Here is a 68,517-nt window from a genome sequence, read left to right as displayed (position 1 = left end):
TGACTTGCCTACAATTTGATCCATTATTATGCAATTATCAGCCTTTGGTATTATCTCTTATTTATTAATGTTTGAGAAAGCCAATAAAAAGCACTCACACTTACATTTCCCTCCAAACACAGAAATAATTGAGATTAAAAGTAAAGGTGTTGGGGGTAGTTGTTTAGCCTATCAATAAGAATGCCAGTTAAGACACCCTTGTATCACATCAGCATACTTGGGTTTGATTTCTCTCCATAGCTCCTTACTCCAGCTTCCCTCAAACGTAGACACTGGGAAGTCGCAGAGATAGTTCACGAATCTGGGCTTTTGTCACCAATGTAGGAAGCTCTGATTGGGTTCCCTTCTCTCAACTTTGGTCCCATCCCAGTTCTAGCTATTGTGGGTATTTGGGGAATGAGAGAGTGTATTGGAACACTCTGTCTGTCTCTGTCTCTGTCTCTGTCTTTCAAATAAATAAAAATAAAGTGGTCAAACTACATCAAAATAACAACTTAGTTACTGATGATTATTGAATTAAAGAATATGGTTTAACTCTGTGGCTAAATATATGTAATTTTTTTCCCAAATGAATACATTTGGATTCCCTTTATCAAGACTCAAGGATCTCCATAGAGGCCAGCACCGCAGCTCACTAGGCTAATCCTCTGCCTGCGGCGCCGGCACTCCGGGTTCTAGTCCCAGTCGGGGCACCGGATTCTGTCCCGGTCACTCCTATTCCAGTCCAGCTCTCTGCTGTGGCCAGGGTGTGCAGTGGAGGATGGCCCAAGTGCTTGGGCCCTGCACCCCATGGGAGACCAGGAGAAGCACCTGGCTCCTGGCTTCAGATCAGTGCGGTGTGCAGGCTGCAGCGGCCACTGGGGGGTGAACCAATGGCAAAAGAAGACCTTCCTCTCTGTCTCTCTCTCTCACTGTCCACTCTGCCTGTCAAAAAAAAAAAAAAAAAAGGATCTCCATAGAGATTTTAATTTAGATTTCTTTTAAGTCATGTGGCAATTTGAGTGATGTATCACATTATAGCTTTCTTGATCTGTTTCTAAACTACATGATAGTATACTAGTTCTACTGTTATCAAGCAAGCTGGGCATTGAGGTATGCATATATACCTATGGCTGTGTTATGAGAAAATAAGAGGCTATATATGACCTCAAATTTCAACACAGTGATTAGTGATATTTTAAAGAAAGTATTTCTATTCCAACGAATTGTGGCTTCAAGGTACTTTGAGATAAAAGATCTGTAGAAGATGTAGAAGATACATTTACCTATTTGCAGATACCTGCACAATGGACCTGGGAAAGACCTTCTTTTAAAACAATGATTAGAAGAATAAATATATAGTTCACAAAAATACCTGTCTATAGAGTCATTCTACAACATGGTTTGATGTTATGAGGCTTATCATTGATAGGAGAAAGAAGATACGGTATAATCTTATCAAAGTCTCAAAAATTTTACAGTATTTCATGTTAGAGAATTAGCAACGTTGTGCTAATTGAAAGATTTCAAAAACTGACATATTGTATTATCTTGTTTATATCAAATGCCAAGACAAGAAAATTTTAGAGACAAAAAACAAGTTAGAGGTTTCATGGGGAAGAGAATAGGAGTGGGAATCAATTGCAAAGGGGTTCTGGAGATTTGGGAGGAAATGTCTGAAAATTAAAATTAACTTTTATATTGAGTGAAATTATGATTTATAAACTATACTTTAATAAATCTGTAGAAAAATAGAAAGAAAATAAACTCTGAACAAATGAGTAGTATATCTCTAGTGTTCTAAAGGAAATATCAACTGACAGACATCTCAGCCTGTTGGAGAACATACTGACATAGGGGAGGAAAGTGTGTCCAATGACTGTAGCAGGAGAACACTTGGTTACAGTTACCCAGTTCAGGCAGCTTCCTGAGAGAGTATTTTGCTTTGCATGTAAAAGTCTTTTCTATGTTAGCCCATGTATTTCAGTGAATATACTCTTCTATTTGTTTCTCCTTTGTATATGTGTATAAGGGCTTTAGTTTATAACATATACAGATCATAGTTTCATAAATTCTTATATAAAAGAGCTGTACGCACTTGGCTAATCCTCTGCCTGCGGCGCCGGCACCCCAGGTTCTAGTCCTGGTTGGGGCTCCGGATTCTGTCCCAGTTGCTCCCCTTCTAGTCCAGCTCTCTGCTGTGACCTGGGAAGGCAGTGGAGGATGGCCCAAGTGCTTGGGCCCTGCACCCGCATGGGAGACTGGGAGGAAGCGCCTGGCTCCTGGCTTTGGATCAGCGCAGCACGCTAGCCGTGGCGGCCATTTGGGGGGTGAACCAACAGAAAAGGAAGACCTTTCTCTCTGTCTCTCTTTCTCACTGTCTAACTGCCTGTCCAAAAATAAAAAAACCCTAATAAACATGACCAAAAGAGATCCTCACCACGACACGTTGTAATTAAACTCTCCACAGTGAAACATAAAGAAAAGATCCTAAAATGTGCAAGAGAGAAACGTCAGATTACTCTCAGAGGATCTCCAATCAGACTCACAGGTGACTTCTCATCAGAAACTCTAAAAGCTAGGAGGGAATGGCGAGATATAGCCCAGGTACTAAGAGAGAACAACTGCCAGCCCAGAATATTATATCCTGCAAAGCTATCATTTGTGAATGAAGGTGAAACAAAGACTTTTCATTGCAAACAGAAATTGAAAGAATTTGTCGCCACTCGTCCAGCCCTGCAAAAGATGCTTAAAGATGTGTTACACACAGAAACAAAGAAACACGGTCATCAATATGAAAGAAGGTAAAGGAAGGAAACCAAGGAAGGAAAGCTCACAGCAAAAGATCACAGGGAATTCAAAGCATATATTAGAACTTATCTTTGGCAAATGGCAGGGCAAAGTTACCACTTATCATTAGTCACTTTGAACGTGAATGGCCTGAACTGTCCAGTTAAAAGACACCGATTGGCTGATTGGGTTAAGGAACAAAACCCATCTATTTGCTGCTTACAAGAAACACATCTTTCCAACAAAGATCCATACAGACTGAAAGTGAAAGGCTGGAAAAAGATATACCATGCCAACAGAAATGAAAAAAGAGCGGGCGTAGCCATCTTAATAGCGGACAACATAAACTTTACCACAAAAACTGTTAAGAGAGACAAAGAGGGACACTATATCATGATTAAGGGATCAATTCAACAGGAAGATATAACAATTATCAATGTATATGCACCTAACTACAGGGCACCAGTTTATCTAAAAGATTTATTAACGGACTTAAAGGGAGACTTAGACCCCAATACAGTAGTACTGGGGGACTTCAATACTCCACTCTCAGAAATAGACAGATCATCCGGTCAGAAGATCAACAAGGATACAGTAGATTTAAACGACACTATAGCCCAAATGGATCTAACAGATATATATAGAACGTTCAATCCTACAGCTAAAGATTTTACATTCTTCTCAGCAGTACATGGAAGCTTCTCTAGGATTGACCACATACTAGGCCATAAAGCAAGTCTCAGCAAATTCAAAAGAATTAGAATCATACCATGCAGCTTCTCAGACCATAAAGGAATGAAGTTGGAAATGAGCAACTCAGGAATCCCTAGAGCATACGCAAACACATGGAGATTGAACAGCATGCTCCTGAATGAACAATGGGTCATAGAAGAAATCAAAAGAGAAATCAAAAACTTTCTGGAAGTAAATGAGGATAACAGCACAACATACCAAAACTTATGGGATGCAGCAAAAGCAGTGTTAAGAGGAAAGTTTATAGCAATAGGTGCCTACATCAAGAAATTGGAAAGGCACCAAATAGATGAGCTTTCAATTCACCTCAAGGATCTAGAAAATCTACAGCAAACCAGACCCAAATCTAGTAGGAGAAGAGAAATAATTAAAATCAGAGAAGAAATCAACATTGAATCCAAAAAAAACATTACAAAAAATCAGCCAAACGAAGAGCTGGTTTTTTGAAAAAATAAACAAAATTGACACCCCATTGGCCCAACTAACTAAAAAAAGAAGAGAAAAGACCCAAATCAATAAAATCAGAGATGAAAAAGGAAATGTAACAACAGACACCACAGAAATAAAAAGAATCATCAGAAATTACTACAAGGACTTGTATGCCAGCAAACAGGGAAACCTATCAGAAATGGATAGATTCCTGGACACATGCAACCTGCCTAAATTGAACCAGGAAGACATAGAAAACCTAAACAGACCCATAACTGAGACAGAAATTGAAACAGTAATAAAGGCCCTCCCAACAAAGAAAAGCCCAGGACCAGATGGATTCACTGCTGAATTCTACCAGACGTTTAAAGAAGAACTAACTCCAATTCTTCTCAAACTATTCAGAACAATGGAAGAAGAGGGAGTCCTCCCAAATTCTTTCTATGAAGCCAGCATCACCTTAATTCCTAAGCCAGAGAAAGATGCAGCACTGAAAGAGAATTACAGACCAATATCCCTGATGAACATAGATGCAAAAATCCTCAATAAAATTCTGGCCAATAGAATGCAACAACACATCAGAAAGATCATCCACCCAGACCAAGTGGGATTTATCCCTGGTATGCAGGGATGGTTTAATGTGCGCAAGACAATCAATGTGATACACCACATTAACAGACTGCAGAAGAAAAACCATATGATTATCTCAATAGATGCCGAGAAAGCATTTGATAAAATACAACACCCGTTCATGATGAAAACTCTAAGCAAACTGGGTTTGGAAGGAACATTCCTCAATACAATCAAAGCAATCTACGAAAAACCCACAGCCAACATCCTATTGAATGGGGAAAAGTTGGAAGCATTTCCACTGAGATCTGGTACCAGACAGGGATGCCCACTCTCACCACTGCTATTCAATATAGTTCTGGAGGTTCTAGCCAGAGCTATTAGGCAAGAAAAAGAAATTAAAGGGATACAAATTGGGAAGGAAGAACTCAAACTATCCCTCTTTGCAGATGACATGATTCTGTATTTAGGGGACCCAAAGAACTCTACTAAGAGACTATTGGAACTCATAGAAGAGTTTGGCAAAGTAGCAGGGTATAAAATCAATGCACAAAAATCAACAGCCTTTGTATACACAGACAATGCCATGGCTGAGGAAGAACTTCTAAGATCAATCCCATTCACAATAGCTACAAAAACAATCAAATACCTTGGAATAAACTTAACCAAAGACGTTAAAGATCTCTATGATGAAAATTACAGAACCTTAAAGAAAGAAATAGAAGAGGATACCAAGAAATGGAAAAATCTTCCATGCTCATGGATTGGAAGAATCAATATCATCAACATGTCCATTCTCCCAAAAGCAATTTACAGATTCAATGCAATACCAATCAAGATACCGAAGACCTTCTCCTCAGATCTGGAAAAATTGGTGCTGAAAATTATATTGAGGCACAAGAGACCTCGAATAGCTAAAGCAATCTTGTACAACAAAAACAAAGCCAGAGGCATCACAATACCAGATTTCAGGACATACTACAGGGCAGTTGTAATCAAAACAGCATGGTACTGGTACAGAAACAGATGGATAGACCAATGGAACAGAATTGAAACACCAGAAATCAACCCAAACATCTACAGCCAACTTATATTTGATCAAGGATCTAAAACTAATTCCTGGAGCAAGGACAGTCTATTCAATAAATGGTGCTGGGAAAACTGGATTTCCACGTGCAGAAGCATGAAGCAAGACCCCTACCTTACATCTTACACGAAAATCCACTCAACGTGGATTAAAGACATAGATCTATGACCTGACACCATCAAGTTACTAGAGAACATTGGCGAAACCCTTCAAGATATTGGCACAGGCAAAGAATTTCTGGAAAAGACCCGGGAGGCACAGGCAGTCAAATCCAAAATCAACTATTGGGATTGCATCAAATTGAGAAGTTTCTGTACTGCAAAAGAAACAGTCAGGAGAGTGAAAAGACAACCGACAGAATGGGAAAAAATATTTGCAAACTATGCAACAGATAAAGGGTTAATAACCAGAATCTACAAAGAGATCAAGAAACTCCACAAAAACAAAACCAATAACCCACTTAAGAGATGGGCCAAGGACCTCAATAGACATTTTTCAAAAGAGGAAATCCAAATGGCCAACAGGCACATGAAAAAATGTTCAAGGTCATTAGCAATCAGGGAAATGCAAATCAAAACCACAATGAGGTTTCACCTCATCCCGGTTAGAATGGCTCACATTCAGAAATCTACCAACAACAGATGCTGGCGAGGATGTGGGGAAAAAGGGACACTAACCCACTGTTGGTGGGAATGCAAACTGGTCAAGCCACTATGGAAGTCAGTCTGGAGATTCCTCAGAAACCTGAAGATAACCCTACCGTTCGACCCAGCCATCCCACTCCTTGGAATTTACCCAAAGGAATTTAAATTGGCAAACAAAAAAGCGGTCTGCACCCTAATGTTTATTGCAGCTCAATTCACAATAGCTAAGACCTGGAACCAACCTAAATGCCCATCAACGATAGACTGGATAAAGAAATTATGGGATATGTACTCTTTAGAATACTATACCACAGTAAGAAACAACGAAATCCAGTCATTTGCAACAAAATGGAGGAATCTGGAACACATCATGCTGAGTGAAATAAGCCAGTCCCAAAGGGACAAATACCATATGTTTTCCCTGATCGGTGACGACTGACTGAACACCAAGAGGGAAACCTGTTGGAGTGAGGTGGACACTATGGGAAACGGTGGCTTGATCAGCATAGCCCTGACTGTTAATGAACAACTTAATACATTATCCCTCTTGGTAGTTTTTTTATCTGTTCTACTTAATATGACTGGTTTAGATCTGTAATTGATGCACAGTTATTCTTAAGTGTTGAAAATTAACTGAAATGTGATCCCTGTTGAACATGGTGGTGGGAATGGGAGAGGGAAGAGATGTATAATTTGGGACATGCTCAGGCTGACTTGCCCCAAGTGGTGGAGTTGGAAGCACACCAGGGAATTCCAATTCAATCCCATCGAGGTGGCATGTACCAATGCCATCTCACTGTTCCAGGTGATCAGTTTCAGTTCACAGTTGGTCATGGTGTAGGGACTGGGAGTCAAAGGGAGCACATAGACAAGTCTAGTACCTGCTAACGCTAACTGATGGAGTAAATAAAGGGGAGAGTGATCCAACATGGGAAGTGAGATACTCAGCAGACTCATAGAATGGCAGATGTCCTAAATAGCACTCTGGCCTCAGAATCAGCCCTAAAGGCATTCGGAGCTGGCTGAAAAGCTCATGAGAGTATTTCAGGCATGGAAAGCCAAGACACTCTGGCAAAAGATCTCTGCGAGTGAGATCCCAGTGGAAAGAACAGGTCATCGAAGAAGGAGGTACCTTTCTCTGAAGGGAGGAGAGAACCTCCACTTTGACTATGACCTTGTCTAAACAAGATAAGAGTCGGAGAACTCAGAGGGCTTCCATAGCCTTGGAAACTCATGACGGGAGCATAGGGAGATTACTGATGCCATAGACAGGAGTGTCAATTGGTAAAGTCAACAACAGGAGTCACTGTGCACTTACTCCTCATGTAGGATCTCTATCCTTAATGTGCTGTACATTGAGATTTATTGCTATAACGAGTACTCAAACAATATATTTCACTTTGTGTTTCTATGGGGGTGCAAACTGTTGAAATCCTTACTTAATGCATACTAAACTGATCCTCTGTAAAAAAAAAAAAAAAAAAAAAAAGAAATTATCAATTCCCAACTTGCCTCTCACTGGGATTAAACATGACAATAGGTCTGCTCTGATTTCATCATCATTTAAAAAAAATCATCTATTATTTTTCACTTTATGTTTCTGTGTGGGAGCAAACTGTTAAAATCCATACTTGATGTATACTAAGCTGATCTGTATATTAAGATAATCGAAAATGAATCTTGATGTGAATGGAAGGGGAGAGGGAGTGGGAAAGGGGAGGGTTGTGGGTGGGAGGGACGGTGTGGGGGGGAAGCCATTGTAATCCATAAGTCGTACTTTGGAAATTTATATGCATTAAATAAAAGTTTAAAAAAAAAAGAAAAAAAAAAGAGCTGTATGTCCTATGAAGCTGACTAAATCTCACAAATTAATGAATATGAAATTTCTGCAGCAGATATTTGTTAAATGAAAAAATGATCAGAAAAGTTTTGAACATTTTTCCACAATTCACACACTAAGGTGTTTAATCTGTGACTAGTCCAAAATCCTTCTCTTTTGACTAGGTGACGATGATGATGTTGACATCTTAAAATGTTTCTAGGTTTAATACCAATAATCTTTTAGGCATCTATAGGCACTAAGAATAAAATTAAAGTTCAGCATATGGTCCCTCAAATAGAAATAGCCCATATAATGGAAAATGCTGGCAGTTGGAATGCCAGAGATGAATTTCAAAATATCATGCTCAGTGAAAGATGATAGATGAAAAGAACATATATTTTATGATTCCACTTAAAATAAGTTTCTCAAAAGGGCAAATATACAAAAATAGAAAGCAGATTAGGGTTTTTTTCTTCCCTTGGAGCCCCCCACATGCTATTCTGGCTGGAAGTCTTTGACTCTAATAAATCTTGCTTTTATATCTCAAAAAAAAATAAATAAAAGCAGATTAGTGGTTACCTAGGGCTGGCAGTAACTACAGATAAAGACTGTAAATCTGCAGGAAATTTCCTTCTAATGGGATGGAAATCTTCAAGATTAGATTGTGCTTATAGCTGTATGTGTTTATAAATGCTGCATATAATCTTTCTGAATATAGTGTAATTGAAATTATAATTTAAAATGGGTGCAATTTATGACATTGTTGTAAGATGTGTGTAACCCATTAATTTTGTGGACTGATATGTTTAGCTATCAAGCCAGATTCCTTGGTAGACCAGATCTTGAATCATTGAATTGTTCTGAGATATACCTGGTGTTTAACTGTTGGTTGAAATAGCTTAGGTTTGATCTCATAGGATCCACTTTTTAAATTTTCCCTGCAGGCACCACTCCTGCATGTACTTATCCTCTAGAAATATGTTAAGGTGAAACAACTCGTTAGGAGGAAAGCTCCAAGAGGCTTTTTTTTTCTCCCAAAGAAAAATACTGTTTAGTGCACAAAATTATTAACCTACCTAGGTGTGTTATAAAGCTGTTTGAAACATAAATAAGCAACCTTTGTGAATGCAAATGATGGAAGTGTAATGCCAAGTAATTTTGTTTTTAAAGGCAACAAATAAAGATGAGTTGAAAAAAAATAAGAAATACTTGCCAGTGAACAAAACAATAATAATTTAATTTTGAAAACAAAAGAAGAAACATAAGACTTAGCATATTTACTTCTAAAATCAAGAATCAAATATTTATTTCATTTAGTTAGAATTCAGCATAAGTTTTTCCTTTTTTTATTTATTTGACAGGTAGAGTTATAGACAGTGAGAGAGAGAGAGACAGAGAGAAAGGTCTTCCCTCCATTGATTCATCCCCCAAATGGTCACTGCCTTCCCAGGCCACAGCAGAGAGCTGAACTGGAAGAGGAGCAACTGGGACAGAATCCGGTGCCCTGACTGGGACTAGAACCTGGAGTGCAGGCACCGCAGGCCAAGGATTAGCCTAGTGAGCCACGGTGCTGGCTAGCATAAGTTTTAAATGTAGACAGGTTGAATTAATATCTGAGCTCTTTGACCTTTGGAATGAACTTTGGTAATTAAATTTTTGAGTTTTATTTTTAACATTAAAAAGTAATATCTGACAAGGATGCAGTGATAAAATAAAAGGGTTTTAAATTGTTTGGTTTAATTTTTTTTTCCTAGTAAGTAGTAATTACTAATCAAAACCATGGAGAGGAGACTTTTTTTGTATTCACTCTGGCATTAAGAAGGGGAATAGTTAAAAAAAAATGTTGCTACAAATACTTCTTTATTTAAATGATTTTATTTTTAAAACTACATATATATTAATGATTTATTTTTTGAAAGGCAGAGCCACAGAGGGAGAGGGAGATAGAGAGAGAGATCTTCCATCTGCTGGATCACTCCCCAAAAGGCAGTAAATGACCAAGGCTAGGCCAGGCCAAAACCAGGGGCCAGGAGCTTCTTCCAGGTGCCCCATGTGGATGCAGGGGCCCAAGCACCTGGGCCATCCTGTGCTGCCCTTCCCAGCACATGAGCAGGGAGGTGGACCAAAAGTGGGGCAGCCAGGACAGGAAGTGGCACCCATATGAATGCCAGTGCTACAGAAAGCGGCCCCAGCACCATGCCACGATGCAGGCCCCTAAGAATACTTATACCTCATTGTAGTTCCCACTTTGCATCTTCTGAACTATTTCAAAAGGAATTTAAGAAATAATGTTCTTAGTAGGCCTATATGCATGTTTCCGTGGACAGTCCATAGACACAGCCCTACCTAATCTTTGTCCATTAGAATACATTTTTAGGCCACAGTTAGAAAATGAAAGCAGATACATTTTGAGTTTTTAAGATACACACTGAAAGAGTTACAGCAACTAGAGCACGTAGGGGAAAATACCATTAGTAGTCTAACAGGAAAATAAAAGAGGATTTTTCATGTAAATAATAAAAGAACTTGTGGAAGTGGTAATGGGGAATTATTAACCTAACTGTAATAAAAAGTTGCAGATCTGTCTGGGTTTGCTTTGCTAACATTGAATGGAGTTATTACCTCTTTGTGTGGGAAGAAAGGAGGGAAGGGAGGAAGGTCTGCAGTCTAATTGCTCCCTCTGTTCTACACTCCTGAGTCAGCGATCCCTGGAGAATAGGCTCCTAAAGGAAGCCAAGGAGATTTATTCTCTCACTGTGGGGGTGATTGCTGCACTTTCCCTCTGGGCTCAGAGACACTGCTGGGTGTACAGGCAGGAGTGGCTGAGCCTGAGCAAGAGGAGCACCCAGCTTTTCTGTCCTTGGAGCCTGGTTCTTCTGTTCCATGTCTCTCCAAAGGGGACAGGGCAGGTGGTGATGGGACCTAGGGTTTCAGCCTCAGTCAGCCATACTTACCTACAATTTCTGAGCACCTCTTCTCTGGAGCACTTTCCCCTCCTCATCCTCCCAGGGTGATGTGCACTAGAGGAAGGAGGGGAGAGTGTGAGAGCTGGCTGTATTTGAGTTTGGACTAATGCCGACCAACTTGACTCCATGGCATGTTCTTAAGGTATTATCTGATTAAGGAAGCTTAGCTTTGAAAACCTCTAGGGCAATGGCGCATCTTCAGCCAAATTGCAGTCAAATTGCTGGAGAGACATTAATTCTGTACTGAAAGATGATGCCTGTTTTAATATTGGTGAGTGTTCATGATACATATTGTCTTTCTTTGTATCCACTAGACAATTCTCAGTTGCTCCAGCTACCAATGGAGATAGTGGTTTCATAAATCAATCACATCAATAGGTAACTCCACAACTGCTCCAAATCAACCTACAATAACTTTGTGGAATAAAAGCTCATTAAAATCAGAATATCAGTATCTTGGATAGATTTTTTTTAACCAGGGTATGTAGAAGCAGAGACTACACTAGGTACTTACATGAATTAGTGTTCATCCTCATCAGAAGCACATACATTAGGGTACTAATTATAGAGACTCAGGAAGATTTGGAGATTTTTTTCCAAAGTTGTCAGAAGTCAGAAATGACGTTTAAACCCTGATAGAATCAACTGTAAGGTTTGCTTGAAGCTCTCAGGCATCTCTAGTGTTATCTGTGTCTTTAATTTTGAGGCAACAGATGGACAAAGAAATGATGCACTGAAGGTCACGTGTTAATTAGTGTCAGAATAGAGCTGGCTCCTACTAGGAAGTTCCTGAGAGCAAATAGGTATTACCAGATTGCAGCAGAATCTATGCAGGCATTTAGTTTTTTTGGGAGAAGGTCACCTTGGTGAGACCATTCTGGGATCTTGCAGGATGAACTAGACTGAAGATGAGGAACCACACATCAATAACTGAGTTTCTCCTGATGGGAATCCCTCACACAGAGGGACTGGAACATGTGCTCTTCATGGTATTTTTGGCCTCCTATCTGCTCAATCTGCCAGGGAACCTGTTCATACTGCTGGCCATCTTCACATCCTCCAGCCTGCACACCCCCATGTATTTCTTCCTGGGAAACCTGTCAGTGCTTGATATCTTTTTCTCTTCAGTGAGTTCCCCCAAAATGATGCTCTGCCTCATGGGGCAAGACTGCACCATCTCCTTCCAGGGCTGTGCCTCCCAGCTCTTCTTTTACCACTTCCTGGGCTGCACCGAGTGCTTTCTCTACACTGTGATGGCCTATGACCGCTTTGCAGCCATCTGCCACCCGCTGCGATACACAGTGATCATGAACCACCAGGTATGTGCCTTCATGACCCTCGGCACATGGTTGGGGAGCTGCCTGCATGCATCTGTCCTCACATACCTCATCTTTAAGTTACCCTACTGTGGCCCCAATGAGGTGGACAATTTTTTCTGTGATATTCCAGTGGTGTTGACCCTGGCCTGTGCTGACACCTCTCTAGCCCAGACAGTGAGTTTCACCAATGTGGGCATTGTTGCCTTCGCATGTTTTCTTCTGGTCCTGGCTTCATACACTCGCATTGCCATCTCCATATTGAAAATCAGCTCCTCGGAAGGCAGGCGCAGAGCCTTCTCAACCTGCAGTGCCCATCTCACTTCCATCCTGTTATTCTACGGACCCGTGGTCCTCATTTATCTCCGCCCTGCCTCCAGTCCTTGGCTGGATTCTGTGGTTCAGGTGTTGAATAACATTGTTACCCCTTCCCTGAATCCTTTGATATATTCCTTGAGAAACAAGGATGTCAAGTTGGCTCTGAGAAAGGCACTGATGCAAGGAGTTCCTACTGGTGAAGAATAGCCTTCATGTTGCTCTCTATCTCCATAGTTTTGCCTCACATTTATCTGGAGACAATTAGTTTCTTACCCTGGATATGATTACTAAATGATGTTTGAGACAAACAGGTGAGATCAAGTCAACTCTGGTGTGATTTATGGCTATACTCATGTGTTTGTTCAATTTCTAATTCAACAAAACCTTTCTTAAATGTTTCCTTGATACCATGTATAATACTATGCACTTTACAAATGCTGACATATTAATTAATATAATAATCTTATTATGTAACTAATATTATTATCCCAGTTTACTGAGGAAGACATTAGTGCACTGAGAGGACACTTTTGCTGTGCCACAGAGCTAGGAAGTTGATGAACTAGGACTAAGGCCAGAGGGTTTGGATCTTGTGCTGCTGCTACCTGTTTTCCGAGAATTGTAACACAAATATTGACTTCTAATGGAAACTTCCTTTCAATTTACATGGGATTTTTCACCATTTTGCCAAAAGATCTTGCCGTTCATTTGATTTTCTTCACATATTTCTGAAATTTTTTATTTAATATTTTGATGGAATACATGTGTTTTAGTCTGATATAAAGAATTCTTGGATGGACGTTCTCTCTGTCTTTTTGTAAATTTGCTTTATTATGCTCTTAAACCTGTATGTATGAATTACATTAAATTTGTTCACCTTGTATAAATTAAAAAAGTTATAAAGAAAAAAAGTAAAAACTATGCATGAATTTCAAATATTTTATGTGTGCCAAAGTAAATATCTGTTTTTTTCCCAGGAACTTTTTGAAATGCCATCATCCTGTTCTACAGGTTTCCTTTTTTTTTTTTTTTCACAGAATGTATAATAAAGCTCTTTTTATATCAGTGAACATAGGTCTACCTTATTCTTTCATGTGGGTGAAGAAGTCCACCATATGAAATACCCATACACTATATGGGCAATTTCCTGTTGATGGACATTTTGAGATTGTTCTTACATTTCTTCATATCAGTGTTTGTGTATGTATTTTTTTCCTATAGTCTTCTAGCCTATTGTATATAAAAGAAAACCGATTTTATGTTCTTTAAAAAAATCTTCTGGAATTAAAAGGAAGTGTTGAGTTTGACTCCTTTGAATGCAAATACATTGGAAAGCTTATGTCTTTTAATATACTCTTCCTATAGAGAATAGAACCTAAGTGAGGAAAAATTAAAAATAAGAATTGGGAATAGAAGCAGGTCACAGACTTATACTATAGGTCCTTCAAATGACTTACAAATTATGCAGTGTCAGAATCACAGGATCAAGATGTAGACACAACACCATCCTAATGGGCTGAAGACCAGTATGGGGCTCCCAAGAAGAAGGAACACATAACTGCTTTCCATTACACCACAGTGAGACAATATGATGTGTGTCTTCAAGAGATCAAAGAAAATTAGCATGCATTTCAATTCAACATGCAATATTTGATAAGATACTTCACTTTCATCTTATTATCACATCTCTAAGGGCTTTTAGTACCCTCGCTGTTATTTATGATTAGGTAAGCTTTCATTTCTGATTAACTGTGTGGTTATTTGGTTGCTATATGGGTTTTGCAACAATAATTATGGTTTGTTTGGTGATTTGATATTGTGTCATTAACACTATCTTTGTTTTTACCTTTTCTTTTTTTAATTTATTTATTTATGTTTTTTGACAGGCAGAGTGGACAGTGAAAGAGAGAGACAGAAAGAAAGGTCTTCCTTTGCCGTTGGTTTGCCCTCCAATGGCCGCTGCGGCCTGTGTGCTGCGGCCGGCGCACCGCGCTGATCCGATGGCAGGAGCCAGGTACTTATCTTGGTCTCCCATGGGGTGCAGGGCCCAAGTACTTGGGCTAGCCTCCATTGCACTCCCTGGCCACAGCAGAGAGCTGGCCTGGAAGAGGGGCAACTGGGACAGAATCCGGCGCCCCGACCGGGACTAGAACCTGGTGTGCCGGCGCCGCAAGGCAGAGGATTAGCCTAGTGAGCCACGGCGCAGGTTGTTTTAACCTTTTCTTAAGTAGTTCTAATCTAATTTCCACTCAGAAACTTACTGATTGTCTTTTGATTGGGTATTAGGGAGTGAAAGGAATAAAGTAGAAAATTTAATGCTGAGGTTCTTTCATTGTGCTCCTTAGGCCATAGCCTAGAGTATGAAAGATCTAAGCATAGATGTCAAGGTTTCTTGAAGCAAAATAAACATATTTTTAATTCTTATTTAGTACAAATCTTTTGAAGTATCTTCATTCAGATCTCTTACAGATACCCTGGTCTTGATGGTGAAATATCCCAATAAACCCCATATTAAGCTGAAAATCTTGTAAGTCAGAAGTGAATTTAGTCCATATAAGCTCTAAACACCATAGCTTAGCAATACCATACATTATAGAATATTGGTTGTTTCTGCTAAAGATGGCAGGACTCACTGGTTACTGTGACTCACTTCTGCCTACATCATGAGAGAGCATTGAACTGTATGTTGCTATCCAGGGAAAAGATCAAAATTCAAAATGTCAAGTATAGTTTATACTAAATAGAGTGGGGTAAAATTGTGTCTTTGCAAAAATTAATGAAAAGAAAAGAAGGGAGGGAAGGAGGAAGGCTGGGTGAGGGAGAGGATGAGGGAGGGAAATGTGGTTATCGTCCTAGAATCATACATATGAAATACATGAAATCTGTTCTCTTTATATTAATAAAAAGAAAAAAATATAAAATTGTCCTAGAGTGAATCGTTCATGCACATTAGCATTTCCTTCTTCTTGGTCTGATAAATCATGTGGTCTAAAGATTGCAATCGATATTATCTATTGGAAATATTTGAGATATTTTTTTAAAAAGATTTATTTTATTTATTTGAAAGACAGAGTTACAGAGAGATGTAGAGACAGAGAGAGAGGTCTTCCATTCACTGGTTCACTCCCCATATGGCCAGCCACAACAGCCGGAGCTGCGCCAATCTGAAGCCAGGAGCCAGAAGTTTCTTCCGGGTCTCCCACATGGGTGCAGGGACCCAAGGACTTGGGCCATCTTATACTGTTTTCCCAGGCCATAGCAGAGAGCTGGATCAGAAGAGGAGCAGCTTTGTCTAGAACTGGTGCCCATATGGGATGCCTGAGCTTTAGGCCAGGGCTTTAACTGGCTGTGCCACAGCACTGGCCCTAATAGTTGAGATCTTATGCAAGTACTATTATACCTAAATAAATTCCAGGAAGGTAACAAGAAAATATTTAGGCAAAAAAATATCAGCTTTTATTAGCCACTCCATGTGAGCAAGAGCATATGCTACTTGACTCCCATGCTTGGTTTAATCCAGCTATCCCACTACTGGTTATATATCCAGGGGAAATGCAAACATTCTGTCAAAGAGACATCTGCATCTCCATGTTTATTACAACACTAATCACAAGTCAAGAAATGGAAGAAAACTAGGGGTCTATCCATTGATGAATGATTAAAGAAAATGTGGAAAATATCCACAATGAGCTACTACTAAGCCATAAAAAGGTGAAATCTTATCACCTGCAACTGAAGAGTTGGTAGATGGAACTGCAAGCTATTAAGTTAAGTGAAATAAGCTATTGGTTTTTTAATTCTTTTACAGTGTTGCCAACTTTTGTCCTTGTTTGTTGTGTACAAGCTGCTTCCTTGCCTTTTTTTTTTTTTAGGCTTAAGCAGAGTTGAATGTATTTGTTTTTTTCTTTCTTTATGATCCACAGCAAAGTACACAAAACATAGTAAGGGTAAAATGATTGCTGATGGATGTGAATGTGGGAGTAAGCAACGTACATGCTGAAATTTAGACTTAAAAGTGGAAAAAAGAGTAGATGGAGAAAATGATGTTCTATATGAAATAGATTTAGCAATTATTTTAGTAATAACCAAACTAGATCTTTGTTCTTTGGAATTGATTTATCAGTCAATAAACATATACAATTCAAGTGTTTTTGTTTTGGATGATAAGAAAGTCACAAATGTAACTATCAATGTGGCATATCACCCTGAATATTTTAATGCAATCTAAATGGAACAGAAAAATTGTTTTTCAAGAAAGATTTAAATTCATAAGTTATTTATTTTAAAAATTAAAAAACTGTAAATCAAACCATTGGCATGCCAAGAACAGTCTGTTAGGCATTACATATTGAATTCATATTAGAAACCAAGCTAAACATCTTACATGGTGACATAAACAGCTTTAATTTCAGGTAGGAATAATGCATGCCATCAGAAAAAGAACCTATTTCTGTTTGCAATTATGTTAGATGATGCTGGCCATTGCTTAAGAACAACAATTGTTATCAAATCAAGGAAATATACTCCTGACAAACGAAAAGCATAAATGAGGGCTAAGGGGCACAAGGTGGATGAAATTTAAGTGTCTAAATCTCTAACGATCAGTAAAAGATGATCTCATTTTTTAAAAGATTTATCTATTTACTTGAAAAGATTACAGAGAGGGAGAGAGACAGAGACAGAGAGAGAGTGATTTTCCTTCTGCTGGTTCATTCCACAGATGGCCACAATGGCTGGGGCTGAGACAGATCAAAGCCAGGAGTCAGGAGCTTCATCCTGGTCTTCCATGTGGGTGTCAGGAGCCCAAACACTTGGGCCATCTTCTGCTACTTTCCCTGGCTATCAGCAGGGAGGCGGATCAGAACTGGAGCAGCCAGAACAAACTGATGCCCATATGGGAAGCTGTTGTGGTAGGCAATAGCTTTGCCCACTATGTCACAATGCCAGTCCCAAGGATGTATCTTATTTATCCAGACAGTCAAAACATGGTAGGAAGAACTCGAAACCAGATTCTTGTATTAGAACCAAGTGGATTCTGTCCTGAAATTAAATCAGCATATTTAAGAATTTTAAAAATTGTATTTATTTGAGAGAAAGATCTCTCATCCATTCCCCAGTGTCTACAATGGCTGGAGCTGGGCCAGGATCCAGAAACTCAGTCCAGGTTTCCCATGTGAATGGCAGAGACTTAATTACTTGAGCTGTCACTCACTGCTCTGCAGGGTGCACATAGACAGGAAGTTGGAATCCGGGGCACAGCCAGGACTCACACCCAGAGATTGTAATACGGGATGAGGGAGTCCTAAGCAACTTCTGAAACACCAGAGCAAACATCTGGCAAGATCTCTGAGTTTAGATTAGAAGAGCCTGGAAATCTGTTTCAACCTCCAGGAGTAAGAGCTGTGTAATCTTCAGAAAATGATCGTAACTCTTCTGAGTCCAGAATATCATTTGTAAAATGAACTAATTCTAACCTATCCTCTGTGAATATGGTAATAATTAGGCAAAAAAAGGTGTTTGCCATATTAGACACTATCTAAATGCTAGTTCAACTTTCCTTCATGAGCTGGTCTGGTTGGATCCTGAGAATGTGAAATATATAGGCCATTTAGATTTCCATATAAAACAAAATATTTTTCAAAAATAATTCTGATTTCCTATACTTCTTATAAATCTAGTATTATTTTTATATTTTGTTTTGTTTTGGATTTTGTTAAACACTGTTTCCCCAGAGTTACTCATAGTTTAAAAAAAAATCATCAACAGACAAAAGAATGAAAAAGCAATTGAGAAGGGAAGGTAGGAAACACTAAAGGAAGATAAAGGAAAAATTTTAACAATGAAGTTAAAATGATGAGATCATAATTAATGTTCCATCCAATTTCAAGAAATAATAAACACCCAGGAGGACAGCACTGTGGCATAGCTGGTAAAGCCACCGCCTCAATGCCAGCATCCCATATGGGTGCAGGTTCGAGTCCCAGCTGCCCTTCTTCCAATCCAGCTCTCTGCGGTAGCCCTAGGAAAGTCCTCGGGCCCTTGCACCCACATGGGAGACCTGGAGGAGGCTCCTGGCACCTGCTTCAGATGGTCACAGCTCTGGCCATTGCGGCCAACTAGGGAGTGAACCTGCAGATGGAAGACCTGTCTCTCCCTCTGCCTCTCCCTCTCTCTCTGTGTAACTCTTTCAAATAAATAAATAAATAAATCTTCTAAAAAATAAAAAAATAAAAACCCCAGGAACCCATCACATGCCAGGAAGTTCATAAATACTTCTTCATTTATCTGTCAAAATCACTCCTTGAGATGCTACTAAAGCTCCATTTTAAAAATTACAACTGTTTTGTTCTGAGAAGACACCTGACCTGCACTCATACAGCTAATGAGAAACAGGTTGTCCTCCACATCAGCACCTTCTCTGGTGTGGAGCCTTCAAGGTGGGTCATCTCATTAAATTACAGATTCTTCCAGAATCACAAGCTATAAGGGAAACCGTAAACTGGAAAAATGACATAATCGGGCCAAATTTCTTAGGCCAATAGAGAACAAAATGGATGGATGGGATATCTATGTAAAACAGAAAAATGGGTGGTCACAGGGGATTCACAAGCAGTGTGACTCCCAATTCCTTTAATGATTACCTTGACTATTGAGGACTGTGCGGAAACTTCTAAGCTCTCTCCGCATCAGGCGTCTAATTGCTCCCTAAGCTCAGAGGGCTGCCGCCTGTTCAGTGTCGGGGGATACATCATGCACGGGGCTCCAGAGCCACCGTGATTCGCTTCCACAGCTACCAAGGTAGCAGCTAATTTCACCTCTGCTAACACTGAGGGAATAACCTTGGGTGCGGGGCTGCCAATCGGTGTGCAGCTTCATCTGTGTGTAATTCTGAAGGAAAGAGGCCCTGAGGGGTCTGCAGCTGGAGAACCCAGCACAATTCCCCGCACAGGAGGGAAGAGAAGTGTTAGGGATGGGGAGCTCTGTAAACCTATGTAACAAACTGAAGCTAAAGTGACAGAAAAGAAAACATTTGCTTTTGCTTCCTTGAGCCAGCTATGACCCTGTTGACCAGGTAGGTGCTTAGCATTTTCACCCTTTATCAACTTCCACTTTTTAACCTTCCCTCTAGAAATCTGGGTAGCAAGGATTGTTGGAGAAAGCACTATTCATGCTCTTGCTCATTACTGACATTTGGTATGTTCATTCATTGGAATATTTCCTATTTTCTACACATTTTAAAAACCTGTGAGATACAAGATTTGATAAACATTTTGAAGGCAGGAAAAATCCAATTTATTTCTTTTTTTAAAATTTAATATATTTTATTAAGAGTGATTCTGACAGGAAAAACATAGTAAAATAGTCCCTTTGGTATCTTACTTTGAAATTATAAGAAGGAATTTCAAAAATAGTAAATAAAATCTTAATCTGAAATTTTGTTACTTTATGAGGTTTTTTTTCAGGACTACAAACCTCATTTAACTTTTTATTAACAATTTTATTTTTATTCTAGTTAAAATATTTTTAACAGGATATAGAAATTGAACACATTTATTTGGTACCATATTCTGTTTTATACTTTGTATAATGTCCAATCAAGGTGAATACCTCTATCTCCTCAAACATTGAACATTTCTTTATGACAAAAACATTCAAAATCATGTCTTTTTTCTTCTTTTCTACTTAACATTTTCTTTATTTTTTTTTAAATATCACATTTTTAATGCACATTATAGTCAAAGGTTTAATGGCTCTATTAAATAAAGGGTTCAACAAATAGAAAGAAAAGCAGACCATGGTCTATCAGAAAAATGGCCAAGGGCTGTAAACAACAATCACATGAAAAGATATTCAATTTCATTCACATAAAGATGTTTTTTTTGTTTTGAATTTTCATCTTACAGAAAGCCATGTTTATACTGCCTTAGAATCAACAACAAAGTAACTCATTTTCCCTTGTGCATCACTGATACCATTTGTTAGCATTTTTATTTTGCTGTGTTTTAGATGGTTTGGAGGAGAGCTTACCTGAAGGGTACAAGGGCTGCAGGAGGCACTTAAATCAGGGCTCTCAATGTTCATCATCACTTGTTTTTGTTCGTCAGAAGAATTCAGAGGGCACCTGTATGGATATGTTTAAACACTTCACTAAAACTGCAAGTTATTTGGCATTAGCTATACTCATGCCCACATTAAGTCAATACATTACAAGAGTGCTTTTCTTGTAATTTTTTTTTTATTTGACAGGCAGAATTAGTGAGAGAGAGAGGCAGAGAGAAAGGTCTTCCTTCCGTTGGTTCACCCCCCAAATGGCTGCTACGGCTGGCGTTGAGCCAATCTGAAGCCAGGAGCCAGGTGCTTCCTCCTGGTCTCCCATGTGGGTGCAGGGGCCCAAGCACTTGGGCCATCCTCCACTGCCTTCCTGGGCCACAGCAGAGAGCTGTACTGGAAGAGGAGCAACCAGGACTAGAAGCCGGCACCCATATGGGATGCTGGCGCTGCAGGCAGAGGATTAACCAAGTGAGCCACTGCGCCGGCCCCACAAGAATGCTTTTATTCTTGCCCAGAGTAAAAGAGTAAACAATGGTTGCTGGGTACCTGAAATATGTGACAGCTTATTAGATGTCTCAAACTGCATTTCCTATTTAATCTGCCTAACAACTTTGTGTGAGAGAGATACATAAACTGAAGGCATAGCTAAGTCTAAAACTCAGTCAGCAAGATCCTAGACTTAAAAACCAAATATAACTGGCTTAAGAAACTTGTGTTGGGGTGAGCATTTGGTTCAGTATTTAAGATGATGCTTAGGTACTGATTCTACTTCTAATTAAATTTCCTGCTAGTGCACACCTGGGGAGGCAGTAGGTGTTTTCAATTAGCTGGGTCCCTGCGACCCATGTGGGAAAGTCAGATTGAATTTCAGCTTCCTGATTTCAGCCATCACAGCAATTCTGCAAGAGAACTCTTATCTCAGTTCACCAGAAATAAGCATTTAGTGAGTACTCATTAAATACCAAGTATAGTTATAAGAATATCCCACATTTTCAGCAGTATTTTCCTATTTACTGCATCTTTATTTCCAACAACAAATTCTTTTTATATTTATCTCCATATATTCCTAGTATAAAAGTCACATATCCCATTTCATCCTTTTCTGTACCATATTATTGAAAGTTTTTTCCTAGGAGTAAATTAAAATAACTGCCTAGCGGTTGCTCTATATTCTTTTCCAATTCATTTGGCCTAACTGAAATTGTTCAGAAACCATCATGCCTACCACTGCAAAGAGACAACTAATCCAGAGCACAGGAACCACCCGTGGCCATGCACTCTTTCTTCAACAACTTCAGCACAGATACAAGCTGAACTCAAGGCCAGATCACGCTCCACAGAAGACAGACAAAACAGGCTGGGAAAGAAAGTGAAAAATGAGTACTGACTTTATTCCAGTAAGAAATCCAAAAGGATCCAAAGACTCAGAGACCCAAAACAATAAACACATTCTCTATAGATTTGATATCTTGGGGTGGCAGTAAGGTAAATAGGTTATTGGTATATATTGTGATAATACTGTTCTGCATTAAATTACCCAATGCACAAAGACACATGCTCTAAATGGTCTACCTGTGACTGTATGAACAATTTCTGTCCTATTTCAGGTATTATTGCATTAATTTCTTTTGACATCCTTTTCTCCAGTGAGGGAAATTATTATATAACACCAATTATGAAGATGTCCAGATCTTCTTCAATCTTTTCTAGGTCAGACATTCAATGCTTTTCACTTTGATGCATATCTAAATTCCTTGTGTCAGGCATGGAATCCGAAGTCTTAGGCAGCATTTGTTGAACCCATTGTTTTCTGGGATTAATGTTGAAACATTAATCTAAATAGAATAGGATTCATTTCAGAGTATTTGAAAAATTTATTGATTCAAATAATGAATACTTAACTCCATGAGTGATGGGTGTATCTAGTGTTGGGTGTACACCTTTGTTAGTATTTCCTGAATCTGACAGATGCAGTGATGAGCAAGAATAGACATGGTTTTATTAGGGAACTTCTAATAAAAGTGTAGCTATCAATCACCTCTAACCTTTCCTTCATGCAGTCATCTAGAAATACTGAAATGCCATCTATTCAACAGATCTTACAGTGATGCTACCATTTACAGGGCTAATTAGTCTGTTCTCGGGGACCATGCAGTCCAATAGACACTGGACTCAATTTCATCAAAATTTCTTAAGTGTATATGGATAACATTAATTTATATAACAACTTCAAATGTTTTAGAAGATGAAATTAGCTTCAAAAGAAAATCAGAAAACTTTACCAAGACTTATAATTAGAAATCAGAGCAATTATTTTTACACAGGTTCATATACTTTGTGTATCTTTAAAAAACAGATCACAAAGCAACAATGAAATTGAAAACATCATCTCTCCTTGTGTGATTTACATGAAACTTCAGATGCAAGCACTGAAACAGACATGAGGCCAGGGTGCACCCTTGAGGTAATTTCATATTCTGAGCTTATTCAGTTACAATTTTCCATGGAAATGAAATATACAGGATGGTGACTGTCAGGTAAGATGGTAGGGAATAATGGAGAGTTGCTAATAAATAAGCATAAAGTTTGAATACGTCAAAGATAAAGTTCTCGAGATCTGTTTCAAAATATTGTAACTATAGTTAGTATTTTATTATATACCAAAAATAATTTTTACTTCTATACGTTACATTAGTTTTGATGATTGTTTACAGGTCTGAATAGGGTTTTGTTTTTTTCTTCTTAGTATTTGTGGAACTCTACTTAGTGTAGGGTTAATCTTAAGAGTAAAAGTAAACCATTGTAAAAATTGAGAGAGGGATTAGGAGTGAAGGAGGAGGAAGGGAGGGAGTATGGACAGGAGAGAGGGTAGGTTGGGAAGTATCACTATGTTTCTAAATCTGTACACGTAAAATACATGGAATTTGTAAACCTTAAATAAAATAAGAAAATCTTTAGAGAAAGTAGATCTCAGGGCTGTCAAGTAGCACAGAGGGTTCAGCAGTTGCTTGCAGTGCCAGCATCCCAGAGTGCTGGTTCAGGTCCCTACTGCTGCACTTCCCATGCAGTTTCCTGCTAATATTCCTGGAAATGTAGCAGAACATGACCCTAGTACTTGGGTCTCTGCTTCTCCAGTGGGAGACTCGGATGGAGTTCCAGGCACCTGGCCTCAGCCTGGCTCAGTCCTGGATGTTGTGGCCATTTGAGGAGTGAGCCAGTGGATGGAAGATCTCTTTCTCTGACTTTTCTTCTCTCCGTGTGTCACACTGCCTTTCAAATAAATAAATAAATAAATATTTTAAAAGAAAGATTTCATATTAGACATCCTTACCACAATAAGTGTTTTAATAAACATTTTAAGCAGAAAATATATAAAAGTTGCATATTTAATATATTTTAGTTTTATTGCTCTAATGATTAAAAACTTCTATTTGTTAACAAAGATTAAAAATCTCCAATCTAAGCATTAATAGGATGGTATTTCACTAAAAATGACAGTGTGCATCATGCGACTTTGCTACTAAGCTCTAAACAATATAAAACACTGTAATAATAACCAAATCTGACACTGTTAATTACTTTTCAGGTAAAAGAAATATTGTCAGGTAAGTGAATGTTCAAACTAATGATTATATCTAATTAGAATGATTAATAAACCTCAAATATAATGCTCATTTCACTCTATCATATTGTTTTGTTCTGGCGAGAGCTATAGATGCCCAACATGAAATTTGATGAAGATTCAGGACATTTGACCACATCTTTAGTAACATAGACAGTGTGTGAAAAGAAATCAGGAGGGTCAGGCTTCCAGGGTGATTTATAATTAGGCAATAATGGCTATATAATGGACCATGAACAATGATTAAATTATACTTAACTGTTTATAGTGAGGCCTTTGCTGTATTAACTATCCAATATTTTGCTATGTAATATTTCATTTTGCTTCGTGTTTGTATTGATGGAGGGCTATGATGCCCTGAGATATGAAGGTCTATGTGTGTTTACAGGCTCCTATTTGTCTATGTAAAAATTTCTTAATTATCCATCACCTTTACATTCAAAGTTTGGTGAAAATGAACGTAGGTATTCTGTGTCTTACAGTCAGTCTCCATGTTCATATTTACACACCTTTTATGAAAATCTAGACCGCCTTTCTAGGAACATGAGGAATCACACACAGCTGAGTGAGTTCATTCTGCTGGGAATACCTCAGACAGCAGGACTGGAATCTCTGCTCTTTGTTGTCTTCTCGCTCATCTACCTCTTCACCCTGCTTGGAAATTTACTCATCCTTATAGCAATCATCTCCTCCTCTACCCTTCACACCCCCATGTATTTCTTCTTGGGACTCCTGTCGATTTTTGACATGCTGTTCCCATCCGTCACCTGCCCCAAGATGCTCTGCTATCTCTCTGGCCAGAGCCGAGCCATCCCTTATGAAGGATGTGCGGCACAACTCTTCTTCTATCACTTTCTGGGCTCCACTGAAGGCTGCCTCTACTCTGTCATGGCCTATGACCGCGTCGTTGCCATCTGTCACCCACTGAGGTACATGCTCATCATGAAACCTGGAGTCTGTATGGCCTTGGTCTTGGTAGCCTGGGTGGTGGGTGGCCTCCAGGCCACCACCTTGACCTTCTTTACCTTTAAGGTAACCTACTGTGGCCCCAATCAGGTGGGCCACTTCTTCTGTGACATTCCTGCTATTTTACCTCTGGCTTGTACTGACAGCTCCCTGGCCCAGACAGTGGGGTCCACTAATGTTGGCTTTCTGGCATTAATGCTTTTATTCACAGTTTGTATCTCCTATGCACGCATTGCAATTGCCATTTTGAGAATTCGTTCAGCAGAGGGCAGGCGGAAAGCTTTCTCTACTTGCAGTGCCCACCTCACTGCAATCCTCTGTGCCTATGGACCTGTAATCATCATCTACCTGCAGCCCACACCCAATCCCTTGCTTGGTGCCGTGGTGCAAATACTAAACAACATTGTGTCACCAATGCTGAACTCCTTAATTTATTCCTTAAGGAACAAGGAAGTGAAAAGGTCCCTGAAAAGGGTATTCCAAAATGCTGTACTTATCATTTGAAAATAAAATACAGATAATATAATGGATTTTAATGAAGTGTTGTCCAATCCAAAAAAGACAGATTTCATATACTTTCCCTGATCCGGGATAACTAATGGAGTACCCAAAATGTAATGTGTTGGAGTGAAAGGACATGTTGAGATTTCACGATTGTTGTAGCCCTTGTCTCCTCTTTTGAAGAACAGTGTTTTCTTCTTCATACTATTTGTTGAACTCTTAGTGTAAGGTTAACTTTATGAGTATTAAGTAAACAGGAAATAGATATTTGTAAAAATTAAGAGAGGGAGGAGGAAACAGGATTGGAGCATGGGTGGGAATGAGGGTAGGGTGGGAGAATCACTTTGTAAATCTGTATATATGAAGTACATGAAATTTGTATGACCTAAATAAAATTTTAAAAAATGGGTTGTCTGTTGACATTATCCTGCTATTTCCTCCACTCAAATAAACAAACAGAAAACATTTCTTCTGAAAGCATTGTATTTTGTATGTCTGATGAGATTTTCTATGTTAGTGTGCCTGAGACTCCATGAAGAAACTCTGTAACTAATATTATCTGAAAAAAATCAACAAAAACCAATCCGGTTGAGAAATGAGCAAAGGACTTTAATTGACAATTCACAAAAGAAGAAATACAAATGGCCAAAAAATATATGAAAAAATTACTCAACATCACTAGCAATCCAGTAAATGCATATCAAAATCATAATGAGATATCACTTCACCCCTCTCTGAGTGGCTAAAATCCAAAACACAGGGAGTAACAATTCTGGTGAGGATGTAGACAAAGGGTAATGTTGATACAGTGTTGGTGGGAATGTAAATTAGTGCACCCACTGTGGAAAACAGAGTGGAGATTTCTTTAAAAACTAGAAATAGACTTGTCATGTGATCCAGCAATCATAATACTGTGTATATACCTAAAAGACTTGAATGCAATGTATCAAAGAGACACCTGCACCTCTATTTTTATGGCAGCACTGTGTACAATAGCCAAAACTTGGAACCAATCATGGTGTCCATTATCAGATGAATAGAAAAAGAAAATGTGGTATCTATACACAATGCAATATCATTCAGTTATAAAAAAGAATGACATTCTACAAATAAGACCACTTTAAGCAAATAATGAAGGATAGAATTAAAAGGGAGAGAATGATCCTGCGGGGGAAACAGGACACACAGCAGACTCATAGAATGGCAGCACTCCTGCCTCAGAATCAACCCTTGGGACATTCGGATCTGGCTAAAAGGTCCATGAGAGTCTCACAGGCATGGAAAGCCATGACACGGTGGCAAAAAACAATCTAAATGAAAGATCCTGGTGAACAAGACCCCAGCAGAAGGAACAGGCCATCAAGGAGAGAGGCACCTTTCTCTGAAGGGAGGAAGGAACCCCCACTGTGATACGGCCTTGACTAAACAAGTTCAGAGTCGGTGAACTCAAGGGGCTTCCATAGCCTAGACAGCTCATAGCAAGAGTCTCGGGTGATTGCTGACGTCATAAATAAGAGTGCCAATTGTTAAATCTACAACGGGAGTCACTGGGTACATGCTCCCCATGTAGGATCTCTTTCCTTAATGTGTTTTACTATGAAACTTAAAAACAACAAAGTTGCAGTTGTGTGAGTACAGCCTATTGAAATCCTTGCTTAGTAAATACTAAGTTGATCTTCAGTATATGAAGGTAATTGAAAATGAAACTTGATGAAGGGTGGGATGGGAGAGGGAGTGGGAGAGGGGAGGGCCATGGGAGGGAGGGAGGTTGGGGGGGGAAGCCACAACAATACAAAAGCTGCACTTTGTAAATTCACATTTATTAAATAAAAAAATAACTACATAACAAACAAACAAACAAAAAGAAACAGAAAAAAAAGAACTTAATACTTTACCCTTTTAGTATTTTTTATGTTCTACTTAAAACTATTGGTTGACCTTTGTAATTAATACACAATTACTCTTAGTTGTTTAATTAATGCTATAACTAGTACTCAAATAGTATTTTACACTTTGTGTTTCTGTGTGGGTGCAAACTGTTGAAATCTTTACTTAATATATACTAAATTGATCTTCTGTATATAAAGATAATTGAAAATTAATCTTGATGTGAATGGAAGGGGAGAGGGAGTGGGAGAGGGGAGTGTTGTGGGTGGGAGGGAAGTTATGGGGGGGGGAAGCTATTGTAATCCATAAGCTGTACTTTGGAAATTTATGTTCATTAAATAAAATATAAATATAAAAAATTTAAAAAAAGAATGACATTCTACCATGTGTAGCAAAATGGATGCAACTGGAGGACACCATTGATGCTTTTAATTTGGTGTTGACAGAGAAAAGTTTGAGAAATGTACCTAAAGTAACCCTCAGAGCATCTGCCTAGTGTCGTAATCTTCAGTTAACATTTATTGAATCCTTGTTATTTATTAGGCACGATGCAATGGCTCTGAATGTTTTGTTAACAATAATTATGCATATTTATGGATTATAGTGTCGTAAATCATTACATGTATACATAGCATGCTGACAAAATCAGGATAATGAGCATCTCTCTTTCTTTGACATTACTTTAAGATTAGACCTTTGGTGCTCAGTTCTTTTATTTTCCCATTAAGTAAAATATTTTCCCATAAAATAGAACATAGATTACTTTGAGCTACAGTCTCCCTACTATGCTCTGCAACCTAGGAATCCATTCCTCTGAATCAACTCTGATTTGGTACCCATTACTCAAATTCATTCTATTGCCATGCTCACCCTCCCAGACTATCACTATTCTGTGTTCATAGTAGATTTTTTAGCCTCCACTTACAAGGGAGAACATGTAGTATTCATCATTCTTTGCCTGGATTGTGTTACTTAACATGGTGCCCTCTAGTTCCACCCATTTTGCTGCAAATGACAGAATTTCTTTCCTTCTATTACTGAATGATATTCCATTGTGCATCTATACTGTATTTCCTTTTCCATTCAGACTTCAGTCCCATGAGCGTTTTCTCAGGAATGTCTTCCTCCACCCTCAAGGAACCTCAGTGGATCATACAGGTCATGGTGTAAATACACAGCTATTGATACGGCAGAGAAACAGGAGTGAGCTACTCAGGATATAAACACTCCGCCATTGAACTTTTCTTCCTAGTTCCTAACACACAGCAATTAGAGTTTATTTGAATTATGCCTCTCTTCTCTATTACTAGATTGTGAGCTTTTTGGAGGTAGTGGCCATGGGTAATTCCTGGTCTCCAGAATAAAGCAGCTGTGGCACATGATGGTAGTTTCTAATTAAATTTTTTGACAGATAGAGTTAGACAGTGAGAGAGAAAGAGACAGAGAGAAAGGTCTTTCTTCCATTGGTTCACCCCCCAAATGGCCGTTATAGCCGGCGGTGCACCACTCTGAAGCCAGGAGCCAGGTGCCTCCTCTGGCTCAAGCACTTAGGCTGCAGGGAGCTCCAATTGAAAAGGAAACAAAGTTGCTAAGCCTTCGCTCAACAAGGCCGCTAAGCCTTTGCTCAAGTTTGCCGCACTTCTGCATTTCAGTGACTCAGTGTTTCCAACAATCCAAGATGGCCCCCAGGGGAGGTACCTAGCCTGACAAGAGACTTCTGAATTTGTGAACAGTATGTGTCCACAGCTGTGGCCCTTGAGGGTGTGCCCGGCTCATGTCCTGCCTTACCTTTCAGCTGGTTGGCTCGGTTCCCTTGTGCCCTGGACAGCCCCCTTTTGTGTCTATAAAAGCTCTTCCCCTCCCAATAAAGTCGAGAACCCGGCTGCTCCCTGGGCATTGACTGATCTCTGGTCTCTGGTGTGATTCCTTTGCCGCCAACACTCATCATCCCGTTCGGCCCCCGAGCTCCCCAGGCTGGCCCTGAGGAGCTCTATGGGACCTGCTGCCCCATGAAGAGCAGGTCTGAAGGAAGCAGGGGCCCAAACACTTGGGCCATCCTCCACTGCCTTCTTGGGCCACAGCAAAGAGCTAGACTGGAAGAGGAACAACTGGGACTAGAACCCAGCACCCACATTGGGTGCCGGCACCGCAGGTGGAAGATTAACCAAGTGAGCCACAACTCACTTAAATACGATTTTTTGAGGGAGTTTATGTAAAAATTTATTTGACCAAAAATGTAGAAAAAGTGATACTGTTATTTATGATACAGTTGCAAGAATCTGAAAAGTGTGGGTTTTATTCAGTTGAGCAATTTGCCAGTGTATCTTTTAGGTGATATGATGCTTAATAAATAGGAGTGAAGGGCAGGGGCCTCAGATTAGCTCAGATTAGGGCGATTTCTTTTCTAATCAGAATTGTAACCTTGAATTGGCCCCCACATCATTGGGGAATATAGAAAGTTTCAGTCCTGAGATGCTAAATACACACACACACACACACACATATACGAGAAAGCCGATATATAAGAGCTGAAACATGTAGTTGCTGTCCACGAAATACTCCATATCTTTTTTAATCAGAAATTTCTTGTTCTTTTATTAAATTGGTCCTGAAGAAGGAATTCTAAATCCTGGATAAAAAAATCTTCACCTTGCAATCCCCTGAAGTATGGAGAGGAAGTGAAGCTAACTATTTTTCTAGCCACCAGAAAGTCCTCTTCTGTTCAATATGTATTCATAGAAAAAACTCTTGCTCAATTTATTGATGGAGAACAGCCTTTTTATATGGCTGACCCAAACAGGACTGAACTTCATATTCCTGTAGACAAGCATGAGTCATTGTTGGCAAAAGACACCTGCTCCTTAGGTGAGAATGAAAGAAACAGAGAGGAACATAACATCAAGGAACTATCCAGAAAATACTCGGGAAATTACTGAGACTACTTCCCGGGCATTCTCACATGGACTGCTCAGAGCATGTTTGTTCTCCCAGGAAGTGTGTGGAGGGAGGGCAGTGGATCTATGGTTTACAACTTCCCAAAATAGCCTTCCCCCAGCCCTTTTTGTCCTGGTGGATGGAAAATCCCCACCCATTTTAATTTGGCAGGTGTTAGACTCCTGTAATCTCATAAACAGGGAAAGTTATATTTGTCAGCATTTTAAGTTAATCCATGACTAGCCAGATCATTAAGAGTCTGTGTTCTTGAAATTATGGGGTTGTCTCCTCTCCCAGTAACCAAATGCCCTCAATCCTAAGAGAGTATGTTCAATATAAAATACCCTGCCTATCTTAAGAATCATTCAACTTTAGGATAAAGATAGAGCTGAAAAGGCTGGTGCCATTAAAAAAAAAATAAGGAAGGAATTCAATTTAATTGGTGCTCAAACCTCTGGTGCAAAATATTTATTCACTTATTCATAATTGGCTTGATGTTTCCAGCAAAGCAGAGATGCAATAACAAAAGAGACTTCTGTCAAAAAAAACAAAAACAAAAACAAAAACAAAAAAAAAAAAACAGAGAAAAACGTGGAGCTCTGTAGTTCTATGGGAACATGCCTCTTCTGTCTTGGTTACTTTCAGTGAAGTGCATTTAGGGTCTGATCCAGGGTCTGCCATGAGCTCGCGTTCTCTTCCTTGGCTTAGGTGACTTTTTCTTCCAGGTCATCAATGGTCTTTTCCAGTTTTGCAACTGTTCTCTCTGCAAATTCAGAACATGACAGCCTCTTTCCATGTGGCTGACAGAGGCTTCATTTCTTCTTCATGTTTATCCTTTCCAGAATACCTCGCTGGAATCTCAAATTTATTCACATCATCCAATCCTGTTAGCTCTTAAGTTCATTTCTTCTCCATAATTTTTGATCATTGTTATGATTGGCTCCAAGTTTCTCAAATCCCTTCTTCCATCATGTATTCCTGCCCAGTCTTCAGTGAACTCACTCCTGCTGGTAGACATTTTTAGAGAAAAGTCACAACCCAGCTCAGCTAGTTTTTTTTTTTTTTTTTTTTTTTTTTTTTTTACAGGCATAGTGGGCAGTGAGAGAGAGACAGAGAGAAAGGTCTTCCTTTGCCGTTGGTTCACCCTCCAATGGCCGCCGTGGCCGGTGCACTATGGCCGGCGCATCGCGCTGATCCGAAGCCAGGAGCCAGGTACTTCTCCTGGTCTCCCATGCAGGTGCAGGGCCCAAGGACTTGGGCCATCCTCCACTGCACTCCCAGGCCACAGCAGTGAGCTGGCCTGGAAGAGGGGCAACTGGGACAGAATCCGGCACCCCGACCGGGACTAGAACCCGGTGTGCCAGCGCTGCAAGGTGGAGGATTAACCTAGTGAGCCGCGGCGCCGGCTCCAGCTAGTTTTTTAATTAAAAAATCCCTTCTTTTCTAGTTTGCTAGTAAGGGTGTTACTTTTCTGTAGTGGCATTGCTTCCAGTCCCTATTGGGATGACTACTAACATAGGTTTGAAGATATAACACTTCTTCCTCTAACAAAGAATGAAAGCAAGACTCTCCAGCTCATAGAGGATGAAAAGATCTCAACATCTCCCATTACCACTTTCCTAGGAAGTTTATAGTAGAAAGTCACTTAAACTGACTCTAAGTGGAGATTCCTTTCTTGGCTGTGTTAAACTGGAATAACTGTAGATTAGACCCATCTCTGTAAGTGGGTGACAAAGTTTGACACTGAGCTGATTCCATACTGTACTGTAGTGTGATGTATAAGCATACTGCAACCAAAGAATACTACTGGGGCCGACATCGTGGCATAATGGGTAAAGCTGCTACCTTCAGAGCCGGCAGCCTAAATGGGAACCCATTTAATTCCCAGCTGCTCCACTTCTGATCCAGCTCTCTGCTGGGCCTAGGAAAGCAGTAGAAGATGGCCCAAGTCCTTGGGCCCCTGCAGCCACATGGGACCTAGATGAAGCTCCAGGCTCCTGGCTTCGGATTGGTGCAGCTCCAGCTGTTGTGGCCAATTGGGGAGTGAATCAGTGTATGGAAGACCTCTCTCTCTTGTTCTCTGCCTCTGCCTTTCTGTAACTCTGCCTTTCAAATAAATAAGTAAATAAATCTTTTGAAAAAGGAATATATGCTCTTGTATCCAAGATGCTCCAGGCCACCAATCACAGCACCTGAGCCTGAGCTAATCACAGACTGCCAACTAATCAGACCGTGCATATAACACACATAGCAACTAGTGCCAATCAGGTGTTTTGTTATGTCATTTTCTTTTTCTCTGGCTATAACTGTAATCCACACATGTATTAGATAAAGCCATTCTGAACTGACTTTGAATTGGAATGCTACCCAGTCCCAGAAACTTTCTCTTTTTTTTTGATTACGTAAACTTTGTTAAATTTAACTGGTCTCAGTTTTCCTATGAAGAGCTGAATTGGAGACAGCTGGGGCAGGGTGGGTAAAGCACAGGGACTACCTGATTCATCCACCCCAACGTGGAAGGGTTGAAAAAGGACAGAGAATGCCATCTTCCCTCCTAGTTTTCTTTGTTCCTTACTGTTCCTTCATTCTGTCTTCAGAAACAAGTACATTATTCTATCATCTAGTTTGCTGTTTGACCTTTTCTATCAAGCACAGGACTATTTACATGACAGAATTTTGTGTGTAAATGTTAACCTTTAATAAATTAACTTCCACAGGCAGCGCTGTGGCACAACAGATTAAGCTGTCATCTGCAGGGCATCCCATATGGGTGCCAGTTCAAGTCCTGCATGCTCCACTTCTAATCCAGCTCTCTGCTAATGCTCTTGGGAAACCAGCAGAGGACAGCCCAAGTGCTTGGGCCCTTGAACCCATGTGGGACACCCAGATGGGTTTCCTGACTCTTGGCTTCAGCCTGGCCCAGCCTTGTCCATTGTAGCCATTTGGAGAGTGAACCAACAGATGGAAGATTTCTCTCTGTCTCTCTCTAACTCTGACTTTTGAATATATAAATAAGTAAAATTTTTTAAAAACTGAATTCTCTTAAAGTTAAAAAGGATTATTTGCATAATGGCTTCCTTAATATATTCTTTACATTTTGAAGAAAATTGAAATCCCAACTACATGGTTTTTCTTAGTAAAGGGTAAATAAAACCTACATCTAAAAAAGCTGCATTTCTTTGCAATCAGCATGTTGAAGAGATGCCTTCATCTTCACATTCACTGCAGATTTATTCATAGTAGCCATGATACAGAAGCAATTGAAGTATTCAACAATGGGTAAAAGTATAAGGAAAATGTGATATATATACATTGTGGAATATTATTCAACCTTTCATAAAAAGAGGAAATTCTCTCAATTGTAATAGCATGGATAGACCTGGATTCCTTTATGTTAAGTGAAATAAGCCAAGCACAGGAAACAAATATGATATGATATCACTTATATATGGAATTCAAAAGAATTGAACTCATAGTAGTAGGGAGTAGAATGGAGATTACCAGAAGCTGAGGTGGATGTAGGGGATGGGAAAAGGAGAATATTGGTGAAAAATTAAGCTCAGTTAGATAGGAAGAACACATTTTATTGATCTGTAAGACATGTTGACTATAATTAATAATTATATATTATATATTTAGAAATTGATAAAAGAGCAGATTTTAAATGTTTTCATTACAAAGATATGAGATGAACATGGTACTAGCTTGATTTAATCATTTCATGATATAGACATATAATATCACAATGTACTCTATAAATATATATAACTATGAGTCAATTAAAAATAAACAATGAATTTTTGTAAAGATGATGAGGAATACAACACTGACTCTAATAAAACATGTATTGTCCTGCAACCATCATTCTTGAGATCCACAAAGCGTAAAAGTCCCTCACAAAGTAACACATGCCAAGATTTGATGGATATCCCGAGATCTGCTTTTTCTTTAAAAGAAACAAATTCCTCCAAGTACCTGACAATTTAAATAAATTTAGTTTTCTCTTACAATTTTTTCTCTATATTCAGACATCTTGTTAAGGGAAGATTGATAAGTAATTCTTGTTAGAGATTTTGGTAAAATAAAACAATTCTGGTATGACACCTGGTAATGAATTCCCTGTAAGATGTGTTTTAATTAGAGTTCATGACCGCTGTTCTCAGAATTACCTAGTTGGCTTGCATGGCAATTATGATCAGTTTATATGATCTTTTGATGTCTGTCCAAGGTTAAGTGACTTTGTATCTTTGAAAGCACACAGATTAGTTACTTGAATAAATATTTGTTAATGGACACTGGTGAACATTTTTATCAATTACATATTTCCTCACTTCATTGACTATTCATTATGGGAAGGCATTGGTGCTTAAGATTTTCAATTCTATCAGAAATCTCATAACCTACCTGGAAAAGACTGTGAAGGAAATATAATATTAAAATTCAATGCTTTAGCCGGCGCCGCGGCTCACTAGGCTAATCCTCCACCTAGCGGCACCGGCACACCAGGTTCTAGTCCCATTCGGGGCGCTGGATTCTGTCCTGGTTGCCCCTCTTCCAGGCCAGCTCTCTGCTATGGCCTGTGAGTGCAGTGGAGGATGGCCCAGGTGCTTGGGCCCTGCACTCCATGGGAGACCAGGAGAAGCACCTGGCTCCTGCCTTCGGATCAGCGTGGTGCGCCAGCCGCAGTGCGCCGGCCACGGCGGCCATTGGAGGGTGAACCAATGGCAAAGGAAGACCTTTCTCTCTGTCTCTCTCTCTCACTGTCCACTCTGCCTGTCAAAAAAAAAAAAAAGAAAAAAAAGAAAAAAAATCAATGCTTTAGTTCTTTTTTTTTAGTTTTTTTTTTTTTAATTTTTATTTTTTGAAAGGCAGAGTTAGTGTGAGAGAGAGAGACAGAGAGAAAGGTCTTCCTTCCATTGGTTCACTCCCCAAATGGCCACTATGACCGGCGCGCTGCACCAATCTGAAGCCAGGAACCAGGTGCTTCCTCTTGGTCTCCCATGCAGGTGTAGGGCCCAAGCACTTGGGCTATCCTCCACTGCCTTCCCGGGCCACAGCGGAGAGCTGGACTGGAAGAGGAGCAACAGGGACAGAACCGGTGCCCCAACCGGGTCTAGAACCCGGGGTGCTGGCACTGCAGGTGGAGGATTAGCCTAGTGAGCCGTGGCGCCAGCCAGTGCTTTAGTTCTTATAGCATTATGATAGATGCTTAATAGATATTACATAATGTTGCCAATATTCCCATGGAGGGAGTAAGCTGGGGCCCAGGAAGTTTAAGTAATAGTCCCATCATCACACAGCATATAAGTAATGTATTGGGATTCAGCTCAGATTTGTGTGGCTCGCTATATAAAGAATGTGATGAAGGAAGTCCGTCAGTAATGAGGCATATCACCTAGAGACTTGGAGGAGAGATCGGCTTCTCCAGCTTTGGCATTATGCAGATTACTCTATTTGAGAGGAGTCTAAATTGAAAAATTTAGTAGAGGTTTGTCAAACTTTTTGGACCTGCAGCACAGTGAGTGTGTTTTAGAAATCACAACTCAGATTCCTGCAGGAGCAGGTGGATATAAAGACCTGTGAGGCTTAGGCCATGAAGTGCTTCATGGATATGGGATAACCTCGGAACTTCCTGCCAAAGGCACTGGAGGGCCTGTGGTGTGCTCTGTAATCAGAGGGTATCCTAAAAGACTGATAGAAGTCACTGTGGACAGATGGCTGCACACAGGCACAGGGGCAGTTGAGACTCCATTTAAGAAGTCTTCAAGGTATGGTCAGAATATGACATGAAACAGTGAAAGTTGGGAGGGGGAGTAGATAATGATCAGAAAAAATAGGTAGCAAATATACTAATGGAATTTATTGGAAAATATGCAGGGTAGGAGTAAGAAGATGAAAAGTGATCCCTATTAAATATAAGAGTGGGAATAAGAGATGGAGATGTACAGTTTGGGGCATGCTCAATCGGACTTGCCCCAAACGGTAGATTTAGAAACATGCCAGGAGATTGCAATTCAACCCATCAAGGTTGCATGTACCATTGCCATCTCAGTAGTCCAAGTGATCAATTTCAGTTCACAATTGATCATACTGATAGGTCCAAGAGTCAAAGGGATCACACAAACAAGACTAGTGTCTGCTAATACTAACTGATAGAATAAAAAAGGGAGAGAACAATCCAACATGGGAAGTGGGATACACAGCAGACTCACAGAATGGCTGATGTCCTAAACAGCACTCTGGCCTCAGAATCAGCCCTTAAGGCCTTCGGATCTGACTGAAGAGCCCATGACATGAGAGTATTTTAGGCATGGAAAGCCAAGACACTCTGGCAAAAAAAAAAAAAAAAAAAAAAAAAAAAAAAAAAAAAAAAAAACCCTAAATGAAAGATCTCTGCAAATGAGATCCCAGTGGAAAGAACGGGCCATCAAAGAAGGAGGTACCTTTCTCTGAAGGGAGGAGAGAACTTCCACTTTGACTATGACCTTGTCTAAATAAGATCGGAGTTGGCGAACTCAAAAGTCTTCCATAGCCTTGGTAACCCATGATAAGAGCCTAGGGAGATTACTGATGCCATAAACAAGACTGTCAATTTGTTAAGTCAACAACAGGAGTCACTGTGCACTTACTCCCCATGTAGGATATCTGTCGTTAATGTGTTGTACAATGTAAATTAATGCTATAACTAGCACTCGAACAGTACTTAACGCTTTGTGTTTCTATGTGGGTGCAAACTGTTGAAATCTTTACTTAATATATACTAAATCGATCTTCTGTATATAAAAATAATTGAAAATGAATCTTGATCTGAATGGAATGGGAGAGGGAGCGGCAGATGGGAGGGTTGCGGGTGGGAGGGAAGTTATGGGGGGGGAAGCCACTGTAATCCATAAGCTGTACTTTGGAAATCTATCTTTATTAAATAAAAGTTAAAAAAAGAAGATGTAAAAGTATGCTTTTGGTTTCTCATTTGGGCATCTAAGCAATAAGATAATTTCTTTATAAAAGGAGGGTAGGAGGGGAGAGGCTAATTATTTAGTCATATAAAAAGGCTCTGGTGACTGATGGAAATTACTCTTTGTTGTGTGTTCAGTGTTAATTTTAGCTTAGTGAGTACTTGGGGAGCATTTGTGATGATTTTTTACTGTTACATATTAGGCTGAGGTCAGGAAGAAGTTTAGCAACCTGATTGAATACTATTAATAAATGTATCCATTCACCTATTGGTGATGGGCTGTGTGAAGTATCATAAACAGCTGAGGATGAAATAATGCAATCATATACACTGACGGCACCCAGTCAATCTCCTTTCTGCCCATTTCCTCATCTCTGGTACTAAAAATTGATGAATAAGAATGCATCTAACTGAGGAACAAAATAAAATGTTAAGTTTATTAATGATAAAGATGGTTTAATAATGCAGGGGGGATGTCTTATCTCTCTTACTCTAAAACTTCAGAACAAGCAGCCTCTTGATCGCCCCCTCTCTCTGCCTCACCCCACCTTTGCACTGCTGGAGGAAACAGAACCTGATTTCAGCAGCTTGTTGCCAGGCAACCCAGGGAGAGCGGCCAGGATGGTAGGACACTGGCGTCTCCTCAGCACAGAATATGAATTGATTTAATGGCAAGAACATACTTTGCCCTCGGCCAAAAATGCATTCTTCAATCTATTTCTCATTATAAATTATGTTTAGTCATGGTATTCAATATGGCTTAAGAGAAGAATCTATAAAATGAGCACTCACAACAGTGTTGAAATATGCCACTTAATGTAATTCTAACAAAATTAAATTGCATATATGAATACCAATTCTGGACCTATGTTTTGTTATTAAAATTGTGGCCTGAAATTAAAATACAAATGTGAAATGCTCTTATGTTTTATATTGACACTCAAAGGATTAAGAGTCCACATCTCTCCCACCCCATACTGCAATTTCATATCCATCTCATTCTCAGGTTGAGGTGTCTAATTTGTGATCCTAGTTCTTTCTTCTGTGTCTGCTCTCTGGATCTCTCCTAATGGAATAGCTTGAGGCTATTTAGTCCTTCCAAATTTGAGTTAATCCAACATAGAAGCTCTTTTATTGTCTGCTTTTACTTGCTTTACCAAGTAAAAACACATGATTTTCACTCTATCAGCCCAAGATCTAAATGTTGAAAACAAAGCCCACTTACACTTCTGTGCTCAAAGACCCTTGCTATTATACAGAATAGGTTATCAATATGTATTGAACATAACACATATAGCAATTTATGCCTTACCTATTAGTTTGTTTCCCTTAATGTGTCTTGTTTCTATCTCATGCCAATTGTGAAGGTAGTACAGTCATGTTAACTCATCTTACAATGATGGTGCCCCATGGGAAAGACGGCTGTATAAGCAGCATTCATGTTTCTGCATCTTCCACAGTCCAATTTCCTTCACTCTACACTGGCGACTTGCTCTGTGTTTGATCTTGTGACTTCTCAGTACCCATCCCCCAATTTCCAAAATAGTGTCACAGTGTGCCACTCAGTTCTTTCTTGCCCACTTAAATGAGTTATAGACAAAATGATTTCATTTCATATGCCCATGGGTGACAGGTAAAGGAAAACCATGAAGAATTAATACCAGTATTTTAAAGGGCAAAGGCACCATGTTTTAAAAGTTGGCCATTTGACTGCTGAGGCTTTTGGCTTGTCCATAGTACAGGACCATTGTGTTTTGTAGAAAGTGTGAAATTCTAAAATAGCATTGGATGAGAGGAGAGCATAGACTGAGACTAAGTGCTGAGTGAGTTGGAGGATGCAATTCTTGATGGGATGACAAAGAATTCTGTGAAACGTTCCTTTTCTAATTCTGTAGCACCTTGTGCCACATTGCATTCACAGCAGAAATCAGTTACTGCAACATCACATAGCAGTGGTTGGGAACTCTAAACGTTTGCATTCACTGCACACTCTCTCTTTAATCATAGTGTGCATTTAGTCATATAATGCTGAGGATGATGTGGTAAATCTGCCCTAGATTGAGGTAATTGGTAGCACATTTATACAACACTGGTGGAAGATTGGATTCTTTTTGTTTTAATTTTTGCTTGATTTGAAAGGAGAGAGTTTTCACTTTATTTGAATGGAGACTAGGGGAGAGAGAGAGAGAGAGAGAGAGAAAGAGAGAGAGAGAGAGAGAGAGAGAGAAATTCTGCTGGTTCACTCCCTGAATACCTAAGCAGCTTTGTCTGAGCCAGACCAAAGCCAGAAGCCTGGAACTGTATCTGGGACTCCCATGTGATTGACAAGGACCCAAATACTTGAGCCTGGGAAGCATGTTGATTAGCGGGAAACTGGATTAGAAGCTGACAACCTAGACTAGAACAAGGGTCTCTGATCTCTGATATGTGATGTGAGAATCCCAAACAGGGACTTAACTGCTGCCCCAAATACTCACCTGTACATTTACATTCTTTTTTTTAACTTTTATTTAATGAATATAAATTTCCAAAGTACAGAATATAGATTACAATGGCTTCCCCCCCATAATGTCCCTCCATCCCGCAACCCTCCCCTTATCCACTCCCTCTCCCCTTCCATTCATATCAAGATTCATTTTCGATTCTCTTTATATACAGAAGATCAGTTGAGCATACATTAAGTAAAGATTTCAACAGTTTGCTCCCACACAGAAACATAAAGTGAAAAATACTGTTTGAGTACTAGTTCTAGCATTAGATCTCAATGTACAGCACACTAAGGACAAAGATCCTACATGAGGAGTAAGTGCACAGTGACTCCTGTTGTTGACTTAACAAATTGACACTCTTGTTTATGGCATCAGTAATCACCCTAGGCTCTTGTCATGAGCTGCCAAGGCTATGGAAGCCCCCTGAGTTCACTGACTCTGATAATTTTTAGACAAGGCCATGGTCAAAGTGGAAGTTCTCTCCTCCCTTCAGAGAAAGGTACCTCCTTCTTTGATGACCCATTCTTTCCACTGGGATCTCACTCGCGGAGATCTTTCATTTAGGTTTTTTTTTTTTTTTTTGCCAGAGTGTCTTGGCTTTCCATGCCTGAAATACTCTCATGGGCATTTCAGCTGGATCCCCATGCCTTAAGTGCTGATTATGAGGCCAGAGTGCTGTTAGGACATTTGCCATTCTATGGGTCTGCTGTGCATCTCACTTCCCATGTTGGATCATTCTCTCCCTTTTTGATTCTATCAGCTAGTATTTGCAGACACTAGTCTTGTTTATGTGATCCCTTTGGTTCTTAGTCCTATCATTACAATCAATTGTGAACAGAAATTGATCACTGGGACTAGTGAGATGGCATTGGTACATGCCACCTCGATGGGATTGAATTCGAATCTCTTGGTATGTTTCTAACTCTACTGTTTGAGGTAAGTCAGCTTGAGCATGTCCCGAATTGCACATCTCTTCCCTCTCTTATTCCCACTCTTATATTTAACAGCGATCACTTTTCAGTTAAGTTTCAGCACTTAAGAAGAATTGTGTATTGATTACAGTATTCAACCAAAAGTATTAAGTAGAACAAACAAAAAAAATACTAAGAGGGATAACATATTAAGCTGCTCATCAACAGTCAGGGTGAGGGCTGATCAAGTCACCGTTTCTCATAGTGTTCATTTCACTTTAACAGGTTTCCTTTTTGGTGCTCAGTTAGTTGTCACCTATCAAGGAGAACAAGTGGTATTTGTCCCTTTAGGATTGGCTTATTTCATTCTAATGTACAGTTGCCTGAGTCTAAACGGAGTGGTAAATGCTTCCAGAGGCCTTCTTATTATTGTGAAAGCCCTGTGTTCAGTGATGAAATTTTCATCCAGGAACATTATAATTTCTGTCTTGAAAAATGTTGCTCATCTCTCTGTAATATATCCTGATTGTTGCATATGTCTTCTACATTCTTCAAACAAATAAACCCTATTATATGCTAGCCTGCTGTCCCTGCATAGTATTTCTTTTATTTTTATTTTTATTTTTATTTTTTTTATTTATTTTTTTTTTTGGACAGGCAGAGTGGACAGTGAGAGAGAGAGACAGAGAGAAAGGTCTTCCTTTTGCCGTTGGTTCACCCTCCAATGGCCGCCGCTCCGATGGCAGGAGCCAGGAGCCAGGTGCTTTTCCTGGTCTCCCATGGGGTGCAGGGCCCAAGCACCTGGGCCATCCTCCACTGCACTCCGTGGCCACAGCAGAGAGCTGGCCTGGAAGAGGGGCAACCGGGACAGAATCCGGCGCCCCGACCGGGACTAGAACCCGGTGTGCCGGCGCCGCTAGGCGGAGGATTAGCCTATTGAGCCGCGGCGCCGGCCCCTGCATAGTATTTCATTTGCTGCTGGCTGACACCAAGCAAGTGAAAGAGGAATTGTTCTTATTTTTGAACTAACTCAATAGAGGTTTCTCTTAAAAATAATGTTTCATGCAGTCTCCTTTTCATCTCTCATACTCCATTCACTTTGCCCCTACTTTCATTTCTCCAGACAAGTTTGTCCACATTTATGAGGCAGATTTATGCAGGAGCCGAATTTATGTTTCAGAGTTGGGACAGAACCTGGAAGTTATTTAGTCCAGTGGAAGGGGCTTTCTTTGGATATAATTTTCATCTTCTCTCTTAAATGGGGGTCTATCTCTCCCACTGAAAGATCCTGTCCCCATGTGATCACCTATTCCTGTGATACCAGCTGACAATTCAACATGACAGGTATCAAATGCTTTATTCAATTTCTTAGAATGTCATTTTTATATATGTCAATAGGGAAAAAGTGAAAGCTCTTCCTTATAGTAAAATGTCAAGAAATGTAGTAAGAATGATCAAATTGGGAAAACTTTATTTGACAACTATCATAGTAATACTCATGATCTAATTTACATGGTTTGAAATATAGTGTTAAAGCCATTTATGTTCAATAGAAAACATACTTCAAATTTTTATATGCTCACTGTTTTTTTTTAAATAAATACAGCCACTATGGAAGGCAGCATGGATATTCCTCATTTCAGAATCTGAAAATAGAGCTACTGGGTTTTGCCTCTCTTGGAGCCCCCTCCATGCCAATCTGGCTGGAGGTCTCCGATCTAATAAATCTGCTTTTAAAACTTTAAATCTTTCTTTTCTCTTTGCCTTGTCAGGTTGGAAATTCTTCTTCGATGTGAAACAAAGAACTGAGGTAATAATATTTTCTCTGCTGCTGTTTCACCCATAAAATTTTGGTGCTGTAACTTGGATTGCAACTCCAACGTGGCACAGATCCCACTCGAGTTAGACTCCAGCCAGCCAAGGATCATCCCACCAGACTGATGAGCATGCGGATGGCTCTCACTTTGTTTCAGACAACTTCACACTCCTATATAGCAATTCTCATTTTCTCAAAAACGCCAAGTCCATGTCACCCAGTTAAAAGCAATTAGCATGGACACTGGTCTTAAGTCTCAGGGCCAAGGCTTGCTGATTAAAGACAGAGTGTTTTCCTGAGCTGAGACTCTATCCTATCCCCTCTCTTCTCCAGTGTGGCCTGATAATAATAATAGACAGAATTAAAAAGGAGATAATGTTCTAACATGGGAAGCAGTCCACAAAGCAACATCATAGAAGGATAACTTTAAAAGCACTCTGACCTCAGAATCAGCCCTTAATGCTTCCTGGTATGGCTGAAAAGTGCATGAGAGCATTTCAGGCATGGAAAGCCAAGACACTGTGGCAAAAATGTTCTACATGAAGGCTCTCTGTGTGATATCCAAGCAGAAAGAAGAGGCCATCAAAGAAGGATGTATTTTTCTCTAAAGGGAGGAGGGAATTTCCACTTTGCTTATGGCCTTGTCCAAATACTGATGGAATTTGAGGACTCAAAAGACTTCCAAAACGTAGGCAGCTCATGTCGAGAGCTTCCAGTGGTCACTAATGTCATATATAAGAGTGTTAATCATTAAATTAACAACAGGAGTCAGTGTGCACTAACTCCCCATGCAGGACCTCTGTCCTCAATGAGTTGTATTATGAGAGTTAACTGTAAAACTAGTTCTCAGTTTTGTGTGTGTGCAAATTGTTGAAATCTTTACTTAGTACAGAGTTGTTGCTCTGTGTACAAAATTTACTGGAAATGAATCTTAATGGAGCATGGGACTGGGAAGGGGAGAGGGAAAAGGAGTGGGAGTTTTGGTGGGAGGGTGGGGATGGTGGGAAGAATAACTATATTCCTAAGATTGTACTTTGGGAATTTTTTTCCTTAAAAATAAATTTAAAATAAATAAATCAAATTAAATTAAAGGGAAACTACAAATAAAGCATTAACTATTATGTACAAAAAAAAAAAAAAAGAAACTCAGACTTGGTCTCTTACTTTCTGCCTCTGAGCATATTGGCAGAAAGCTATAGCAAGCAAAGGAGCCAAACTTGAACTGGCACTCTGATGTGAGATGTGGGTATCCCAAGCAACAATTTAACCTACCAGGCCACATCTGACCCCCGAGCATGTTGAAAATAACTTAGGCTAGGCCAGGATGTGCCATGGAGTAGTTGTACTAAATGCATTTTGACTGTCATGTTTTCAACTTAGAAGGGATTATCAGGACATAACTCCATTGTAAGTCAGGGAACATCTGTAACTGATTTAGGCAAGTATTATTCCTGGATACTAAAACTAGCGGGAGCAAACTTGAGGGGTAAGGAATTATTTTAATAATTACAAATTACTCACCGCCTTCAAAAATCATTATTAATTAGTAGCTAAAATAACAGCAGTTGAGTAATCTTGTAGATACCACCTTAAAAAAATGATCAAGGGGCCGGCGCTGTGGCTCACTTAGTTTATCCTCCACCTGCGGTGCTGGCATCCCATATGGGCGCCGGATTCTATCCCGGTTGCTCCTCTTCCAGTCCAGCTCTCTGCTGTGGCCCTGGAGGGCAGTGGAGGATGGCCCAAGTGCTTGGGCACTAGCACCCTCGTGAGAGACCAGGAAGAAGCACCTGTCTCCTTGCTTTGGATGGGTGCAGCGCCAACCATAGTGGCATTTGGGGAGTGAACCAAAGGAAGGAAAACCTTTCTCTCTGTCTCTCTCTCACTGTCTACAGCTCTACCTGTCAAATAAATTAATTAAAAAAGAAAAAAAAGAACCATCAAAATTAACCTCACTAGGAAAGGACAAATCTACAGCAAGAACTTCCTGATCTGATACACTGGAAAAGGCACAGAAGGATTTCTAATGAGTCCTGCAGCTGTTGGGCTTACTGGTGAACAGAACACTTAAAATTGTAGCAACCTAGCTGTAATGAAGAGTTATTACATGTTTAAGAATTAAGAAGAAATTAAGCCTTTATTTGTGTTTTATCTCTTTATACTCAGTGAGTCAGTATTTCACTCCAATTGTTGCTGATATGAAGATAAATTCAGTGTCACTGAGGTTATTAGAATTTGCTTTAGTCGTCATTTCATTTCCAGCCAGAGTGACTACTCAACTACACAAGGTAAACTGTGGCACTTCTCAGAGATTCCACATAGCACAGGATGAGGTGCTGGTGAGTAGCAGGCACTGTCACAGGGACCATTTCATATTTTCTAATAACTCACCTGCCACTCACAGTTCATGCTTGTAATAAGATCTGATTTTCAATAGCCTGTGTTGATAGGATTGAATATAAGAAAAGAACATAATATTCATTCCATTATTAATATTGTCATGAATATTCTTCCCCCCCTTTTCCTTCCCTCTCTCTCTCTGTCTCTTTACTTCTTTGTAGTATCTAAACCCTACTTCTTTCCAAAAAGGGCTTAGTGTTGCTTACAAGCAAAGTTATGACTGATAGATACAATATAAAGAGAAAACCAAATCCACAAAAAGAGTATATGTTCATTATAAAATGTAACATAGTTTCTATGTATAAAGTTTTTCTGTTTTCCCTAGCATTATGAAACAGATATTTGAGGAAACAAAGTAAGTCATATATGACTTTTTCTGAGAAAGGAAAATCCATATTCTTTCCCATGGGGAGGAAAATTTTTATTGATCCTCAAATTTAAATTAAAATCCCAACGTGGGCTTTCTGTAATAGACATGGAGATAAATCAATGTTCCTTAAAAAGCAACACATTCAAACTCAATTTTTTAAACCATGTTTTACAAACTGAAATTGATTCCTTAGGACTAACTAACCATCAAGAGGTTTAATTGTTCAAGGAAAATGTGCTGATCATACAGTAGTCTGAACACCAGAAAAATCTCAACATCAAACAAGATTGCACACTGGAAAGACTTTATATTAAACATGACTAAGGTAGTTGAGTTTTGGTGTAGACTGGTGACAGCTGGATCTTACAAAGAAAGAATACATAATATAGGGGTCTGATCATCTATGTTGCTGATCTGAAGAGATGTTCACTGTCACTGAGGCTATTAGGATTTGCATTAGTGGTCGTCTGATTTCCAGCAAGAGTGACTACTCTTGAGTAGTCTCTGGGTTACTTTCTTTACTTTCCCTAGATAAACTAGAGTGTACTTTTAAATGAGATTACAAGAGGGCGAATATGCTTTCCTCACTATTTCAAAGAATAAAACAAATAAGAAAGGTTCGTGGAAACAGCCATGCTGGGAGAGAACTCAAACAACCTAAGAATCCATGTAATGTCTGCTGTGTGACTCTATTGGTAATTGTTCACGTAAACATATAGAAAGATTATGTCATACATTGATTCTGAGTACGTTTCATATCAATGTACATGAAAGTGGCAAATGAAGATATAACCAAAGAAATGGAGAGTCAAATTCTGTTCTGCAAAGCTGTCACTGTTGTCATTTGTTTTCCAGGGGGAAGCATCTCTCGGGGAACACATTCTTCAGGGCTGATTTTACATCTTTATTCCTCAGACTGTAGATCAGTGGGTTCAGCGCTGGCGTGACGAGGTTATTCAGGATCTGAATTATGGCACCAAGCAAGGGGCTGGGGTTCCGCTGTAGATAGATGATGGTGACTGGCCCATAAGCACACAGAATTGCAACAAGATGGGCACTGCAGGTGGAGAATGCTCGTTGCTTGCCCTCTTTGGAGCGGATTTTTGATATGGAGATCCCAATGCGAATGTAGGAGGCAAGGATGAGAGAAAAACAGACTAGAGACAACAGGCCAACATTGGTAAAACCTACCCTCTGGGCTCGAGAGGTGTCTGCACATGCTAGAGGTAACACTGCAGGAATATCACAGAAGTAATAGCCCACCTGGTTAGGGCCACAGTAGGGTAACTGAAAGGTGAGGGAGGTGAGGATCGTGGCATGGACACAGCCACCCATCCAGGTCCCTGTGGCCAACGCAGAGCACACTCTGTGGTTCATGATGATCGTGTATCGCAAAGGGAAGCAAATGGCAACAAAGCGGTCGCAGGCCATCACCGTGTACAGGAAACACTCTGTGCAGCCCAGGAAATGGTAGAAGAAGAGCTGAGCCACACAGCCCTGGAAGGAGATGTCCTGAGTCTGCCCTGAGAGGTAGCAGAGCATCTTGGGAGCAGTGATTGAAGAGAATCCCAGGTCAAAGATGGAGAGGTTTCCCAAGAAAAAATACATGGGGGTGTGCAGCCTCGGCGAGGAGATGATAGCAGTAAGGATGAGCCATTTCCCAGGAGGGTACACAGGTATAATGCTGAGAACAGGCACAAAAGCGGCCCCTCAAGGCCCTGTGTCTCAGGGATTCCCAGCAAGATGAATTCAGTCACCCATGTGTGATTTCTCATTGTAGGGGAAGGATCAACTCTTGGGCGTCTGTGAAAAGAAATTCATGGTTACAGCTGATGTATTTGTAAATTAACTGTGTTTAGATTGGTGAAATGGAAAAGCAGCAAAAGCCTTGGCACAGAGCCTTACAGGATGCAGCCTCCCTGTGGAGCTGTGCTGATGCTGCTCGCCCTAGTCTGGCTCTTTCTGCAGCCCAGCCTTTGGTGGCAGGCACCTTTCCCTCACAGTCTCATCAGACATAGCTCCAGGCAGAGTCTCCTATCTCCCATGTTTCATAGACACTATCAAATGGCACGCATTCCAAGACTGCTTTGTTATTCTAAAGCGAAAAATATAAAGATTTGTTGCCTTAATATAAGTCACTTCCACATTTCTTATTTTCATTTAAGGCAATATGGTTACACTAACTCTCCAGAATTCATTTATCTTCATGTAGGCCACATATATGAAAGATACAATGTCCTTCTAACATTATTTCCCCAGGTTAGAGGCTCAACAATGAGAAGTTGGCCAAAAATAAGGTCTTAGATGGGGCTAATGGATTGAAAAATGACAAAAACAGGGCCCTTAATCTGCAGTCACCTGAATCTAGTGTACAAGAGTTAAACTTCATTTTCTGTCTCTGAAGTCTGTCTGCTAACAAGATCCAAACAGGGCAAGATCAATTTAAGACAGTACATACAAAGCACAGGAGTTTGTGTGGAAATGACTCTCCTATCCAAGTTTCAGATTTTGAAAAGTTTTGATTATTTTCTAGTTGTTTTATCTTTTCCAACACACTGAGGTCATTACGTTATAGCTCAGTCAATGGATTCTATTGTCTAAGACCCTGTCATTTATCTATGAGCGATATTTCTACTTTTCTAGGTATCTATCTAGTATTCATCTATATAGGAATCATCCACCCATCTTTCTATCATCTGTTATCTGTGTTCTTGGTGATTGTGAAGCATAGAACTAGAGTGAAGATAACAAGCAAACAACAAGGGTTGGGCACTTACATGGCAAACAGGGAAAGCAGCTGGTGGTGTTTTCTATCCTACCCCAGTAGAAGGAAGGAGACACCCCTGCCTAAACCCCCATCAGCTTGCAGGCTGCATGTAGCTACCTTAAGTTTTCTTTCTCAGTCACTTTCAAATAGAATTACACAAATCTGAATGGCTTCAGGTACTTGCATTAATTTCCTGTCTGACTCTGGGAATTGTAGTATTTCATGAACACAGGAGATTTAAATAATCTTGATCTTCCTTTGGGTCTAAGTCCCTCAAGTCAGGGAACTTATTGATCAAAGGAGCAATTAACTGCTAGCTGTAATTAGATCTCAGAAGTGAACGAGTGTGTGTTTGGACAGAAAGAGAGAGGCTATTATAATTTTCTTAATATAATATATTTCAGATGAATAAAAATTCATTTAGTACATATGTCACACACATTTTTGTGTGCAATTTCTGTATTTGCTGCTTGTGCATGTGTGTGTGTGGTTTTTATAAATAAACTGTATGTTATTTCACTACATTGTGCCAACAGGGCTGAGTTACTTCAGGCAGAAGTAATGAGGGTAGCTCAGAAAATTATAGAAACTGATGAGAAACTAGGCCCAGGGCAAGTGGGGATGACCGCGATTCCATGAATCTTAGAGTGAGCATTTATGGAGCAGATCACTATGCTTCAAATCACATGATTCAGCTTCAGCAGCCTCTGTCTCCATGTGCTTCACCTGGAGTCCAGTTTGAGTTCCTTGGCTGAGTCAGAGGCCTACCCCTATGAGTAGGGTGCAAGGTGCAGTAGAATGGAGATGGGCAGTTCTCCAACGGCAGGGGGAAGTTTTGTTGCCAAGAGAAGCAGAAAAGAAATATGCCAAGAGACCAAAAGCAAGTTTGAGTCTTCACTGAAGTATCTGTCTTGCATTATTTTGTATCTTCTGCAGTATCCATGTTTGATGCTGTGGGTGCTCAATAAATATTGATCGGGAATGGCTGGGATGCTGTATTTCTCACTGACTTCATTCATTCATTTGTTTACCTATGTATAGCATTTATTCCAACAAATAATGAGCCCTAATTATGTGTTAGGCATTACTTATTTGCCAAGTGAGACAAAAGTTTTGTGAGGGAGTTGGATTAAATATAGTTCTTCTGCTATAATGATCTATAACACATCTGCAAGAAAAAGAGCATTTTATAATCTTATTTAAGCCTCAAAACTCTGACATGGTTTATTTCAGATGCAGACAATCAGGGGTCAAATAAGTTAAAAAATTGCTCAAAATAGAGTCTGGTGTTGGTGTACAGCAAGTTAAGCTCCTGCCACCCATGTAGAAGACCTGGATGGAGTTTCAGGATCCTGGCTTTGGCCTGGCCCAGCCTGGATGTTGTCACCATTTGAACCAGCAGAGGGGGGATCTCTCCCACCATCTCTCTCTAAAATAAATACTTTTAAAAAATGAAAATGAGGAACTTATTTTGTAAGAAGATGTGATTTGGCTTCTTTGTCAGGTGTTGGCCATAAAGTTTTAGTATTTAGGGTATATTTAGGTGGTTACATGATTCTGTATATATCTGGAATTATTATTTATATGCCAATGTAATGTTTTGTTCTCCATCTAACTAATGATAAAAGATTTAGTAGGTAGCAGTCCTTTTATCTAATTGTTGAGATTCTTGGTGTCTCACATTAGAGTTCCTTGGTTGAATTCCAGGTCTGGGTTCCTAATTCCAATTTCCTGCTCCTGCAGATAGACCCTGGGCAAAGCAGTAATTGCGCAAGTAACTGGGCTCCTAGTGCTCATCTGGGACACCTGGATTGTCAGTCTTGAGCCAGGCCCAGACCTGCTGTTTTCAGGTGTTTGGGGGTGAAGCAGCAGATGGGGAGTGTGTTCTCTCATTCTCTTTCTCTGTCTCTCTCTCTCTGTGTGTGCCTCTAAAATAAAGAATTTATAAAAAGTAGTCGTGTGAAACCTAATAATTCTGCCTTTATGTCTATCATTATTGATCTTTAAGGCTTTAAAACATAATAACTGACTTGAATAAAATGGCCATTTTTGGGGACTGAAACAGTGGATGCAAGATATCTCTCTCTCTCTCTGTAACTTTGCCTTTCAAATAAATAAAATAATTCTAAAAATAAACCTGTCAAATGAAATCCCAGTAAATTTACATTGGCCTAGTAAAATTTTACTCAGGGAACGAAGATGGCTTGGATAATTTTAGATGTCCAATCAGAATCAAGATATTTTAGAATCAAGGTGGCATGTGCTAAACTAACATGATAGCCTGAGCAGAAGCACTCACATTTTACATTTCCAAGAGGTCACAGGTTCCTGGTGAAAATACCTGTTGCATAATTGTGATCACATCATCAAAGAGCAGACTTTAATACAATATTGTGAAATTTTTCTGATTTTTGTATTACAATCTTGAAAACAAAAAGCTGACCCCTGGTAGCAGCTATCATCATACACACATTAGGTAAGTTCCAGAGATCCAAACTCAAGTAACAGATTTATATCAAGATGCTGTGAGTTTCAATTTGCAAATAATGGGTTCAGCGTGTGGTGAACAAATAATCCTGGGTGTTTATCTACTATTTTGAAAATCTGGAAGTGTTGCCAATTTGGTCTATAAATTCTGACCACATTTTAATGTTATTATCAAGGATGCCACAGTCTCAACTATAAAATCTTTCTAACATCATCAATCTCTTCCCATCTCTCTCAATTGTTCTATCTATCTCTAATTCTCTATCATCTCTCTCACCCTCTCTCTCCCTCTCTATCTCTGTCTGTCACGTGAGAACACTGAAATAGTTAGCCATCTACAAACCAGTTAAGAGGACCTCATTGGGAAATGAATCCTTTGGCATCTTTCTATTGGGCTTTTCAGACTCAGGAACCATGAGATATATGGATTTTTTGATTAAGCAAAAAACAAAAAATAAACAAAAAAAAGACCCAGATTTTTGCTTATTGTTCCTTTTCTTAGAAAGTATAAAAATGTTTCAGAATTATTATCAACAGAAATGTATAATTGTGAGTTGTAATTTATCTGCTCTTTTAAGCACAATTCAATGTTTGATGAATTATTTAAATACTAAATGTTAACACCGAACATTACATGTCAAATATTGTTTCTGCATATGTCTTAGACCTTTCAAATATGTTCAATGAATCAAAAATGTTTATATTTAATGAAATATCACATTTTAATTGTAAATTTGCATATATTTATTAAGTACATCATGTTTTGAAATATATATAAGTATATATATGCACACATGCATTGTAAAATGATTAAAATTAATTCAGAAATACATTACTTCATATACTTTAGTTTATTGTGTGATAACTTAATTTTTTTAAGATTTGTTTATTTATTTGAAAGTCAACTTACAAAGAGAGAGGGAGGGACAGAGAGAGTGAGAGATCTGTCTGCTGGTTCACTCCCCAGATGACTGCAAAGTCCAGGGCTGAGCCAGACCAAAGCCAGGATCCAGGAATTTCATTTGGATCTCCCATGTAGGTAGCAGGTCCCCAAGCATTTGGGCCATCTTCCGCTGCTTTTCCAGGCCATTAGCAGGGAGCTGGATCAGAAGCAGAGCAGGCAGGACTCAGTTGGAGCCTATATGGGATGCTGGCACTGCAGACTTCAACTTTACCTGCTACTCTACAATGTCAGCTCCACAATTTAGATTCTACTTAAGGATTTTCAAGATCATAATTCATTTTTATTAATTATAGTTATCATTTTGTAGAACATATATCTTGAACTTATGTCTCCTTTCTAATGAAATTTTGTATCCTTAGATCAGCATTTCCTGCCTGATGCCTGATTTCCTAATAACCATCATTCTACTCTCAGCTTCTGAAGGCTAATTTTTAGATTTTATACATAGGTGAGACAATGCTATATTTAACATTCTGTGCCTAAGTTATTTCACATAGAATAATATCCTCAAAATTTATCTAAGTCATTGCAAATGACAGAATTCAAAATTTTTAAGAGCTCATAGTATTTTGGATTGTGCAATGCTAAATTTTTCTAATACATTCATCCATTTAGGAATACTTATGTTGTTTCCATAACTTGGTTGCTATAAATTGTGCTGCAATGAATATGAGAGTGCAGATATCTTTTTGACATGCTAATTTCAGAGAAATATACTTTAAAAATATTTATTTATTTAAAAGTCAGAATTACACAGAGAGATAGAGAAAGAAAGATACAGAGTAAGAGAGATCTTCCATCTTCTGGTTCACTTCCTAGATGGCTTCAATGACCAGGTCTGTGGCTGAGCAAAGCCAGAAACTTCATCTGGATCTCCCACATGAGTGGCAAGCACCCAAACACTTGGGCAACCTTCTGCTGCTTTTCCCAGACCATTAGCAGGAAGTTAGTTAGGAGGTAGAGCAGCCGGGACAAAAATCAGCACCTAGGACCGGCGCCGCAGCTCACTAGGCTAATCCTCTGCCTTGTGGCGCCGGTACACGGGTTCTAGTTCCGGTCGGGGCGCCAGATTCTGTCCCGGTTGCCCCTCTTCCGGGCCAGCTCTCTGCTGTGGCCAGGGAGTGCAGTGGAGGATGGCCCAAGTGCTTGGGCCCTGCACCCCATGGGAGACCAGGATAAGTACCTGGCTCCTGCCATCGGATCAGCGTGGTGCGCCGGCCACGGTGGCCATTGGAGGGTGAACCAACGGCAAAAGGAAGACCTTTCTCTCTGTCTCTCTCTCTCACTCTGCCTGTCAAAAATAAAAAAATCAGCACCTATATGGGATCCTAGCATTGAAGAAGGTTTTACATGCTATGCCAAAATGCCTGTCTCAAAATATAATTTTTAACTCTGTGTTTTATTGACATTTTACTCAGCAAAACTATACAAGCAGGATTTTAATTTTCTTCAGTGGATGAAGCAGAGAATTAGAAATTTATCAAGCAAAAATCATTTTACCCTTTAATATATTTAATTTATTAAATACTATCATTTATTCACAAGGACTTGCAATGCTTACAATATTGTATTTTACAGTCATATAGAAAACTGAATTGCAGAGTGATGACTTGACCTAGGACCTCAGTGTGAAATAGATGGTGTGGATAAATCAGATAGGTCCTGTGTTAAAAATCCTGCTATTTCCAAATCAACCAGGAAAGAAGTGTATCTACTTGAACACAGTTTCAATGACACTTTCTGCTCAATTTACTAAAGAACTTTGTAAAGGGGAATATTGAGGTATTTCGGGTCTTCTCACCCTCCCTGTGTTGATAATGCTTGTTATAATTGTTTCCTTCTTAGAAGGTGTTAGTTGAGTAGAAGCTCTAAGCCCCAAACCTATATCAAAAGTCATTCTAGTAGGGAAAGGGAGCAACCCCACAAAACACTGCCATTGAATTGCTAGGAAATGCTTGAAGAAGGCAATAATGAAAGTTTTAGTGTTGCTAAACCACCGGGTTGATTTTTTTTTTTCAATAATATACCTACCGAGGTAGCTGCAAGAATTAAACAGTGAGACTTGGACAGGAAGACATCGTGGAGGGAAGGATTTGAAATATTTAGAAAACATTGACATGGTGGTGAGGGAATCTAAACTATGATATGAGACAATTAAAGAAAAGAAGTGTTGACTATCGAGGAACAGTTTCAGGGTTTTTTGTTTCATATTGTTTTTTCTTTTTTTCTTCATACTATTTGCTGAACTCTTTTTTATTATTTTATTTTATTTTAATTTGACAGGCAGAGTTAGATAGTGAGAGAGACAGAGAGAAAGGTCTTCCTTCCATTGGTTCACCCCCCAAATGGCTGCCACGATCGGTGTGCTGCACCGATCCAAAGCCAGGAGCCAGGTGCTTCCTCCTGGTCTCCCATGCGGGTGCAGGCACCCAATCACCTGGGGCATCCTCCACTGCCCTCCTGGGCCACAGCAGAGAGCTGGACTGGAAGAGGAGCAACTAGGACTAGAACCCGGCGCCCATATGGGATGCTGGTGCTGCAAGGCGGATGATTAACCAAGTGAGCCATGACATTGGCCCCTGTTGTACTCTTCACATAGAGTTAATCATATGTGTATCAAGTCAACTGAGGATGGATCTCAGTAAAAAATAAGAGTGGGAATAGAGAGGGAGAAGGAAGTTTGAATGGTAAAGCTGTATAGTTCTCCATACATTCCTACAGACTTACTTCTAAGGGTACAGTCTAAAACCTTGTCATGGGACTCTAAATCCCATTAAGCTCATTGGTAAAAATGTCATCTTAAGTGTTAAAGTGGTCATATTAAGTGTTAAAGTGGACATATTAAGTGTAAAAGTGATCATATAAATAGGATCAAGTGCCTGGTAATAATAATAGATAGAATAAAAAAAAAGAAAATTTTCTAACATGGGAAGCAGTCCACGAAGCAGCAACATAGAATGATAATAACTTTAAAAGCACTATGACCTCAGAATCAGCCCTTAAGGCATTCTGGTCTGGCTGAAAAGCCCACAAGAGCATTTCAGGCATGGAAAGCCAAGATATTGTGGCAAAATAAAAATGTGCTACATGAAAGATCTCCATGAGTGAGACCCTGTGAGTGGAAAGAAGAGGCCATCAAAGAAGGATGTACTTTTCTCTGAAGGGAGGAGAGAACTTCCACTTTGCTTATAGCCTTGCTTAAATACGAATGGAGAGTGTGGACTCAAAATGCTTCCATAGCCTTGACAGCTCATGTGAAGAATCTCGGGTGATCACTGACATCATACGTAAGAGTGCTTTTTGTTAAATTAGCAGAAGTCACTGTGCACTTAAATCCCATGCAAGACTGCTGTCCTAAATGAGTTGTACTATGAGACTTAACTGTAAAACTTGCTCTCAAACAGCTTTTATACTTTGTGTGTGCAGGTGTGCAAATAGTTGTATTATTTACTTAGTATAGAATTGGTTTTCTATGTATAAAGTTAAATGAAAGTGAATCTTAATGGAGAATGAGACTGGGAATGGGAGAGGTAGGAGGAGGTGGGGAGGGAGTGGTGAGGAGAGGGTGGGTATGGGTGAAAGAATCACTATATTCCTAAAGATGTACTCATGAAATTTATATTCATTAAATAAAAGGTAAAAAATAATGCTTTCAGAAAAAAATATTGCTGATATGTGCTTATTTATTTAAGAAATTATAGGATGATGTCAAGAGGCAACACATTTTTGATATACATTGTAAAAGTCATAAATCATTCACAAACAATAAGTACAACATTATGGAATACCTTCTTCAGGGATCTTTTCACTTCCTTATTCCTTAAGGAATAAATTAAGGAGTTCAGCATTGGTGACACAATGTTGTTTAGTATTTGCACCACGGCACCAAGCAAGGGATTGGGTGTGGGCTGCAGGTAGATGATGATTACAGGTCCATAGGCACAGAGGATTGCAGTGAGGTGGGCACTGCAAGTAGAGAAAGCTTTCCGCCTGCTCTCTGCTGAACGAATTCTCAAAATGGCAATTGCAATGCGTGCATAGGAGACACAAACAGTGAACCAAAGCATTAATGCCAGAAAGCCAACATTAGTGGACCCCACTGTCTGGGCCAGGGAGCTGTCAGTACAAGCCAGAGGTAAAATAGCAGGAATGTCACAGAAGAAGTATTTCACTCTATTGGGGCCACAGTAGGTTACCTTAAAGGTAAAGGAAGTCAGGATGGTTGCATGGAGGCCACCCACCACCCAGGCTACCAAGACCAAGGCCATACAGACTCCAGGTTTCATGATGAGCATGTACCTCAGTGGGTGACAGATGGCAACGAAGCGGTCATAGGCCATGACAGAGTAGAGGCAGCCTTCAGTGGAGCCCAGAAAGTGATAGAAGAAGAGTTGTGCTGCACATCCTTCATAAGGGATGGCTCGGCTCTGGCCAGAGAGATAGCAGAGCATCTTGGGGCAGGTGACGGATGGGAACAGCATGTCAAAAATCGGCAGGAGTCCCAAGAAGAAATACATGGGAGTGTGAAGGGTAGAGGAGGAGATGATTGCTATAAGGATGAGTAAATTTCCAAGCAGGGTGAAGAGGTAGATGAGCGAGAAGACAACGAAGAGCAGAGATTCCAGTCCCTCTGTCTGAGGTATTCCCAGCAGAATGAACTCACTCAGCAGTGTGTGATTCCTCATGTTCCTAGAAGTATGAGACCTAGAAGTATGGTCGCTCTCTTGGTAGAGAGAGCAAACATAAAAATATGAATATAAAGGCTAATATGAAAAGTACAACCCTGATATATTCAATGTTCTCAATTTTTGTATAAAGATAGTATCTTAGTTATTTTCTGTTGCTGTACCATATGTGAGACCATTTACTGCATGAAGAATAAAGGTTTAGTCAGCTCTCAGTTCTGGTTTTGGGAGGTGGTGGGAACGTCTCCTATGTGTCCTTTCTTGTGGTAGAGGGAACTTTTGACAAGTCACATCAAGAAAGGTTCATCCAGAAGTAAGAGCCAAGGTGGTTTTTGAAATAGACTCACTTGGGGCTGGCATTGTAGCATAATAGAAAAAGCCAATCTGCAATGCTGCTATCCCATATGGGTGCTGGGGTGTGTCCCAGCTATTCTACTTTTGATCCAGCTCCCTGCAGGTGCCCTGGAAAAAGCATCAGAAGATGGCACAAGTGCTTGGGTCCGTGACACTCAAATGGGAGACCCTCCTTGCTCCTGCCTTTGACCTGGCACAGCCCTGGTTATTGTGGCCATCTGAGGAGTGAGACAGTAGACAGGAAATCTTTCTGTGTCTCTCCTCTTTCTGTACCTCTGACTTTTACATAAATAAATAAATAAATCTTAAAACATATGAGAAATAGACTCATGAATCCATGAATCCATGATAGGTTGATTACCTCTTACACACTTCACCCTGTGTCATCTCATAATGCCTCACAATGGGAATTAGATTGCAAAATGATTTTTGGTGGGGACATTCAAACCATAGCTTCTAGGCTGAAATCAAGTATTAGAAATTCTATTGAAGAAGTTTATGGCATGAAAAACATGTATACCTTCAATATATCACAACTTTCCATGAATATCAGACAAAGTGAAATAAAATATTATCATTTTGAAATACTTGGTGGGACAAGAGAATAAATGTATCAATTTTGAACAGATAAACAAAGTTGAATTAGTGTCCCCGGCTCGCCATATAACATTCAATGCCCTATAATAAATCATCCCAGAAGCCTGATTCTCCTGATTCCTTTTCACACTCTCTCTACAGTTACTAAAGGTGAGTCCAAGTATCCTAAACCTTTATCAAGGGCCAGTTGGGTACCTAAATCTCTGACTAGAACAATGGAGTTTGATACCATTCAATAAGTGTTAGAATTCGGTTTTTACTCTAATCCATGGATACACTCTTTAGTTTGAACATTCTCTTACAAAGTTTATTTGCCTGAAGAAAAACTAACAGTAACAAATTTGGTACATTATAAGATTTAGGTTTAGAGGTTATCAATTAAGTACTTGTATATAATTTTATGTGAAGTCATGTCCTGTATACAGATACACACATGGGATATTTAGTTTTTACTTACAATTAGAATTTTTGAATGCTTAGAACAATGAAGCTAAAATATTTCAATTATGAAATGCTTTCTGCTTTTTAAAATGTTTAAAACATTTGTGTGGTAAACACCATCAGATCTGTCTTTTAAACTGATGTTATATGTATAATACAATATTGTTAACTGCAGGTGCATTATTGTATCTTAGATATCTAGTACTTATTCATCTTGTAGTAGTTCTTAAACTTTAAATTCATTAATTAGCAACTCCCTATTTAGTCACCATCCTGCCCTCTCCCCCTCCCAAACTAGGTGGAGACCCCTAATAAACACTGCCCTGCTCTTTACTGTTTTGAGGTTCACTGTTTATGGAAATCAATAGAGAAAGGTAATTGAACATTCTGAGAAAATGAAACTACCTTGAGGGTGTTCTGTGGTCATCCTGACTGTTCCAATGCCTATATTTAAAGGTTCTTCTAAATATGCCAAGAAAAAGAGCATGTTTTTATTTTCATTTATACTTTTTTGATCTATTTTTAAGATATACCAAAAGTTATATAAAACTGTCTAATTATAATTGGTCTAATTTCTAATTGTAACTCCTGGTCAATTTCTCTGATCCTCTTTTATGATGAATAGTTATTGATTGATAATTTTATCTTCTAAAGCATTTGAAATTGTTGCATAAGTTAATGTTATCCCTCTATATACAAGAAATTCTGATCAAATTGAGTCCAAATCTATTAGACTGAAAAGTCCCTGAGAATAAAGACTACAATTAGTCTGGGAAACTGTGGTATTTATCATAGGATCTGTTGAATAGCTGGCATTTAAATATTTCTAGATGAATTAATGAAGGAAAAATTAAGAGAATGATTAATGGATAATCTTTGATTCTTTGACTGAAAGATCCTTAAAGTGACCATGTCTATTCTTATTCAATATTGTATATCTAAGACTTAAGAAACAAGAACACCAATAGATGTGTATGCCCAATACTAGGTAAATTTATTGTGTGTTACTACTTACTAATCATTTGAATTTATTATATTTTCAAAAGCTCTCAAATGGTTCCTATTTTACTTAGACTATCTAAAAGCCATTATTATAGTTATTATTATTATTATTAACTCTGAAAAGCATTGGTTGCAGGAAATTAGCTACTTCAAATTCAGATTCATTGAAATGTAGAGTATTTAATTCCTACCTAGGCAATTCAGGAGAAGCCATGGACATCTTCAAAATTGCTGGTAGCTGATAATTTTTGCAGGAGGAAAGAAAATATAAGTTGTAAGTCAGGGTAGAGAGTTAAGAAAGAAGAATGGATCTTTCTGAGTAGCAGGAAAAGAAGAAAGTCATGATTGGTGGAACATTCTGTAATGAAAAGAAAGAAAAATGAAAAGGAATTAGTGAAACAATAGCTGAAATAGAACAGAAATTACCCCTACAACCACAGGTACTAGATTTAGATCACACATCTTAATCCATGTGGTAATTAAATACAGAACAGTAATAGACTTATTTTTGCTTCAGGTGATCAAGTCTCTGGAGAATCTGTTTATTGTATTGGATTCTTTGGGTCTTTGCATCTGTGAGTCCTGGATTTCCTTTGGAACAAATCCAGTACCTATTTTGCACTTTTTGCCCTTTCTGTATTTTGTGTGTCTCCTGTGGCATATCCTCTGGGCTTGAGGTCAGTTTGCATCTGTGCTGAAGTTGTTGAAGAAAGAGTGCATGGCCACTGGGAGATCCCATGTTCTGGATTAGTCATCTCTTTACAGAGTCTTTGTTTCTGAGCAACTTCTATTAGACACTCTAAAAGTGAGATCCCAGTGGAAAGAATAGGCCATCAAAGAAGGAAGTATCTTTCTCTGAAGGGAGGAGAGAACTTCCACTTTGACTATGACTTTGTCTAAATAAGATTGGAGTCGGTGAACTCAAAAGGCTTCCATAGCCTTGGCAACTCATGACAAGAGCCTAGGGAGATTACTGACACCATAAACAAGAGTGTCAATTTGTTAAGTCAACAACAGGAGTCACTGTGCACTTACTTCTCATGTAAGATCTCTGTCCTTAATGTGCTGTACATTGTGATTTAATGCTATAACTAGTACTCAAAGAGTATTTTTCACTTTATGTTTCTGTGTGGGTGCAAACTGTTGAAATCTTTACTTAATATATGCTAAACTGATCTTCTGTATATAAAGAGAATTGAAAATGAATCTTGATGTGAATGGAATGGGGGAGGGAGCAGGAGATGGGAGAGTTGCGGGTGGGAGGGAAGTTATGGGGGGGGGAAGCCATTGTAATCCATAAGCTGTACTTTGGAAATTTATATTTATTAAATAAAAGTTAAAAAAATGAAACGAATGGGAAAACCAATGCTGAACATGTGGGAAAATCCTGTAGTTGTGCTTGGTAGTGAGCATCACTAAATGTTTGCTTTTGATTAACTGAGCTAATGTTGCCTTTCAAAATGGCTGTGAAGACTAAATATGATAACACTCATGAATGACCTTAGAAGATAATCCTATTGCTAGTGTCTAGAAGAGAGGAGGCAACAGGGTAATGGTGATAAGGTAATTGTGATAAGAATTTTGGGATTGCAGGCCGGCGCTGTGGCTCACTTGGCTAATCCTCCACCTGCGGTGCCGGCACCCCATATGGGCACCGGGTTCTAGTCCTGGTTGCACCTCTTCCAGTCCAGCTCTCTGCTGTGGCCCAGGAGGGCAGTGGAGAATGGCCCAGGTGACTGGGTGCCTGTACCCACATGGGAGGCCAGGAGAAAGCATCTGGCTCCTGGCTTCAGATAGGCGTAGTGCTGGACGTAGCAGCCATTTTGGGGGTGAACCAATGGAAGGAAGACCTTTCTCTCTGTCTCTCTCTCTCTCACTGTCTAACTCTACCTGTCAAATAAGTAAAAAAAAAAAAAAAGAATTTGAGATAGTAGATTTGGTTTTAAATAGAGATTCTTGTTTAATAATGCGTCCCTTTGTTCTGCCTTCAATTTATTTATCTCTGAAATAAGGATAGTCTTGCACTCTGAGGAGTGTACTTTGGGTTAAACAGGAAATGTCTTATGAAGCATCTAATAAGGAGTCTGACACATTCTAGCCACTGATACTTCTGCTTTACTCCAGGCAAGAGAAGAACACAGTTTTAGTATAGTCACTCAACACTGGTATAGATTATGCCAAGTAACTCACAGTTTGGGGGGGTATTTAAAAAAATACCACTGAGCTCTTATACAGATGTCCTCTGAATTATGCTGAAGTATAAAAATAACAAACAGGATGGGGAAGACTGGGAAATGTAAGTGTGACATTCCCACAACACACATGAGAATATGCCTCCAAACATCCAAAACACAGTAAAACAGGAATCTTATTATTACCTGCAATAAGTGATGTACCAGGTAAAACACGACTCACATTGTTGTTGATTCTAAAGCAGTATAAACATGATTTTTTTGTAGAAATAAAAGCTTAAACTTTAGAAAATATTTTGTGAATATTATTTCTGATTGAGATTTTATTTACCAGATGCTAATTTCTTATAATTTGAAATGTTATTTTTAAAAGTTTAAGTGTTACGGGGCTAGCATCATGGCATAAAGGGTTAAGCTACTGCCTAAACCATCAGAATCCCAAAATCCCATGTGGGTGCTGGTTTGAGTCCCAGATGCTCCACTTCCAAACCAGCTCTCTGGTAATGTGTCTGAGAAAGCAGTGGAAGATAGCGCAAGTCCTTGGGGTCCAGTATTCATCTTGGTGAAGCTCCTGGCTCCTGGCTTAGGTCTGGTTCAGCTCCAGCCATTGTGGCCATTTGGGGAGTGAACCAGTGGATAGATCACCGTCCCCCTTCTCTCTCTCTTTCTGTGTGTGTGTGTGTGTGTGTGTGTAACTGTCTTTCAAATAAATTAAATAAATCTTAAAAAAAGTTTAACCATTGCAAATGTTTTCTCCATGACAAGACCAGTGACCAGTTCAAAAGAATCAAGGATACAAGGAACCAAGAACAACACATATATTAACTCGGGGTTTTACCCTCGATAGAAATGTATACAGCTTTTCTCAAATATTCAACTCAAATGCAAATATCTGTCCAGGAAAGTATGAACATGGAACATGAAAAAGAACCTTGATTATGGATCTGAAGATGTAAGTTCATGCTCTGAAATTTTGTGGTGTAACTATGGTCTGGTAATTTATAACCTCTGAACATCAGCTTCTCATTTTGCATTAAGTACCAAGCATTTCCTGCACTGGGAGCCTCAGTCTTAACTACTAGAATTTATCATCCCAACCAGAATGCTTCTAAGGAAAAAAGGAGAATTATCAATGATAAAAGCAAGACAGTAGGCAGAAAATTGGAAAGTTCCTGTCTTTCCATTGTGTTGTTTTCTTGGTTATATGTTCCTCATTTATGTCTTACAAATTTGTATTTTATATCACTAAATGTTTACTTTTTAATTAGAGTCACTGTATATATTAAATATGGTAAGTTCATGAAATATTTTGATATGTATTAAGATGCTTTTTAATGAATAACTATTACTATATTTACCATGGTGCACTTCTTATTAATGAATCTGAGACGTTACCTGTTTTGTGGTGACAGCCAAAGTCTTCAGTCTGAAAGAGGTCACTAGAAGAGATAGGGAAAAATAAGCCCAGAGGCCAAAGCTTGAGAAATATTATATTTCAGGAAAAAAAAAAAACAGAAGAAAAAGAGAATGAGGGAGAAATCAAGAAAATGTTTTTATACACCTTAGTCTCATAGCTTGTTAATTTCTTCATGTCACAGAAATACATTTTCTCTATGTTTGGGAATATACCCAACTTATTTGAAATTGCAAGTTGCTGTGTGGTACTTGGAACAGGATAGATATTGAATTATTTAGTAATGAATAAAAAACAGAATGAAGGGATGCCTCTCTGCCTGCTGTGTGAGTGAGTGACAGGAGGAAGGCACTCGGGTCATTACATCAAGTGAGAGAGAAGCCCTGAGTGGTGCTTTCTCCTCTGATCTTTGCTCTCCAGGTCGCTGGAGTGAGGGAATAAAGTAAAAATTGATAGAGAAGCTCTGAGCCCTTAAAAGGTCAAAAGCATCATAGTTTGGTCAAGGATGGAAAACACATACTTCTTTCCTCCTTATTCCTCAGTTTCATCTATGGAGTTGTGGAATTTTCTGTCACAAACATCTTTCTTATCCCAGAGTTGGGGTTGGGTTCTTTTTCATTCAGAATCTCAAGCATAAAGGAATCAATATATCTGTTGCCTCCCTAGAGTTTTTATTCTTGGAGTTACTGGAAATGAAAACATCTCCTACTTCTGTGGGATTTTAAAGTGTGTCATAGTGTCTCTGGAGCCTTATCCATGATATATCTCCATACCCACAGAGCAGGCAGGAGCCCCCTGAGCTTAGGGAGTGATTAGATGCCTAATGTTGAGACCATTTAGGAGTTTCAACATAGTACACAGTAATCAAGGTAATCTTTATTGGGCCAGGGAATCAAAGTGCTTATGAATCCCCTGTGACCATTTTTTCCATTTTGGGCACCTACCCTGTTGACTCCCTTTTTTCCTCTACGGACTTCAGAGATTTCACCTTATGATTTCCAATTTCTACCTTTTCTCTTATGGCTTGTGATTATTGAAGAATCTGTAATATAATGAGAGAGGTCTCTGGCTCAATACACTTCTATTCTTGATGTCTTCTTCTTCATGGTGTCACAGTGTGGCTGTGACCTTGCCAAGGGAATGAGTGGTTGTCGGAATACAGCACGGGGCTCCCTTTTCTGGGACTGGGGGAAGGCTCTGCCCTGAGAGTGGTGGGCACTTATGGGCAGGTATGAGGAATATCATAAAGAACTGACCCCTGGTTTTCCATGTTAAAGTCTGATCATTGGGTTACACGTCAGCACCATGCAAGGACTACTTTGGGAGAATTCTGTATGGACCAACCCAGGTCAGCAGGTGGCTGTTGCCCACAAGCTGGCTGCCATGTGCTGCATTCAGTACTCAGGAGATAGACTCAGGTCTTTGAGGCTGGTTGTACTGCACACCCACTATCTATGCAGGTCACAGTCGAGCCGTGGGCACCGTCTGCTGGAGGTGGTTGCTCTCTGAGGCTCAGGACAGGGCTCTGAGAGTGTGGTCCCTGTTACACTTGGAAAAAGATGTGTTTTCCAAGCCTGTGCACTCTTCACAGTTCTTTGTGCAGACACCTGCATTTTGCTCTCTTCTGTTCCTGGCTTGCAGCTTTTGAAGTATCACCAAGACACAGGCAGGGAGGAGCAGAAACGATGTGAACAAAAGGGCAAGTTCAAGCCAGTGGCCGATGGTGTAGAGGTGACCAGTCTGCAAGCTGTGAATGACTTCTACTCTTGCATTGTACTCACAGCTTCCTGGTGCTTGGGCCTGGAAGACTTTGACTTCAATTCAGGCTATGGTGTAGTGATTATAGCTATTCACAGTCTGTCCATCAGATATGTCAAAATAAAATGGAGATCTGGACAGTGGAAGCTGGCTCTCTGTTCACCTTGTGTCTATCTTGTGCCATGGGAGTGAAATGAGGGAACTGTAGTCCACATGATAGGAATCATCATTTAGTGCTCACAATGCCAGGCTCATCGCCACTGGTGGTGGGATTAGACCATGGGGTTAGATTGAGATGTGAGTGCCAGTTTTTGGCAGACACCTAAGCCACTGCTCTCCATGTGGAGCTGCTTTGGTCCTTGTGGACAATTTGTGGACGGTGGCTCCGAGGAATACCAAGCATATGTACATCAGATTTCTCAAGCACTTTTTCTCATGGCCTGTCAGGGCACACAGATGTGGTCACAGGACAGGCCTTCAACTCAGCCACTTTGGATGGCAAACTCCGGCTGTTCCTCAGCGAGTAACTGTTGACTTGTGAGCTGTACCAGGAGTGTGACAGGAAAAATTTGATTGTTCGTCCACCACTGGGCCAGAAGCAGTGGTGACTTTTCGTAGGATGGGGCCTCTGTGGTGGGCTTACATCTGTAAGATTCCGACTCAACATGGAAGTGGCTTCTCACATGACTGCACATAATTTGATAAAGTTAAAACAGAATATTCTTTAATAAAAGTGAACTAGTTCAAAAAAAGTGTTAGTGTGAAGAACCATCTACTTGTAGTTAGCTGCACATATGCATCCTTGAGCATATCAAAAGTCCTTTCTGAACCTTAGCCATTGTGATTTGTAAAACAGTAGCACTTCATGTGGTGATTGTGAGTGTTAAGGAGGATAATGCTTATGAATTTTGTGGTACACTATGTGCACTTGTAATGTTTCTGATTTCTTGATGTTGGTGATATATATATATATATACACATATATATTTACACACACACATATATATATGTTAAACTTGATTTGTTTATTTGAAATCCATTACTATCATCCATCTCCCAAAGTTTTTCATTCTGTGCTCCTTTGACTTACAAGAGTAAGCTTACCTTCTTGATATGTTGTGTTGCTTAGTTTCCTTTGATGTCTCTTAACTTCTGAAGTTTCCTTAGTTCATATGTACTTGTCTTTGTTGTTAAAACTGGTGGGGGGCCGGCGCCGCGGCTCACTAGGCTAATCCTCCGCCTTGCGGCGCCTGCACACCGGGTTCTAGTCCCAGTTGGGGCGCTGGATTCTGTCTCGGTTGCCCCTCTTCCAGGCCAGCTCTCTGCTGTGGCCAGGGAGTGCAGTGGAGGATGGTCCAAGTACTTGGGCCCTGCACCCCATGGGAGACCAGGAGAAGCACCTGGCTCCTGGCTTTGGATCAGCTGGCTGCGCCGGCCATTGGAGGGTGAACCAACGGCAAAGGAAGACCTTTCTCTCTGTCTCTCTCTCTCACTGTCCACTCTGCCTGTCAAAAAAAAAAAAAAAAAAAACAAAAAACAAAAAACTGGTGGGGCCCATGTCAGTTTTGGGTTGTCCTGTGGTATTTCTGAGTTGCTGTGCCACAGGAACGCAGGGCCCCTGAGGCATAACTGGTGGAAAAAGCCACTTCTGCAGCATTTTCCACTGCTCCTCAAAATGGAATCACAGCTGTGGCCTTGACAGCTTAGCCCACAGTCCAGGCTCCCACGTTCCTCCACCCCACATTTAGATGCTGTTAAAGCTCGAGTGCATCTCAGTGTCCCTGCTCTCTGGGGGTCTTGGCGAGTGCCCCATCCCCAACATGTGGGCTGACTGTGGTGTGTGTGACATTCTCTCTCAGGGCTCGTAATTCACAACCCAAGAACTGACCACATGATCATTTTAAAGACTAAAACAAGGACCTAACATGATAAACTTCCCATTGATTTTATCTGAAGAGAAATTTTGCCTCTGTAGATAAACCTGCCTCATTCTTCTGTTAGATGCTGAAATATTTTAACCTAGTATATTTCACTCCTCTAACTAGCTGCCAGGAAACTAGCATTTGAAAACACTGTTTTAACTATTGGTTATGCCTGCTAGCTTCCCACCTCTTCCTTCTGTTTCATATTTTTCTACTTTTGTATCTTATGTGCCTAAAACTTATCTCAAACCCTTTGGAAGTAGAAGTGCATTAGAATCAGACATAGTGTTTTTGATTTGAGTTTTCTCAGTTCCCTATTAAACTCACTACAATTGATTTGGGGAAATTACAAGATTCTTCAGTTCCTTCTCGTCTTACAAGTACCTTATTCTTTCTGTATAGATTGTTTGATGGGAGATCCATGTGCCATGGTGAGTTTCTATCCAGATATCCCAGAAAGTGAACCATCAGTTACCTGTGGGGAATTCGTCTTCCTCATGGACTGCTCAGGAAGCATGAAGTGCCCTATGAGCAAACAGGCTAAATCTCAACTGTGCATAGAGGCAGCCAAGGGAAAGCTGATACCTTTCTTTTTCTGGGTCACTTGTTCAACTAAGGATGAATTCCAGGGGTAGATGGCCATTTGCAGCTGTAGCTCCATTTTGCATCTGAGCTGAGCTAGCATGACCAACCTGAGGCTAGTCTTGGAACATGAGGAGGCACAAAGAGGGGTGAAGTGTTGGATTGGCAGCGCCTGTGTGTCTGAGAGGATCCTCTGTCTCCTCATACTCTCTTACCTCTAGGAAACTCTACTTTTGCTCCTGAAGAGTTTGTCCATAGGCTGTTATTTCAAAATCTATGAATTTGGATCTTTGTTTGAGGCATTTTTTCCATAAGTTTCTAGAAAGGCCATAGAGTGCAAAAAGATACTTTAAGAAAGGGAATTGATTGTTAAAGGGGTTATTGTAGAATGGCTTTTGGCTTTGGGCACTTCAGGTAAGATTTTTTTTTTTTTTGATGGGGGCATTTTTTTTTTAACAGGCAGAGTGGACAGTGAGAGAGAGAGACAGAGAGAAAGGTCTTCCTTTGCCGTTGGTTCACCCTCCAATGGCCTCCGCGGCCGGCACGCTGCGGCCGGCGCACCGTGCTGATCCGATGGCAGGAGCCAGGAACCAGGTGCTTTTCCTGGTCTCCCATGGGGTGCAGGGCCCAAGCACCTGGGCCGTCCTCCACTGCACTCCCTGGCCACAGCAGAGAGCTGGCCTGGAAGAGGGGCAACCGGGACAGAATCCGGCGCCCCAACTGGGACTAGAACCCGGTGTGCCGGCGCCGCTAGGCGGAGGATTAGCCTAGTGAGCCACGGCACCGGCCTGATGGGGGCATCTTAATTCAAGGACTCAGCACTGGATGGTGGTGAGCAGCCATTACAGGACAACTGAGTGTTTGCCTTTCTCAGGGACAGTGTAAAGCACACCCAGCAAACCATGGAGGAGGCAGTGAGAAGAGTGCAGCTCATGAATGCAGATCCAGGGGGCACTGAAACCTTGACACCACTCCAAGACATTGACAGAAGAACCCCCATTGCAGGCCACCCCTACAGGTAAGAATTGGGATACAGCTAACTGAAGGACAGAGAGAGTGAAAGTCTCCACTCAAGAATCCATGCCAAGAGCCCCTGAACTTCACTGAAGCACTGTTGAAATATGGCTTACAAGTCCGAGTCTTCTATCCAGTTGTCAGTAGAAACCTTTTCCTTGTTCTTTTTCCTTAACTCCATGCACTGGACAATAGAAACTCTTTGTGGAGTGCCACAACAGCCTTAGATGAAGCTAGGATGCTGAACAGGCCTTAAGAGTACATGCTGGGAGTGACAGTTGAACTTCAGGGATGTCTTGACTGCTTAAAGAAGTAGCAGAGCCTTTTTCAAAGGCAAAGTCTGAAATCTTAAAATGAACTTGACAGAGGATTGATGAGCATTTGTCTTCACAGATGGAGAAGTTACTGATACATGCAGTGTAATTAAAGAGGTTAAGTTCAACAGCAGGAAGCACAGGTATGAAGAGAAATGTGGTTTCTGCTGGATGGTGATGTCACTAATGTCAGCCTGTAATTGAGTGTCACGTGATTCAGTGTGGAAATCCCTTGCGGGGACAGAATGCCTCTGGAATTTTAAATTTAGCAACTGAAAATTTGTCTCTCTGTACAAAAATAAAAAAATTTCAAGGAGTGGACATTTGCTCTAGAGGCTAATGTGCTTGATGTTTGCTTCAAAGGGAAAATTGGGCCACCAGCTACCAGGCTTGTGTCTTTTGGCTTCCCTGCTCTTAAAGGTCTCAGCTCCTGGATTCTTGCTGCCT

At 39.9% G+C, this 68,517-nt stretch overlaps 5 protein-coding genes and 1 long non-coding RNA gene across 6 annotated transcripts; 4 read left to right on the top strand and 2 right to left on the bottom strand.

Moving 5' to 3' along the window:
* Positions 1–11,948: 11,948 nt before the first annotated feature.
* Positions 11,949–12,881, top strand: LOC100355426 (putative olfactory receptor 10D4). The gene has a single exon (XM_002708350.3). It carries the CDS (start codon positions 11,949–11,951, stop codon positions 12,879–12,881), a length of 933 nt encoding a protein of 310 aa, XP_002708396.3.
* Positions 12,882–24,891: 12,010 nt separating this feature from the next.
* Positions 24,892–25,818, top strand: LOC108178137 (olfactory receptor 10N1-like). Its single transcript, XM_017347582.3, has one exon. The coding sequence runs from the start codon at positions 24,892–24,894 to the stop codon at positions 25,816–25,818; it is 927 nt and encodes a 308-aa protein (XP_017203071.3).
* Positions 25,819–26,944: 1,126 nt separating this feature from the next.
* Positions 26,945–62,154, top strand: LOC138843517 (uncharacterized). The gene is made up of 4 exons (XR_011378321.1): positions 26,945–27,505; positions 42,764–42,801; positions 52,155–52,243; positions 61,832–62,154. It is a non-coding gene; the product is annotated as an uncharacterized lncRNA (long non-coding RNA).
* LOC100346337 (putative olfactory receptor 10D4) lies at positions 46,231–47,684 on the bottom strand. The gene is given in 2 exon segments (XM_070062977.1): positions 46,231–47,232; positions 47,235–47,684. Coding segments are annotated over 2 exon segments (933 nt in total). The 5' UTR covers positions 47,353–47,684; the 3' UTR covers positions 46,231–46,417.
* On the bottom strand, positions 55,548–56,480 carry LOC100346591 (olfactory receptor 10N1-like). Its single transcript, XM_070067035.1, has one exon. The coding sequence runs from the start codon at positions 56,478–56,480 to the stop codon at positions 55,548–55,550; it is 933 nt and encodes a 310-aa protein (XP_069923136.1).
* A 4,241-nt stretch (positions 62,155–66,395) lies between the features above and the next one.
* LOC138846156 (von Willebrand factor A domain-containing protein 5A-like) lies at positions 66,396–68,333 on the top strand. Its single transcript, XM_070061015.1, has 4 exons — positions 66,396–66,759; positions 66,964–67,048; positions 67,601–67,760; positions 68,136–68,333. The coding sequence occupies exons 1-4, from the start codon at positions 66,571–66,573 to the stop codon at positions 68,272–68,274; spliced, it is 573 nt and encodes a 190-aa protein (XP_069917116.1). The 5' UTR covers positions 66,396–66,570; the 3' UTR covers positions 68,275–68,333.
* The last annotated feature ends 184 nt before the right edge of the window (positions 68,334–68,517 follow it).

Source organism: Oryctolagus cuniculus, chromosome 1 (genome assembly GCF_964237555.1).
Source record: "Oryctolagus cuniculus chromosome 1, mOryCun1.1, whole genome shotgun sequence".
NCBI lineage: Eukaryota > Metazoa > Chordata > Mammalia > Lagomorpha > Leporidae > Oryctolagus > Oryctolagus cuniculus.
The sequence above is the reverse complement of the archived record's forward strand: the minus strand, read 5'-3'. Positions and strand labels throughout refer to the sequence as shown.

Bases quoted from the DNA above. Each gene is read 5' to 3' on its own strand.
- LOC100355426 (XM_002708350.3), top strand. From the start codon at position 11,949: ATGAGGAACCACACATCAATAACTGAGTTTCTCCTGATGGGAATCCCT.
- LOC108178137 (XM_017347582.3), top strand. From the start codon at position 24,892: ATGAGGAATCACACACAGCTGAGTGAGTTCATTCTGCTGGGAATACCT.
- LOC100346591 (XM_070067035.1), bottom strand. From the start codon at position 56,480: ATGAGGAATCACACACTGCTGAGTGAGTTCATTCTGCTGGGAATACCT.
- LOC138846156 (XM_070061015.1), top strand. From the start codon at position 66,571: ATGGGAGATCCATGTGCCATGGTGAGTTTCTATCCAGATATCCCAGAA. The intron at 66,760-66,963 runs GTCACTTGTTCA...TCTTACCTCTAG, and splicing joins TGATACCTTTCTTTTTCTGG to GAAACTCTACTTTTGCTCCT. The intron at 67,761-68,135 runs GTAAGAATTGGG...GGATTGATGAGC, and splicing joins ATTGCAGGCCACCCCTACAG to ATTTGTCTTCACAGATGGAG.